The 55,046-nt window shown below is 55.9% G+C and overlaps 1 protein-coding gene across 1 annotated transcript; it reads right to left on the bottom strand.

Moving 5' to 3' along the window:
- Nucleotides 1–18,379: 18,379 nt before the first annotated feature.
- On the bottom strand, nt 18,380–46,514 carry emg1 (EMG1 N1-specific pseudouridine methyltransferase). Its single transcript, XM_072250222.1, has 8 exons — nt 46,445–46,514; nt 43,691–43,816; nt 43,138–43,346; nt 42,367–42,468; nt 23,670–23,811; nt 23,503–23,561; nt 22,836–22,985; nt 18,380–19,029 (listed from the first exon to the last, which is right to left on the bottom strand). Exons 1-8 carry the CDS (start codon nt 46,512–46,514, stop codon nt 18,916–18,918), a joined length of 972 nt encoding a protein of 323 aa, XP_072106323.1. The 3' UTR covers nt 18,380–18,915.
- Between the last annotated feature and the right edge of the window lie 8,532 nt (nt 46,515–55,046).

The raw sequence follows: 55,046 nt of genomic DNA, 5'->3' as shown, positions 1-55,046 counted from the left end.
ATGGGTGAGTAAATCGGCGGACGACACGAAGGTTGGAGGAGCTGCGGGTTGCCGAAGGTCACAAGAGGATATAGACAGGATGCAGAGTTGGGCAGAAAAGTGGCAGATGGAGTTCAGTCCGGATAAGTGTGAGGTGATGCATTCTGGAAGGACAAACCAGAAGGCTGAGTACAGGGTTAGTGGTCGATTACTTAAGAGTGTGAGTGAACAGAGGGACCTTGGGGTTCAGATCCATACATCCCTCAAGGTCATGGATGCTAGGCTTCATTAATAGGGGGATTGATTTCAAGAGCAGAGAGGTCATATTGCAGCTCTACAAATCTCTGGTGAGACCACACTTAGAGTATTGTGTTCAGTTCCGGTCACCTCATTGTAGGAAGGATGTGGAGGCTATGGAGAGGGTGCAGAGGAGATTTACCAGGATGTTATAGACAATAGGTGCAGAAGTAGACTATTCGGCCCTTCGAGCCTGCACCGCCATTCTGAGATCATGGCTGGTCATCTACTATCAATACCCGGTTCTTGCCTTGTCCCCATAACCCTTGATTCCCCTATCCATAAGATACCTATCTAGCTCCCTCTTGAAAGCATCCAGAGAATTGGCCTCCACTGCCTTCTGAGGCAGCGCATTCCACACCTCCACAACTCTCTGGGAGAAGAAGTTCCTCCTCAACTCTGTCCTAAATGACCTACCCCTTATTCTTAAACCATGCCCTCTGGTACTGGACTCTCCCAGCATCTGGAACATATTTCCTGCCTCTATCTTGTCCAATCCCTTAATAATCTTCTATGTCTCAATCAGATCCCCCCCCCCCACCGAATCTCCTTAATTCCAGTGTGCACAAGTCCAGTCTCACTAACCTCTCCACGTAAGACAGTCCGGGCATCCCAGGAATTAACCTAGTGAACCTACGCTGCACCTCCTCCACAGCCAGGATGTTGCCCGCATTGGAAAACAAGCCTATGAGGCAAGGTTAGCAGAGCTGGGGCTTCTCCCATTGGAGCGTGGAGGGATGAGAGGGGACTTGACAGAGGTCTGAAAGATTATGGGAGGAATAGATCGGATGGACAGCCAGTGCCTGTTTCCCAGGGCACGAATAGCAAATACGGGAGGAAGTTTAGGGGCGACATCAGGGGTAAGCTTTTTACACAGAGGTCTATGGGTGCCTGGAATGAATTGCCAGGGGTGGTGGTGGAGGGTAAGATATTAGGGGTATTTAAGAGCCTCTTGGACAGGCACGTGGATGAAAGCAAAATAGAGGGTTACGGGGCAGTGTGGGTTTAGTACTTTTTGTTTAAGGAACATAGGGGTCGGCACAACATGGAGGGCCGAAGGGTCTGTACTGTGCTGTAGTATTTCTAGTGTTCTAGTAGTGACACTCGCCCGTCGCGCCGAATCCTCTCCCGCATCCCACGGACATTCCACCCCCCCCCCCCCCACATTCGCCGACTTCACCCCTTCCCCCTCTCCCCACTCTCAAGGTCGCACGCAAATAGTCCTCCCTGTGGTCGGCTCCCAGCCTCTCACCATCACCACCCCTGGACCGAATCCCCCTTCCCGCGCCCCGCGGGCGCTCTCCCCTGTCACCAACTCTGCCCGCGCACAAAATCCGGGCAAATGTTCCACCCCGTTACCGACCCACCATCGCACACCTCCCCTCCCCTCCCCGACCCCCACGAATCCCCCTCCCACAACACCCGACCACTCTCATCTTCCTTCACAGGGGGCCCAAAAATTGCTCGTGATGCGGTGCGGACATCACCCGCCCTAACCCCGTACCTTGGGAGGAGCTGCCGAAGGGAGGGTCGAGGCAGGTAGGTTGACGACACTCCGACAGGGACACGGAGAGCGAAAGGTTTCAAGGGATACGGCACAAACGCGGGCGAGTGGGACCAGATTCAACGGGAGTCTTGTTTGGCATGGGTCAGACGGACAGGTAGGGGGTCTCTCGGGCGGGCCGCACCCTGGGCCCAACACCTTGATGCATTTACAGAGACGGACAGACAGCGGAGTTCGAGGAGATTCGGCTCGTCAGCTAAGACAGGCCGCAAGCTTCTGCGGAAGCACCGTGGCGGGACGTTCTGACTGGGGTGTGGGGGAAGAGGTGTGTGTGTGTGTGTCTGTGTGTGTGTGTGTGTGTGTCTGTGTGTCTGTGTGTCTGTGTGTGTGTGTGTGTGTGTCTGTGTGTCTGTGTGTCTGTGGTCTGTGTGTCTGTGCGTGTGTCTGTGTGTGTGTGTGTGTCCGTGTGTCTGTGTGTGTGTGTGTCTGTGTGTCTGTGCGTGTGTCTGTGCGTGTGTGTGTGTGTGTGTGTCTGTGTGTGTGTGTGTCTGTGTGTGTGTGTCTGTGTGTGTGTGTGTGTGTGTGTGTTTTCGTGTATGTGTATGTGTGTACGTGTGTGTGTGTGTGTGTCTGTGTGTCTGTGTGTGTGTGTGTGCGTCGTGTGTGTGTGCTTGTGTGTGTGTGTGCTTGCGTGTGTGTGTATTTACGTGTGTGTGTGTGTGTGTGTGTGTGTGTGTGTGTGTCTGTGTGTGTGAGGGAGAAAGGAAGAGGCAGAGATACAGGGAAGGAGAGGTGGAGAGAGTGGGAGATGGACGGAGAGAGAAAGAAAGAAGCAGAAAGTGAGGGGGGCGAGAGATAGAGAGAAGGAGCGGGAAAGAGAGAGACAGTTAGTAAGCGGTTGAGAGAGAGAAAGAAAGAGTCAGATAGAGTGAGACAGAAATACCGTGAGAGAGGAGAGATAGAGGGAGAGAAAAAGAGAGAGGCAAAGAGAGGGGGTGGGGGGCAGTGGGAGAGACCCGACCCGAACGCAGTCCTCACCCTGTTCCCGCCGACCGCCCAGCCGGTGAGCACCTCAACGCACATCATGAAGATCTTCCCGTAGTAGTGGTCCTGGTGACAGTCGCGGGGCTCGCTCAACATGGCGTCGGTGTACGAAGCCGGGCACAGGTGCAGGAGGGTGTGGTGTACGTGCCGGGCCGCCCCCGGCCAGATGATCGGCTCTACCTGCGGGGGGTGAGGGGTGGGGGGCAGGGCAGATGGACAGAACGGCCTCAAGGGCTCGCCCAGGACCTTCATCCCCTCCGACGGATGCTAGCCCCAGTTCGCTGTCCTGCATCCCCCCCCCAGCTTTTCCGCCCCCCACCCCATCCCTCCTCCGTCCTACCAGCTCCTTCTCCCTCCTGCCCACCCTGCCATCTCCCTGCCTCCTATCCTCACCGCTCACTCCCCAACTCCTCCCTCTCCCCCGCCCTCCTCTGTCCTCTCGCCCTCTCCCCCTCCATCCCACCCTCCCCCACCTATTCTCTCCCCTCTGTCCTTGGAACCGGGCCCCCCTTCCCACTCCCTCAACGCCCTCCTCCTCCCTCCCTTCTCACCCTCGCTATCTCTCCTCTCCCTCCTCCTCCGACCTCCTCCCTTCCCTCCCTCCCGCTCCCCCTCTCTGCGCTCGCTCCGCGCCCTCACCCCATCCCTCCTCCGACTTCCTCCCTTCCCTCCCTCCCTCTCCCCCCCCCCGTGCTCGCACCGCGCCCTCTCCCTCCCTCCTCCGACCTCCTCCCTTTCCTTCCTTCCCTCTCCCCCCCGTCTCTGCGCTCGCCCCCTCGCTCCCTCTCCCCCCCCCGCTCTCGCCCTGCTCCCTCTCCCCTCCCCACCCACCCCCAGCCGCCCCCCCCAAGCCCCCTCACTGACCATGTAAACGTGCACCTTCTCTCCAAAGTCCGGGAATTTACCCAACTGGCAGGCGTAGAAGGTGTGGGATGGCCGGGATGGTCACCTAGAGAAAATTCCCAGTCAGAGATCGTCTCCTCCGAGGGAAGGAGGGAGAGAGGAGGGGAGGGCATGAAGGAGGCAGGACCCGGCGGGCGGGGGGAGGAAGGATCAGGCACGATTATGGAGGGAGGAGAGAGGGAAGAGGGAAGGACAGCGCAGGGGCGGTGAGGAGGGAGGGAGGATGTACGCACTGGAAGGAGGAGGAGGACAGGACGGAGGGACAGAGTGCGGGAGGGGAGCCCCACTCACGTTGGTCACGATGTCCAGCGTCGAGGCTGTTGGTCAGCTTTGGGACGGACGTCCTCCCGTAGTTGAGGATTTGAACCGAAATCACCCCGTAGACCCTCTCGTGTATCGGCATCTCCGTCGGACTTTCCGGTACCGAGTCGGAACAGGCGTAAATCAGACGCATGGAGTCCTCCTGTGAGAGAGAGAAAGAGGGGTGAAACCCAGGATAAGGTGCTCCCGGTGTGTGGGTCTGACCCGGGGGGATACGGAGACGGGAACTGTGCACGGTTCTCCCGGTGTGTGGGTCTGACCCGGGGGGATACGGAGACGGGAACTATGCACGGTGCTCCCGGTGTGTGTGGGTCTGACCCGGGGGGGATACGGAGACGGGAACTGTGCACGGTGCTCCCGGTGTGTGGGTCAGATCCAGGGGGATACGGAGACGGGAACTGAGCACGGTGCTCCCGGTGTGTGGGTCTGACCCAGGGGGGATACGGAGACGGGAACTGTGCACGGTCCTCCTGGTTTGTGTGGGTCTGACCCGGGGGGATACGGAGACGGGAACTGTGCACGGTGCTCCGGTGTGTATGGGGTCTGACCCGGGGGGATACGGGAAACGGGAACTGTGCACGGTGCTCCTGGTGTGTGTGCGTCTGACCCAGGGGGATACGGAGACGTGAACTGTGCACGGTGCTCCCGGTGTGTGGGTCTGACCCGGGCGGATACGGAGACAGGAACTGTGCACGGTGCTCCCGGTGTGTGGGTCAGACCAAGGGTGATACGGAGACGGGAAATGTGCACGGTGCTCCTGGTGTGTGGGTCTGACCCAGGGGAGATACGAAGACAGAAATTGTGCACGGTGTTCCCGGTGTGTGGGTCTGACCCAGGGGGGATACGAAGACGGGAAATTGTGCACGCACGGTGTTCCCGGTGTGTGGGTCTGACCCAGGAGGGATACGAAGACGGAAATTGTGCACGGTGCTCCCGGTGTGTGCGGGTCTGACCCAGGGGGATACGGAGACGCGAACTGTCCGGATGTCGTGTTCATCCCGGGAATGTGCGGTGCCACCACGTTGGTTCCCCGTGCCCCTCCCGGACTCCCTCTCCCCCACCCCTCCCGCCGACCGGGCCGCACCGTGATGTCCATGTCCTGCGAGTCCACAGGTCCGGAAACGGTCTCCGGAACTTGAGGGCGGTGTGCGACCCGTTCTGGGTCAGGGAGAGGAGCGTGCAGTCCTGGGATGCGTCGATCACCGGGACCTCGTTCCCCACCCCGTAGCGATCCTGGCGGAGGAGGGAGAAGGCAGGAGTCAGTTTCGTAATCTGTGACCGCCCCTCCTCCACTTCCCTTCACCAGCTGAATTATTACCCACCAGGCACCCAAACACTCCTTCACCCCACCCCTGTTTCCTCTTCTCTCTCTCTCTCTCTCTCGCCGGGGCCTCCCCGCCGCCGCTCTACCCCACCACCCACAATCCATCCGACCATCTCCACTCCCTCCAACCACCTCTCCCCTCCTTCCGTCTTCACCCTCGCACTCCCCCCTCTCTTTGTTCCTTCCCTCGGCGGTGGCACACTACCCGACCCCCCTCCCCTCGACGATTCCGCTCTACCCCACAATGTCGGACCCTCCTCACCTCCCCGAACCCTCCCTCCATCCCTCCACGGGGCCCGGTACCTCTGCCTTTCCTCCCCTCCTCTCCCGCCCCACTTCCCGGGACCAGACCACCCCGCTCTTCACCAAACCCCCGCCCACCTCTCCGGCACGCTCCCTCACCCGGGGACTGGGCCGCGCGTTGGCGAATTCGGGCTCGTCAAGTTCTTCCCTTCTCCCTCCCCGCCCCCCCCCCCTCCACCTTCCATCCCTCCCCCGGGACAGTCCATCCCTTCCCTTCCCCGTCCTCTCCTGCCTGAAATCCCAACCCAGAACATACCCTCCCTCCCCCCTTTATCTTGCTCCCTCGCGTGGAGGCTGCCAGGATCCAGGCCGTCGCCAAGTTACGCAAAACAGTCCGAGAAATCCTTATCTCCAGACCACCCCCCGCCCCTCCCTCCCACCTGCCGTCCTCCCCTCCCTCCCCGGGACGCTTTGCATTGAGGTCGGGTCCCCAAACGCTCTTGCTCTGCTCCGGTTATCTCAACTTGTCACCAGCAAACCATGGTTCCCGCATTGGGACCCCCTCGCTCCCCCTTTCCCTCTATTGCCCCTCCCCTCCCTCCCTCCCCCTCTGCCCCCCCTTCCTTCCATTACCCCTTTCTACATTCCCCGTTCTCGTTCCCTCCATTTCCCACCTTCCCCACCCTACCGGGGATATTTCCTCCCTCCGTGGACTCAGTCGCCCTTTCCGTCCCCTCCGTCACCTCTTGGGACGCTCCCTCCTTCCCCGAGAGACACCCCCTCCCCGCTCCGGAACGTTTATTCCCTCCCCCCACCACCCCGCCACCCCATCCGGGTTTGCGGCCCCTCCCTCCTTGTCCTCTCAGCCGGGCGCTCCCTCCCTCCGTGGGGACGATCCCTCTCTCCGCGGGGACGCTCCCTCCCTCTGCGGGGACGCTCCCTCCCTCAGTGGGGACAATCCCTCCCTCCGCCGGGAGGCTCTCCTAAATTCCTGGGACGATCCCTCACTCCGTGGGGACGGTCCCCTCCCTCCGTGGGGACGCTCCCTCCCTCAGTGGGGACGATCCCTCCCTCCGCCGGGACGCTCCCTCACATGGAAGTAGGGCTTCCCGTCGCGGATCCAGCCCGTCGCCATGTCGGCGCCGTCCATGCCGCCGCCGGGGCTGAAACCGATCCCCACCCAGCCCATGGTGGCCGCCTCCACGAGGAAGGTGATGCGCTGGGCGTCCGTGTCGAAGTCCCAGGCCACGTCGAAGCCGGGCATGATGGACACTCGGTGGGGCCAGTCCGAGACGCGGGTCCCCGGCCCCGTCCCCGCCGCTGCCGCCGCCGCCCAGGCCAGCAACAGCCACAGCCCGCCCGACGCCATCCAGCCGCCCGCTCCCTCGATTTGCTTCTCTCTGCCGCTCTCTCGCTCTCTGGGTCCGCCGCTCCTTCTCACGCGGAGCTGGAGACGACCTGGCGGCGGGGACACGGCCCGCCGAGGCTCTTATAGTCCCGGAAGGAAGGGAGGGAGGGAGGGACCGGGCGGGATTAGTCCCGGCCTGTTGTGGACACGGTCGCCGCGGCGACTCGCCATTCTTCCACCCCCCCCCCCCCCCCTCCGCCGCAAGGCTTGGGTTTCGGGTTTCGGGTCACGGAGGGTGGAGAAAAGGAGGGAGGGAGGGAGATGTGAGGGGGTGACAGGAGGGGGGGGAGGGAAGTGGGGGAGTGAGAGGAGTAGGAAGGGGTGAGAGGGACGGTTGGAAGGGGGAGAGGGCGAGGGAGGGGGTTTGGAGGCGCGTGGGAGGGAGCCGGGGAGCCAGAGGGAAAGAGGAGAGAGAGGTAGGGGGGAAGGAGGGAGTGCGGGGGGGGGGAGAGGGAGCGGATTCTGGGGTGGGCAGTTGGTCGGAAGGAGGCAACGGTCTCGGGGAGAGGGGACACATCGCTGAGGGTCCAACTATCCCACCCGCAAACTCCCCGACCCGCCGCCGTCAGGACGGCGGTGCAGGAGCACCGGGACTCGGACGGCCAGACTGGGTAACCAGCCTCTTCCTTCAGCAACCACCACCCCCCGTTCCGAGATCTCCTCGCTTGGGACAGCCGGCTGTTTCCCGGTTGAATTATATCTTATCAATTGATTTGCGGCGACGCCCTGTGTCCTGCGCTGTGCGTGACATTTGGTTGCGTGCGTGACTGCACCGCGGTCCGGGGGCAACTTTTTTTTTGGGGGGGAGGGGTTTGCTGCGTGGCTGCACGGTAAGCGTGAACCAGAACCCGCCGCCTTCTCCTTCTCCTTCCGCTTGGAACCGCCGGACGACTGTTACATAACGCGCAGTCGGTGTGAACGGCGGCGGGGGGAGTCAAATTGTAAATGAAGCTGTTTTGACTAGAGCCCCTCAATCGATTTGATTTGAGTCTGTCTTTAAAAATATTAATATCAGAAGTACTGCGCGGGTCTGGCGGCAGGAGATTCCACTCTCTTGTTGATCTCGGGTAGGGGGACTCCTGGTAGCAAATCCCATTGAACGGAGTTTCCCATACGCGAGGTCCGGTTTGCTGTGACGAATTTGGATGTTTGATGGGGTGATGTTGTGAACTTCTTTGAAAATGAAAATTCACCGTAGTTTAATACGCCGGTTTGCAAGTGGCTCCCATTGAAGGTTCGAGAGCATGTTGGCGACACTGGATCTCAACAGACAATAGGTGCAGGAGTAGGCCGTTCGGCCCTTCGAGCCAGCACCGCCATTCACTGTGATCATGGCTGATCATTCACAATCAGTATCCCGTTCCTGCCTTCTCCCCATAACCTTTGACTCCGCTATCTTTAAGAGCTCTATCCGTCTCTTTCTTGAAAGCATCCAGAGACTTGGCCTCCACAGCCTTCTGGGGCAGAGCTTTCCATATATCCAGCACTCTCTGGATGGAAAAGTTTTTCCTCAACTCCGTTCTAAATGGCCTACCCCTAATTCTTAAACTGTGGCCTCTGGTTCTGGACTCACCCATCAGCGGGAACATGCTTCCTACCTCCAGCGTGTCCAATCCCTTAATAATCTTATGTGTTTCAATCAGATCCCCTCTCATCCTTCTAAATTCCAGAGTATACAAACCCAGTCGCTCCAATCTTTCAACATATGACAGTCCCGCCATCCCGGGAATTAACCTCGTGAACCTACGCTGCACTCCCTCAATAGCAAGAATGTCCTTCCTCAAATTGGAGACCAAAACCGCACACAGTACTCCAGGTGTGGTCTCACCAGGGCCCTGTACAGCTGCTGAAGGACCTCTTTGCTCCGAGACTCAATTCCCCTTGGTGTGACGGCCATGTTTTCCTGCTGGAACGGTTTAACACAAAGCGAGAAGCACGGCGTGGGATTTTTTTTCCGATAAGACTTACTGTTAGCTTGATGGCCGCGCGATGCTCAAGCTTTGGACCCACGAGAGTCTTGCGTGACATGTCCTCGACGGGATTTACTACGTGAGTGGAGATTTTTTTTTTCTCGGGAGACCCAGCGTTTTATTCGCTTTGGCTGTAATCTGATTGATGTGGGGTGCCCAGTTAAGATCCTTGCTGATTTCAACACCAAGATGTGGGTGGTGGGCGACTGTTTCCAGAATCCGTCCATTCACGTCGTATGCCGTGTTGATTGGTTTAACTTTGTGACTGGCATCCATAGGCATAATATTTAGATGCGTTGAAGGACATCTGCCATTTCAGACTCCCATCGACATAATGAATCAGTATCGTTTTGCAGCGGTCTGGCTCCGTGCTGAGAGTGCCATAGACGCCAACCCCCCGCCCGTCAGAAATGGCTCGGACCTGTCTCCCCGACGCCGTGGATCAGGCGGTGATGGCCGCGGCACTGGAAAGAAACTCCACTCGGGGAATTGGCAAGTGCCAGCAGATGGCGCTGTCGTAACCGTGTGGGGTTCCTGTTCGAAAAATGCTGGTAAGTACAGACTGAAGGCAGGGTCGTTTCCGAGGCTGGGGGGTGGGGTGGGGCGGGGAGTCGTGCAGGGGCGACGAACATTTGAGACGAAAAGAAAGACAGCGTCCTCAAGGAGGAGTGGGCGGTGGAAGGCGTGAGAAGTCTTGGGGTCCTGGGCGTCACCGTCTCTGAGGGTGGTTCCCGGGCCCAGCACAGGCTGTATAGAAACATAGAAAATAGGTGCAGGAGTAGGCCATTCGGCCCTTCGAGCCTGCACCGCCATTTATTATGATCATGGCTGATCATCCAACTCAGAACACCGCCCCAGCCTTCCCTCCATACCCCCTGACCCCCGTAGCCACAAGGGCCATATCTAACTCCCTCTTAAATATAGCCAATGAACTGGACTCAACTGTTTCCTGTGGCAGAGAATTCCACAGATTCACCACTCTCTGTGTGAAGAAGTCTTTCCTAATCTCGGTCCTAAAAGGCTTCCCCTCTATCCTCAAACTGTGGCCCCTCGTTCTGGACTTCCCCAACATCAAGAACAATCTTCCTGCATCTAGCCTGTCCAATCCCTTTAGGATCTTATACGTTTCAATCAGATCCCCCCTCAATCTTCTAAATTCCAACGAGTACAAGCCCAGTTCATCCAGTCTTTCTTCATATGAAAGTCCTGCCATCCCAGGAATCAATCTGGTGAACCTTCTTTGTACTCCCTCTATGGCAAGGATGTCTTTCCTCAGATTAGGGGACCAAAACTGCACACAATACTCCAGGTGTGGTCTCACCAAGGCCTTGTACAATTCCCCGGAGTTCAGCAGAATGCTACCAAGATAGCTGGAGGAGGCCGGAAGTGTCGAGGAAACAGAGAGACCTAGGTAGCTTAGGGGAATGGGCAAAGTGGCAAATGAAATACATTGTCAGAAAGTGTACGGTCATACACTTTGGTGGGAGAAATAAACGGGCAGACTGTTATTTAGATGGGGAGAGAATTCAAAATGCAGAGATGCAAAGGGACTTGGGGGGGGGGGGGGCCTTGTGTCAGGTACTCTAAAAGTTAACCGCCAGGTTGAGTCGGTGGTGAAGAAGGTGAATGCAATGTTGGCATTCATTTCTAGAGGTACACCCAGGGACGTGATGTTGAGGCTCTATAAGGCACTCGTGAGACCACACTTGGAGTATCGTGTGCAGGTTTGGGCTCCTTACTGTAGAAAGGATGTGCTGACATTGGAGAAGGTTCAGAGAGGATTCACGAGTATGATTCCAGGAATGAGAGGGTTACTGTATGAGGAACGTCTGGCAGCTCTTGGGTTGTACTCCCTGGAGTTCAGGATAATGAGGGGGGATCTCATAGAAACATTCCAAATGTTAAAAGGCCTGAAAAGATGAGATATGGCAAAGGTATTTCCCATGGTAGGGGAGTCTAGGACAAGCGGGCACGACTTCAGTATTGAAGGACGTCCTTTTAGAACTGAGATGCGGAGAAATTACTTTAGTTGAAGGGTGGTAAATCTGTGGAATTTGTTGCCACCAGTGGCTGTGGAGGCCAAGTCATTGGGTGTACTTAAGGCAGAGATGGATAGATTCTTGATTAGCCAGGGCATCAAAGGGTATGGGAAGAAGACAGGGCCCCGACAACCCAGAACGTGCCCTCTTCTCATTGCTACCATCGGGGAGCCCGAAGGCACACACTCAACCATTCAGGAATGTTATTGTTCCCTCCGCGGTCAGATTTCTGATTGGACAAGGAAGCCACGAACGCTACATTTTACTTCTTTTTCATCTCTGTCTGTTTTAAGTCTACTTATTTAAGATGCGTCTATATCATTGTATTGCCAGGCACTGCTCGCGCACACCAACATAGTTTACGACAGTGGCAAGATATGGAAGCTAATTAGATTAGATTATGAGGACACTCAGTCCTCGTTTATTGTCATTTAGAAATGCATGCATTAAAACATGATACAATGTTCCTCCAGTATGATATCACAGACAGAAACACAAGACAGACCAAGACTAAAACTGACAAAAAACACATAATTATAACATATAGTTACAACAGTGCAAAGCAATACCGTAATTTGATGAAGAGCAGACCATGGGCACAGTAAAAAGAAGTCCCTAAATCCTGATAGCCCCGTCATCTCACGCAGACGGTAGAAGGAAGAAAAACTCTCCCTGCCGTGAGCTTCCAGGGCCACAACCTTGCCAATGCAACACCCTGGAAGCACCGACCACAGCCGACTCTGAGTCCGCCCGAAAACTTCGAGCCTCCGACCAGCCCTCCGACACCGAGCACCGAGCACCATCTCTGCCGAGCGCTTCGACCCCAATCCCGGCCGCTAAGAAACAGGCAAAGCCGAGGATTTGGGGCCTTCCCCTCCGGAGATTCTGGATCGCACAGTAGCAGCGGAGGCGAAACAGGCATTTCAGAAGTTTCTGCAGATGTTCCTCCGTGCTTCTCACGTCCGTCTCCATCAAATCAGGATTGTGCACGGCACCCTACTTGACATATAACAGATATTCTGACTTGCACTACGGGCACGAATGCGCCTTTTAAAGATAAAATCATGTTCTCACAAGAGCTTCACGCACCACTCCCCCCTCCTCCTCTCCCCCTACCCCCCCGGCCATCCAATACCAAGTCCTGATCCAGCCACATAAGTTCCGAAGAAACTAGTCTGACGCCTCTGCTGCGGCAGGAGTCGGAGTGCGGCGATCGAGAGCCCTGGGTGTGGCCGGGGTGAATGGATTCTGGTCGCGTTAGGACAAGTCTGGGCAATGGTGGCTGCGTGGATTCAGAACTGTCTTGCCCATGGAAGGCAGGCAGCGGTGGTGGGTAGTGGGTGGGGAGTGGTTTGCTGTGGAAGTCAGTGGCCCGCGGCGCTCCGCCGGGGGATCGGTTCCGGGGCCCCTGCTAGTTCTTGGTTTTCGGGAATGACCGGGATGAGGGAGTGGAGGAGTGGGTCGGTAAATTCGCCGGCGGAGTTGTGGAGAGGGCAGAAGGCTGTCGCGGGTTACAATGGGACAGGAAGCAGAGCCGGGCTGAGAGGTGGCAGATGCAGTTTAACCTGGAAAAGTGTGAATCGATTTACTTTGGGAGGTCGAACTTGAATGCGGAGTTCAGGGTCAAGGGTGGGATTCTCAGCAGTGAGGGGGAACAGGGGGGTCTGGGGTCCGCGTCCACAGATCCCTCAAAGTCGTCGTGCAAGTTTACGGGGGGGGTGGGGGACGTAGTTTGCCGTGGAGGCCTTATTAGTCGGGAGATTGAGTTCAAGAACTGCGAGCTAATATCACAGCTCAATAAAACCCTGGTTAGATCACATTTGGGGTGTTCTGTTTCAGTTCTGGACACCCCATGTGGAAGCTTTAGAGAGGGTGCAGAAGAAATTCGCCAGGATGCTGCCTGGATTACAGAGAATGCAGGGGAGATTCACCAGGATGCTGCCCGGATTAGAGACGGTGCAGAGGAGATTCGCCAGGATGCTGTCTGGATCAGAAATGGTGCAGAGGAGATTCGCCAGGATGCTGCCTGGATTAGAGAGGGTGCAGAGGAGATTTACCAGAACGCTGCCTGGATTAGAGAGGGTGCAGAAGAGGTTCACCAGGATGCTGCCTGGATCAGAGAGCGTGCAGAGGAGATTAGCCAGGATGCTGCCTGGATTATAGAGGGTGCAGAGAGATTCACCAGGATGCTGCTTGGATTAGAGAGGGTGCAGAGGAGATTCACCAGGACGCTGCCTGGATTAGAGAGGGTGAAGAGGAGATTCACCGGGATGCTGCCTGGATTAGAGAGGGTGCAGAGGAGATTCACCAGGATGCTGCCTGGATTAGAGAGGGTGAAGAGGAGATTCACCTGGATGCTGCCTGGATTAGAGAGGGTGCAGGGGAGATTCACCAGGATGTTGCCTGGATTGGAGATGATAAGAGGCGTAGATAGAGCGGACGGCCAGTGCCTTTTTCCCAGGGTGGAAATGGCCAGTAGAAAAGGGTGACTCAGTGATGCCCTCAGGTCACAGGAGCAGGGATCCAATCGCAGACTCTGTACTGTGCGCACAGTGATATTAATCCAGTGCCAAATCCCGGGGTGGGAACACATTCGGTGACAAAGTTCAGGCAGAGATCAAACCATCAGAGAAATCCAAAAAAAAACCAGATCGGGAAACAGGCAGAGTGGATATTCAGACGGACAGAGTTCAGATACGAATGCTGGAAAGGTTCAGGAAAATTCATTGGCACGATCTGGCAACAAACAGGTGAAAACGCAGGACTGGAATACACTGGGCAATAGACAGAGAGGCAGACGATAGGTGGAGCACATTGAGACACAGGGGGCAGCAATACAGGTAATAATGGGAAACAGGTGAGAGATGGAGTACTCAGTAATACAGGGGCCGGAGTAGAGCAGGAGCAGGGACAGGGGCACATGGCAATACAAAACCACAGACTGACAGCTCGGGGGGTGTTGGGGGGAAACACACAAAACAACAAGAGTTCAACTGGAAACACGAGGAGTTCTGCAGATGCTGGAGATTCGAGCAACACACATCGAAGTTGCTGGTGAAATGCTGGCTGCTGGTCTCGGCCTGAAACGTCGACTGCACCCCTTCCCAGAGATGCTGCCTGACCCGCTGCGTTCACCAGCAACTTCGATGTGTGTTGCTAGAGTTCAACTGGAGGTGATGACAGATGCCCACAGCTTCATACCGACCACTCTCTAATTGTGCCACGAGTTTGTCCACTTTATCACGAATGCTACGCGCATTTCAATACGACACCCTCAGTCCCGCATCCATCGCCCTTCTGAATTTTGCCTCTGTGGTACAATTTGCTCCCTACATTTGTACCCAGTTGTTGGCTTGTCCTTCCCTACATTCATGTTAGATCCACCATCTACTTGTAAACCTACGAGCTCATCCTCAGCTCTATCATGCTGGTTCCCAACCCCCGCCATATTAACTTAAACCACTCCCAACAGTTTGAGTCAATCCGCCTGCAAGAACCAGATTATGAGAACACTCAGCCCTCCTTTTATTGTCATTTAGAAATGCATACATGCATTAAGAAACGATACAATGTTTCTCCGGAGCGATATCACAGAAAAACAGGACAAACCAAAGACTAACACTGAGTGAACGACATAATTATAACATATAGTTACAGCACTGCAAAGCAATACCATAATTTAATGAAGAACAGACCATGGGCACAGTAAAAAAAAAGTCTCAAAGTCCCCGAGTTGATCGACTCCCGAGTCCCCGATAGCAGGCGGCAAAAGGGAGAAACTCCCTGCCATAAACCTCCAGACACCGTCAACTTGCCGATGCCTTGGAAGCAGCCGACCACAGTCGACACTGGGTCCGTCCGTCCGAAAACCCCGAGCCTCCGACCAGCATCTCCTATACAGCCTCCTGAGCGCCATCCTCTGCCGAGCGCCTTCCACCTCGCTCCGGCCGCTGAAACACGCAAAGCCGAGGATTTCAGGGGATTCTGGTTACCACACAGTAGCAGCGGCAGCGAAGCGGGCATTTCAGAAGTTTTCCAGAATATTGGTCCCCGCTGGGACTCAAGTGCAACCTGTCCCTATTGTCACACCTGCCCCAGAGGAGTTCCCACTGATCCAGAAATCTCAATCCCCGCGCCCTGCTCCAATTCTTCAGCCACGGATTTTTTCTATTCCTCTCCTCGCTGTCGCATGGCACAGACAGCAATCCCAAGACTACTATCCTTGAGGTCCTGCTTCTCAGCTTCCTTCCTAACTCACTGCATTCGTTTTGTCAGGACCTCCTCCCTTCTCCGACCTATGTTGTTGGTACCAATATGTGCCACGACTGCTGGCTGCTCACCCTGCCTGTTCAGGGTATGTGGACACTCGGACCCTGGCACCTGGGAGGCAAACGACCATCCGAGTTTCCTTCTCGCGTCTGCAGAGTCGCCTATCTGTCCCCTGACTGGAGGGTCCCCTATTAATGCCGCCATCCTCTCCAGCTCCTACCCTTCTGAGCCACAGAGCCACAGGTATGGCCGCTGTTAATCCAAGATAGAGTGGATGTGGAGAGGATGTTTCCTGTAGTGGGGGAGTCTAGGACCAGAGGACACAGATAGAGTGGATGTGGAGAGGATGTTTCCTGTAGTGGGGGAGTCTAGGACCAGAGGACACAGATAGAGTGGATGTGGAGAGGATGTTTCCTGTAGTGGGGGAGTCTAGGACCAGAGGACACAGATAGAGTGGATATGGAGAGGAGGTTTCCAGTAGTGGGGGAGTCTAGGACCAGAGGACACAGATAGAGTGGATGTGGAGAGGATGTTTCCTGTACTCGGGGGAGCCTCGGACCAGAGGGCACAGATAGAGTGGATGTGGAGAGGATGTTTCCTGTAGTGGGGGAGTCTAGGACCAGAGGACACAGATAGAGTGGATGTGGAGAGGATGTTTCCTGTAGTGGGGGAGTCTAGGACCAGAGGACACAGATAGAGTGGATGTGGAGAGGATGTTTCCTGTAGTGGGGGAGTCTAGGACCAGAGGACACAGATAGAGTGGATATGGAGAGGAGGTTTCCAGTAGTGGGGGAGTCTAGGACCAGAGGACACAGATAGAGTGGATGTGGAGAGGATGTTTCCTGTACTCGGGGGAGCCTCGGACCAGAGGGCACAGATAGAGTGGAGGTGGAGAGGATGTTTCCTGTAGTGGGGGGAGTCTAGGACCAGAGGGCACAGAGTGGATGTGGAGAGGATGTTTCCTGTAGTGAGGGAGTCTAGGACCAGAGGGCACAGATAGAGTGGATGTGGAGAGGATGTTTCCCGTAGTGGGGGAGTCTAGGACCAGAGGACACAGATAGAGTGGATGTGGAGAGGATGTTTCCTGTAGTGGGGGAGTCTAGGACTAGAGGACACAGATAGAGTAGGTGTGGAGAGGATGTTTCCCGTAGTGGGGGAGTCTAGGACCAGAGGACACAGATTGAGTGGATGTGGAGAGGATGTTTCCTATAGTGGGGGAGTCTAGGACCAGAGGACACAGATAGAGTGGATGTGGAGAGGATGTTTCTTATAGTGGGGGAGCCTAGGACCAGAGGACACAGATAGAGTGGATGTGGAGAGGTTGTTTCCTATGGTGGGGGAGTCTCAGACCAGAGGACACAGATAGAGTGGATGTGGAGAGGATGTTTCCTGTAGTGGGGGAGTCTAGGACCAGAGGACACAGATAGAGTGGATGTGGAGAGGATGTTTCCTGTAGTGGGGGGAGTCTAGGACCAGAGGACACAGATAGAGTGGATGCGGAGAGGATGTTTCCTGTAGTGGGGGGAGTCTAGGACCAGAGGACACAGCCTCAGTATACAGTGACGTCCATTTCGAACAGAGATGAGGAGGAATTTCTTTAGCCAGAAGGTGGGTGAATCTGTGGAACTGTTCGCCACAGGCGGCCAGATTGTTGGGTGTATTTAAAGTGGAGGCTGAGAGTTTCTTGATTCGCCAGGGCACCGAAGGCTACGGGGGAGAGGGCAGGAGAACGGGGTTGAAAGGATTTTTTAATTTTAGAAATTCGTAGCGGAGTGGCAGCACGGACTCGAGGGGCCGAGCGGCCCAATTCTGCTCGCCTGCGTCTTTCAGGGTCTGTGGTCCACGACGGGAAGGTGTCGCCGAGGAGTGCTGAGTCAGTATGACTCTGCACTCTGCTCTACCCAGCGAAACCTTGCCCCGCTCGCTGCATCAGGGATTACCCACGACGCGCACAAACACATCGGTAACCCGAGAAGCTATCTCCCGCCCCAACAAAAACGAACAACAGCGTTGCCAAGGCAGATGCGGCCCGATACACAGATCGGTTTCAGACTGAAAACAACCTCTCCCTCAACGTCCCAAAAACAAAGGAGCTGGTTGTGGACGACAGGAGGAATGGAGACGGGCTAACCTCTATAGACACCGATGGATCTGGGGTTGAATACGAGGGGTGATTGATAGGTTCGTGGCCTAATGTAGAAGGAGATGAGTTATACAGCTCTCGTTACGTGCACGTGCAGGTCCACGCTTTGAGTGATTATGCAGAAAGTTTGAAGTTAAGAACTCATCAGGGGTGATTGTGCTACGAGATGAGTTATTGACGTACGAGGGTTGGACACAGACCGTGAAAGATGGGGAGTGTTGAGGGACAGGGGGACCTCGGTGTACGAGGGTAGGACACACAACGTGAACGGTGGGGAGTGTTGAGGGACAGGGGGACCTCGGTGTAGGAGGGTAGGACACGCACCGTGAAAGATGGGGAGCGTCGAGGGACAGGGGGACCTCGGTGTACGAGGGTAGGACACACACCGTGAACGGTGGGGAGTGTCGAGGGACAGGGGGGACCTCGGTGTACGAGGGTAGGACACACACCGTGAACGGTGGGGAGTGTCGAGGGACAGGGGGACCTCGGTGTACGAGGGTAGGACACACACCGTGAACGGTGGGGAGTGTCGAGGGACAGGGGGACCTCGGTGTACGAGGGTAGGACACACACCGTGAACGGTGGGGAGTGTCGAGGGACAGGGGGACCTCGGTGTACGAGGGTAGGACACACACCGTGAATGGTGGGGAGAGTCGAGGGACAGGGGGACCTCGGTGTACGAGGGTAGGACACACACCGTGAACGGTGGGGAGTGTCGAGGGACAGAGGGACCTCGGTGTACGAGGGTAAGACACGCACCGTGAACAGTGGGGAGTGTCGAGGGGCAGGGGGACCTCGGTGTACGAGGGTAGGATAAACTCCCTGACAGCTGGTAACCTGGTGTGACTGACAGACACACACACACACACACACACTCTGCTGGAGGAACTCAGCAGGCCAGGCAGCATCCATGGAGGGAAAATAACCATTCGGCGTTTCTGTCCCAGTTGGAGAATCCTTTCCGGTTTTAATACTAAATTTATACAACAGGAACCTGCGTCATTTGAGAAGGCACCCGCGGCCACAAGCGCCTCTTGTCTTCGAACGTCCGAGGAACGCCGGCCTGACTCAGGCCGGTGCGTGTGTGAGCGTGCGTGCACGCGTGCGTCAGACAGTCCTGTCCGAGAACGGCAGCCTCTCCCGAGCGCGTACAGCCCTGTCCTGCCCGCGGAACGTCGGCCTCGCGCAAGAGGGCGCGCCACCCAGTTCGATTCTACCGACGTCCGCTGTGCGAGGTAGGCGACCCCCCCCCCCCCCGCCCGCCCGAGAGCATTGGCACCTCCCGTGTCTCCCCCTCCTCGGCAGGGCGCGATCTCAATCGGCGTGACGCGGGGGATGGCGGAGTGAGTGGGGGAGGTCGGGGCGGGAGTGAGGGAGGGGAGGAAGGAAGGAGCAGGGAGGTGAAGGGCAGAGAGACAGAGATGGGGAGCGAGGGGAGGACGGTGGGGGGTGGAGGGAGGTCGGACCGACCCTATAAGACGCCCCAGGCGGCCTCGAAGGCATTGCAGATCTTGGAGCAGGTGAGGGCCGCCGACAGCGGGTAGTTACTGATGGAGACTTGCCGCTCCGTGTAGTCCACGTCGATCTGTGACGGGGAGAACGAGGGGGTGGGAGTCAGATGTCCACCCTACATCACCCCGGGTCACTGCTGCCCTTCCCCAGATATCCCACTGCCCAGCTCACCACACAGACACAGGGGGAACAGGGGGAAGAGAGAGACTGCGGAGACAGGAGAAAGAGTAAAGGGGGAGGGAGAGAGAGGGGGGGACAGGAAGAGAGAGGGCGGGGGAGAAGAGAGACGGAGAGAGGAAACGTGAGAGTTAAAATGCTTTCCCTTCACTTCCGCTCAGAAAGAGAGAGAAAGGGGAGAGAGGGGGAGAGACGAGAGGGGGGGGAGAGACGGGAGAGAGGGGGGAGACGGAAGAGAGGGGAGAAACGGGAAAGGGGGGAGAGACGGGAGAGACGGGGGGTGAGAGACGGGAGAGGGGGAGAGACGAGAGGGGGGAGAGACGAGAGGGGAGAGACGAGAGGAGGAGAGACGGGGGAGAGACGGGGGAGGGACGAGGGGGAGAGACGGGGAGAGACGAGGGGAGAGACGGGAGAGAGACGGGAGAGAGACGGGAGAGAGACGGGAGAGAGACGGGAGAAAGGGGGGAGAGAGGGGGGAGAAACGGGAGAAAGGGGGAGAGACAGAAGGGGGAGAGACGGGAGAGGGGGGAGAGACGAGAGGGGGAGAGACGAGAGGAGGAGAGACGGGGAGAGACGGGGGAGGGACGGGGGGGAGAGACGGGGAGAGACGAGGGGAGAGACGGGAGAGAGACGGGAGAGAGACGGGAGAGAGACGGGAGAGAGACGGGAGAGAGACGGGAGAGAGATGGGAGAAAGGGGGGAGAGAGGGGGGAGAAACGGGAGAAAGGGGGAGAGGCAGAAGGGGGAGAGACGGGAGAGGGGGGAGAGACGGGAGAGGGGGGGAGAGACGGGAGAGCGGGGAGAGACAGGAGAGTGGGGAGTGAGGGGGAGAGGAGAGAGAGGGGGAGAGACTGGAGGGGGGGAGAGACTGGAGGGGGGGAGAGACGGGAGAGAGGGGGGAGAGACGGGAGAGAGGGAGGAGAGATGGGAGAGGGGGGGAGAGAGACGAGGGGGGAGAGACGGGAGGGGGGGAGAGATGGGGGGGAGAGACGGGGGGAGAGACGGGAGGGGGAGAGACGGGAGAGGGGGCAGAGATGGAAGAGGGGGGAGGGGGGAGAGACGGGAGAGGGGGGAGAGATGGGAGGGGGGGGAGAGACAGGAGGGGGGGAGAGGTGGGAGGGGGGAGAGACGAGAGGGGGAGAGACGGGGGGGAGAGACGGGGGGGAGAGGGGAGAGACAGGAGAGGAGGGGGAGAGACCGGGGGGGGGGGGGAGAGACCGGAGAGGGTAGGGGAGACCGGAGAGGGGGGGAGAGACCAGAGGGGGGGGAGAGACGGGAGAGGGGGAAGAGACAGGGGGGAGAGACGGGGGGGAGAGACGGGGGGGGGGAGAGACGGGGGGAGGGACGGGGGGAGGGACGGGGGGAGGGACGGGGGAAGGGACGGGAGAGAGACGGGCGAGAGACGGGCGAGAGACGGGAGAGAGACAGGAGAGAGGGGGAGAGGGGGGAGAGACAGAAGGGGGAGAGACGGGAGAGGGGGGGAGAGACGGGAGAGGGGGGGAGAGACAGGAGAGGGGGGAGAGACGGGAGGGGGGAGAGACAGGAGAGGGGGAGAGACGGGAGAGGGGGGAAGACAGGAGAGGGGGGAGAGACGGGAGAGGGGGGAGAGACGGGAGAGGGGGGAGAGAAGGGAGAGAGAGGGGGAGAGACTGGAGGGGGGGAGAGACGGGAGAGAGGGGGGAGAGACGGGAGGAGGGAGAGACGGGAGGGGGGGAGACGGAAGGGGGGGAGACAGGAGGGGGAGAGACAGGAGGGGGAGAGAAGGGAGAGGGGGCAGAGATGGAAGAGGGGGGAGAGACGGGAGGGGGGGAGAGACGGGAGGGGGGGAGAGATGGGAGAGGGGGGAGAGACGGGAGAGGAGGGAGAGACGGGAGAGGGGGGAGAGATGGGGAGAGACGAGGGGGGAGAGACGGGAGGGGGGAGAGACGAGAGACGGGGGGGAGAGACGGGAGAGAGAGGGGAGAGACAGGAGAGGAGGGGGAGAGACCGGAGAGGGGGGGAGAGACCAGAGGGGGGGGAGAGACGGAGAGACGGGGGGGGGGAGACGGGAGAGGGGGGAGAGATGGGAGATGGGAGAGAGATGGGAGAGGGGGGAGAGACAGGAGAGGGGGGAGAGACGGGAGGGGGGGAGAGACGGGAGGGGAGGAGAGACGGGAGGGGAGGAGAGACGGGAGAGGAGGAGAGACGGGAGAGGGGGGAGAGACGGGAGAGGGGGGAGAGAAGGGAGAGAGAGGGGGAGAGACTGGAGGGGGGGAGAGACTGGAGGGGGGGAGAGACGGGAGAGAGGGGGGAGAGACGGGAGGGGGGAGAGACGGGAGGGGGGGAGACGGAAGGGGGGGAGACGGAAGGGGGGGAGACGGGAGGGGGAGAGAAGGGAGAGGGGGCAGAGATGGAAGAGGGGGGAGAGACGGGAGGGGGGGAGAGACGGGAGAGGGGGGAGAGACGGGAGAGGAGGGAGAGACGGGAGAGGGGGGAGAGATGGGGGAGAGACGAGGGGGGAGAGACGGGAGGGGGGAGAGACGAGAGACGGGGGGGAGAGACGGGAGAGAGAGGGGAGAGACAGGAGAGGAGGGGGAGAGACCAGAGGGGGGGGAGAGACGGAGAGACGGGGGGGGGGAGATGGGAGAGGGGGGAGAGATGGGAGATGGGAGAGAGATGGGAGAGGGGGGAGAGACAGGAGAGGGGGGAGAGACGGGAGGGGGGGAGAGACGGGAGGGGAGGAGAGACGGGAGGGGAGGAGAGACGGGAGAGGAGGAGAGACGGGAGAGGGGGGAGAGGGGAGAGGGGAGAGGGGGGAGAGATGGGGGAGAGACGAGGGGGGAGAGACGGGAGGGGGAGAGAGGTGGGGGGGGAGAGACAAGAGGGGGAGAGACGGGGGAGAGATGGGAGAGAGTGGGGAGAGACAGGAGAGGAGGGGGAGAGACCGAGGGGGGGGGAGACCGGAGAGACCGGAGAGGGGGGGAGAGACCGGAGGGGGGGGAGAGACGGGAGAGAGGGGGAGAGAGACTGGAGGGGGAGAGAGACGGGGGGGGGAGAGACGAGATGGGGAGAGACTGGAGGGGGAGAGACGGGGGGAGGGGGAGAGACGGGAGGAGGGGGGAGAGACGGGGGGAGGGGGGTAGGGACGGGAGAGACGAGGGGGGAGAGACTGGAGGGGGGAGAGACTGAAGAGGGGGGCACAGGGAGGGGTGAGAGGATGAGAGAGGGAAGAGAGATGGGGAGGGACAGCAGGAGAGCGCGAAAAAGAAAGGGAGACAGAGGGCAGGGTAAGAGAGAGAGAGAGAAAAATGAAAGAAAGGGGAGAGACAGAGAGCAAGAGGGAAGGGGGAAGGGGGAAGGGGAGAAAGGGAGAAAGGAAAGAGAAAGAAAGAAAGGTGGAAAAGGGAGAGAAAGAGAGAGGGAGAGTGCGAAAGAGAGGTAAGAGAGCAAGCTGGAAGTGGGGAAGAGAGACAGAAAAGCATGAGAAGGGGACAGAGAAAGAGAGAGCGGGAAAGAGAGAGTTTAAAAACAGGGAGGGAAAGACAGGAGGGGGAAAGAGAGAGAGAGAGAGAGAGAGAGAGAGAGAGAGAGAGTCAGAGAGACAGAGAGAGAGAATGAGAACACTTCCAGCTCACACCCTCCGTCACCCCCTCCCACTCCCTCCGACCCCCCCTCCCACTCCCTCCCCTCCGTCCCTCCCTCCCTGGCCCCCCCGTCACTCACCGAGCCGTGGGCGAAGGATCCGACCACCAGCACGGCAGCGTCTGCCTCGGGCACGAGGGAGGCCGCCTGAACGGCCTCGCCGGCGTGGAAGCTGGTCCCGATCTTCGGGCAGCCCACGGGGAGGTAGTCCGTCACCGGGTTCCTGATCACCTGCCGGCAGACGGGACGGCTCAGCGACGGGACCCTTCGGCCCAGCAGGGGGCTGCTAGCCCCAGCCCGGCCCCCGCGGCCTCTCCACTCCCCGCACCCCCCCGGGGCTGCTCCTATCTGCCCCCACCTTTCAGACTCCCAACGCTCTCTGCGTGAAAAAAATTTGCTCTAAAATTACCCCCCACCCGACCTTCAGCTCCCACTTCTGTCAGACATTTCCCCCCACCCCCCCTCGGGGGAGAAAGATACGGCTGTCGAACCTATCTGTGCCTCTCAGGAATCTCTATCAGGTCTCCCCTCCCCTACACACCTCCCTGTCTCCCTCACCCCCTCCCTCCCCTACACCCCTCCCCATCTCCGCCACGCCCTCCCTCCCCTACACACCTCCCCGTCTCCTTCACCCCCTCACTCCCCTACACCCCTCCCCGTCTCCCTCACCCCCTCACTCCCCTACACCCCTCCCTGTCTCCGTCACCCCCTCCCTCCCCTCCCCTGCCCCTCTGCCCGTCTCACGTACCTTGAGGAGTTTCTGGGGTCCGTCAGCCGCCCTGACGCTGAGCTTGTGGAGGAGCTGGACTGTGGAGGGAGGAGGGAGGAGGAGGAGAGAGGGGAGGGAGAGTTAGCTCGGGCGACGACAGGCACCGCCACGTCCCGCTAAGACCGGACTCGGCCGAGGGCACTCACCCATGAGCCCGCAGAAGCGGTCGAAGGTGCGGGGCACGCGGGTCTGGGGGTGGATCTCGATCAGGACGTTGCGCTGTGTGTGGATGTAGACCTGGAGCAGGCCAGCGCGGTTCAGCGGGCTGTCCATCAGCATCAGGAGGCTCTGTCCGCGCGGGGGGGGGGGCAGAGATGGGGGAGGGGAGAGGGGGGAGAGAGAGGAGGGAGAGGGGGGGGAGAAAGGGGGGGAGAGGGGGGAGAGAGGGGAGGGGAGAGGGGGAGAGAGGGAGAGGGGGAGGGGGGAGAGAGAGGGGGGAGGGGGGAGAGAGGGGAGGGGAGAGGGGGAGAGAGGGGGGGGAGAGGGGGGAGAGAGGGGGGAGAGAGGGAGTGGGAGAGGGGGGGAGAGGGGGAGAGACGGGGAGAGAGGGGGGAGAGGGGGGGAGAGAGGGTGGAGAGGGGGGAAGAGAGGGGGAGAGAGGGGGAGAGGGGGGAGAGGGGGGAGAGGGGGAGAGGGGGGAGGGGGAGGGGGGAGGGGGAGGGGGGAGGGGGGAGAGAGAGGAGGGAGAGAGAGGAGGGAGAGAGAGGAGGGAGAGAGAGGAGGGAGAGAGGGGGGAGAGGGGAGAGAGGGGGGAGAAGGGGGAGAGAGGGGGGAGAGCGGGGGGAGAGAGGGGGGAGAGAGGGGGGAGAGAGGGTAGGGGGGAGAGGGGGGAGAGGGGGGAGGGGAGAGGGGGAGGGGGAGGGGAGAGGGGGAGGGGGAGGGAGGGGGGGAGAGAGTGGGGGAGAGAGGGGGAGAGAGGGGGGAGAGAGGGGAGAGAGAGGGGAGAGGGGAGGGGGAGAGAGGGGAGGGGAGGAGAGAGGGGAAGGGGGGTGAGTGGGGGATAGGGGGAGGGGTGAGAGGGGGGGAGAGGGGGAGGGGGAGAGAGGGGGAGAGAGGGGGAGAGAGGGTAGAGGGCGTAGAGGGGGGGAGAGATGGGGGGAGATACAGAAATACACATTATTTTCCCATACAAAACAACTCGCTCCACTTCTGGCATCATACAGATCTCTGCCAGGACCACGCTGCCTCCATCTCTCCGAGAATCCCGAACCAGCCTTGTCCGGTCTCTCTCTGGGGACCCCACCCGTCCAGTGCCGGTCACATCCCCCGTGAATCGTTTCCTCTGGCTTCATCCCACCCCTCCTGCCGCAGGGAGACCCGAACGAGGCAAGATTCACCCCCCCACCCCCCACTGTCCCACCACTTGTAACAGGACGTCCTGACTCAGTGTCCTGACCAACGATGGCCAGCGTACCATACACCCCGACAGTATGTCTACATCCTCTTCAGCACCGTGTCCAGCTGTGTAGCAGAGGGTCTGACGGGAGCGGGAAACGGGGTCCCGATGGGTCTGACGGGAGCAGGAGACGGGGTCCCTGTGGGTTTAACAGGAGAGGGAGACGGTGTCCCGGTGGGTCTGACGGGAGAGGGAGATGGGGGAGAGGGAGACGGGGTCCCGGTGGGTCTGACGGGAGAGGGAGACAGAGTCCCGGTGGGGTTGATGGGAGCAGGAGACGGGGTCCTGGTGGGCTTCACACGGGAGCAGAATCCTTTCCAGGTCCAGGTCTGAACCACAGTTCGACATTCAAAACCATAATACCCTCCGGGCTTGACAAGAAGCTCAGAGACCTCGGTCTTCACCCTGTCTTGTGTAGCTGGATCCTGGACCTCCTGTCCCATCGCCGGCAGGTGGTAAGAGTGGGCTCCCTCACCTCTGCCCCTCTGACTCTCAATACAAGAGCCCCTCAGGGCTGTGTCCTAAGCCCCCTCCTTTACCCTCTGTAGACCCATGACTGTGTTGCCACCCACAGCTCCAATCTGCTAATTAAATTTGCTGATGACATTTGAACCCCCCATTGACACTGATGGATCTGGGGTTGAGGGGGTGAACAGCTTTCAGTTCCTCGGTATAAACATCACTGAGGACCTCACACGGTCTGTCCACACCGGCCGTGTGGTGAAAAAAGCAGAACAGCATCTCTTTCACCCCAGACGGTTGAAGAAGTTTGGTATGGGCTCCCCAAATCCTAAGGACTTTCTACAGGGGCACAACTGAGAGCATCCTGACTGGCTGCGTCACTGACTGGTACGGGAACTGTACCTCCCTCGATCGCAGGACTCTGCAGAGAGTGGGGCGGACAGCCCAGCACATCTGTAGATGTGAACTTCCCACTATTCAGGACATTTACAGAGACGGGGGCGTGAAAAGGGCCCGGAGGATCATTGGGGACCCGAGTCACCCCCAACCACAAACTGTCCCAGCTGCTACCGACCGGGAAACGGTACCACAGCATAAAAGCCAGGACCGACAGGCTCTGAGACAGCTTCTTCCACCAGGCCATCGGACTGATTAATTCACACCGATACTCAACTGTACTTCTGTGTTATATTGACCGTCCTGTTCTACATACTATTTATTATAAATTACTACATTTAGACATTGCAGGTTTTGATGGAGACGTAACGTAAGGATTTTTACTCCCCGTGTACGTGAAGGATGTAAGAGATAAAGTCTACTCAATTCAATTCAGTGTCAGTGAAGGTCTGGTGAGATCCATCGCCTCCCGACTTCCTCAGGCTCAGAGACAGCAAAACCTTAACCCTTCCACTCCCGGGACGATTCTCACGATGACCTCCTCCGCACCCTCTCTCCAGGGCCAGCCCACCTCCCCCTTCCGCACCCCCGGAATTCCCCAGTGAACCTCCGGCCGCAGACCGGCCTCGCCCCTTCCTAAATCCCCGGCGACGAATCGCTCTCGCGTCGCCGCCGGGTGAAACCTGGCGGGGTTTTGGCGGCGGGGATTGTCCGAGAGTCTGGGATTGAGCGCTCGAGGGCAGAGGTGAGGGAGCGTAGACTCTTCAGGGCAGGTCAATGGGCAGGCCGGTTAACGTGGGGCACACTGGGGACGTTTTGGTCCAGTTGAGAGTCTGCCCCAGTCTGCCGGGGTTTTAGGGGAATAGCTAAAAAAAGACAAGCTATTTTACTGGCGACCAAACTTCCTATTTAAATGAAACACCCAAAATAGAACACGACCAATGCTACTACGGTACTGTAAAACGGCGTGTTAGTTCCTAATAGTTGTCATCGGAGGAATTCATCCGGACGGAGACTGCCGTGTTCTTCTGATTGACGCTGGCACAGACACCTCCTGCAGACGACAGACGGCCTTCGCTGCCTCCCTGCTGTGTCAGACGGCCGGCCGTCGGCGCGGATCGACGGCGCCACGCGAACGCGAGCGACGGTTCGCCCGAGGCACCCGGCAGTGTCCGACGGCAAGTGCGCATGGCCGATGGTAGTTAGAAACGGCCTGGCAACGGTCACCGGTCCCAGTTAAGGATACAGGAGCAGAATTAGGCCGTTTGGCCCATTGAGTTTCCTCTAGCACACCCCTCTGCCATTTCATCATGACCGATCGATTTTTCCTCCCAGCTTCCTTCATGCCCTGACCATCAAGAATCTATCAACCGCAGCCTTAAGTTTACCTGATGACCCGGCCTCCACAGCCAACTGTGGCAACGTGGTCCACAGATTTACCGCTCTCTAGCAAAACAAATTCCTCCTCATCTCCGTTCTGAAAGGGACATCCCTCTATTCTGAGGCTGTGTCCTCTGGTCCGAGACACCCCACTACAGGAAACATCCTCTCCACATCCACTCTAGCTGTGTCCTCTGGTCCCAGACTCCCCCACTACAGGAAACATCGTCTCCACGTCCACTCTATCTGTGTCCTCTGGTCCCAGACTCCCCCACTACAGGAAACATCCTCTCCACATCCACTCTATCTGTGTCCTCTGGTCCGAGACTCCCCCACTACAGGAAACATCCTCTCCACATCCACTCTGTCTGTGTCCTCTCGTCCTAGACTCCCCCACTACAGGAAACATCCTCTATACATCCACTCGATCTGGGTCCTCTGGTCCTAGACTCCCCCACTACAGGAAACATCCTCTCCACATCCACTCTATCTGTGTCCTCTGGTCCTAGACTCCCCTACTACAGGAAACATCCTCTCCACATCCACTCTATCTGTGCCCTCTGGTCCGAGACTCCCCCACTACAGGAAAGATCCTCTCCACGTCCACTCTATCTGTGTCCTCTGGTCCCAGACTCCCCCACTACAGGAAACATCGTCTCCACGTCCACTCTATCTGTGTCCTCTGGTCCCAGACTCCCCCACTACAGGAAACATCCTCTCCACATCCACTCTATCTGTGTCCTCTGGTCCTAGACTCCCCCACTACAGGAAACATCCTCTCCACATCCACTCTATCTGTGCCCTCTGGTCCGAGACTCCCCCACTACAGGAAAGATCCTCTCCACGTCCACTCTATCTGTGTCCTCTGGTCCTAGACTCCCCCACTACAGGAAACATCGTCTCCACCTCCACTCTATCTGTGTCCTCTGGTCCCAGACTCCCCCACTACAGGAAACATCCTCTCCACATCCACTCTATCTGTGTCCTCTGGTCCTAGACTCCCCCACTACAGGAAACATCCTCTCCACATCCACTCTATCGATGCCTTTCACCATTCGAGAGGTTTCAAAGAGGTCGCCCCTGATTCTTCTGAATTCCAGCGAGTATAAGACTGCACTGTCTGAGGAAGCTTAAACAAGCATCACTCCCCACGAACATCTTAACTACATTCTACAGAGGCGTGGTTGAGAGTGTGCTGACCTTTTGCATCACAACCTGGTACTCCAGCTGCAGTGCTGTCGACAAAAAAGCCTTGCAGAGGGCGGTTAGGGGAGCAGAGAAGGTTATTGGGGTCTCCCTGCCTTCTGTCCAAGACCTCTTTCAGAGTCGATGCCTCCAGAAGACACGGTACATCAGTAAAGACCCCTCACACCCTCTCCATGAACTGTTTGTCCTCCTGCCATCAGGCAGACGTTACAGGAGCATCAAAACTAAAACCACAAGGCTACTAAACAGCTTCTTCCCACAGGCAGTCAGACTGCTAAATAGCTGCTCTACCTGACTCTGCTTTGAACACTCTTAACCTGCACTGGACACTTATAACTGATTTTAACTGACATGTGGCTGTTGCGTTTTACTGTTTATTGTTATGTTTATTATTTAGTTTTGCGTTTTTGTTATGTTATGATTGCACTGCCCCTGGGAAACACTGTTTTATTCTGCCCTGCAGAGCTGATGTACGGTTAGAATGACAATAAAGTTTTTTGAATCTTGAATCTGTAGGCCCAGAGCCATCAGACGCTCTTCATATGACAAGACTTTCAATCCCGGAATCATCAAGTGGTATCACGTCCCAAGTAAACAGGGAACTCCGGCTATTTTCCTGACTGGACTTTTGTCTTTGAGTTTTCCCAAATGGGCAAGCGCCCCGGTTAACCAATAGCCCAAACAACCGGGACCCCTGACGCATACGTACTCTGACAACTACCAGTTAGAAGAGTGGGCTGAAAGATGGCAGATGGAGTTTAATGCTGATAAACGTGAGGTGCTACATTTTGACAGGACTAATCAAAGTCGAACATGGATGGTAAATGGTAAGGCATTGAAGAATGCAGTAGAACAGAGGGATCTAGGAATAATGGTGCATAGTTCCCTGAAGGTGGAATCTCATGTGGATAGGGTGGTGAAGAAAGCTTTTGGTATGCTGGCCTTTATAAATCAGAGCACTGAGTATCGGAGTTGTTGAAAGTGTACAAGGCATTGGTGAGGCCAAATTTAGAGTATTGTGTACAGTTCTGGACACCGAATTATAGGAAAGATGTCAATAAAATTGAGAGAGTACAGAGGAGGTTTACTAAAATGTTACCTGGGTTTCGTCTCCTAAGTTACAGAGAAACGTTGAACAAGTTGGGTCTTTATTCTTTGGAGCGTAGAAGGTTGAGGGGGGACTTGATAGAGGTGTTTAAAATTATGAGGGGGATTATAGAGTTGACGTGGATAGGCTTTTTCCATTGAGAGTGGGGGAGATTCAAACAAGAGGACATGAGTTGAGAGTTAAAGGGCAGAAGTTTAGGGGTAACACGAGGGGGAACTTCTTTACTCAGAGAGTGGTGGTTGTGTGGAACGAGAAGTGGTTGGGGCAGGTTCGATGTTGTCATTTAAAGTTAAATTGGATAGATATATGAACAGGAAAGGAATGGATGGTTATGGGCTGAGTGCAGCTCGGTGGGACTAGGTGAGAGTAAGGGTTCGGCACGGACTAGAAGGGTCGGGATGGCCTGTTTCCGTGCTGTAATTGTTATCTGGTTATATGGTTATCACAGCTTATATAACCAGGGATGTAGACATAGGCTCACGGGCCACTTTATGAGGGACAAGCCAATCAGGTGGCAGCAACCCAGTGCAGAAAAGCACACCGACGTGGTCACGAGGGTCAGCTGAGTTTCAGACCAAACATCAGAACGGGGGCGGAGGGGGGAGGAAATGTGATTTAAGCCAGCAGTCCCCAACCACCGGGCCACAAAGCATGTGCTACCCATGCGAGGAAACGATATGAGTCAGCTGCACCTTTCCTCATTCCCTGTCACACACTGTTGAACTTGGACATTGGGTTTCCAACTGCCCCTTATTTGCCGGGACATCCTGTATATCGGGCTAAATTGGCTTGTCCCATACGGGACCGCCCTCGTCCCGTATTTCCCCCGCTAAGGTAGAGCGTTCCTATGAAACCGTTCGTGGCGAAATGGCGTTAAGCGGAGAAACAATTACCATTAATTTACATGGGAAAATTTTTTGAGCGTTCCCAGACCCAAAAAATAACCTAATAAATCATAAGACATAAAACTGAAAAGAAATAATACTATCGTATAGTAAAAGCAGGAATGATATGATAAATACACAGCCTATACAAAGTAAAAATAATGTATGTACAGTATAGTCGGGAAGATGAAGGCAAAACCAATTAGTGGGGAAAAAAATCGGCGCGTACGCACACGCGCACATCACATATGCGCACGTCACGTATGCGCACACAGGTGCCCGCACAAGGCTTCATGGTCATGGTAGTCTTTCTTTGGGGTAAAGTGTCCCGGGATTTGACTGCGACTTTTGTCCCTTATTTTGGAGTGAGAAAGTTGGCAACCCTACCTGTAAAAGACAAGTTGAGGTGAGTTTAACCCGACTTGAACAACCCACCCCCCCTCCAGGGTCGGCCGGTCCGCAAGAATATTGTCAATATTAAACTGGTCCACGGTGCGAAAAAGGTTGGGGGCCCCTTGATTTAAGTTGACCTGTGGAACGGCTGTTGGTGCCAGATGGGGTGGTTTGAGTATCTCAGAGACCGCTGATCTTCCCGGGGTTTTCCTGATCTTCCTGGGGTCTCTAGAGTTTACAGAGAATGGCGCAGGGGGAAAAAAAGAAAGGCAGTTCTGTGGGCAAAACTGCTTGTAAACGAGAGGGGTCGCAGGAAGACTGGTGGCAGCTGATTGGACGGCGACAGTAACTCAAACTTTGCAACAGTGGCGTGTGGAAGAGCATTTCTCAATGCACGACACGTTGAACCTTGAATTAGACAGGCTACAGCAGCAGAAGACCATGGACGTACAGCACTGCGCAAAGATCTTTTGGGAAAAAAAATCAGTGAAGACGTTTGCAGAGTACTGATTTCCGCACAGTGCGGTAGAAATTCGATGCTTTGCACTGTACCACCGCCCAAAATAAAAACATACACACAAATTTCCTGACCCATGTGAGTGACGATAAACCAGATTCTGATAGGGGTGTCTGTTGTGGTCTGAGAGTGGGAAAAGGAGGCAGGGAGAGGGGAATCGTGGTTGGGAAAAGGGGAAGGGAGAGGGAAGCACCAGGGAGACATTCTGCAATAAAACAATTGTTTGAAATCAAATGACCTTGCCCGGTGTCTCAGGGCTGGCGGTATCTGCCTCTCTGCCCCCTGTCCCACACCTCTCACGCTGCCTGGATTAGAGAGGGTGCAGAGGAGATTCACCAGGATGCTGCCTGGATTAGAGAGGGTGCAGAGGAGATTCACCAGGACACTGCCTGGATTAGAGAGGGTGCAGAGGAGATTCACCAGGATGCTGCCTGGATTAGAGAGGTTAGAGAGGATGCAGAGGAGATTCACCAGGACGCTGCCTGGATTAGAGAGGGTGCGGAGGAGATTCACCGGGACGCTGCCTGGATTAGAGAGGGTGCGGAGGAGATTCACCGGGATGCTGCCCGGATTAGAGAGGGTGCAGAGGAGATTCACCGGGACGCTGCCCGGATTAGAGAGGGTGCGGAGGAGATTCACCGGGACGCTGCCTGGATTAGAGAGGGTGCAGAGGAGATTCACCGGGACGCTGCCCGGATTAGAGAGGGTGCAGAGGAGATTCACCAGGACGCTGCCTGGATTAGAGAGGGTAGGGAGGAGATTCACCAGGATGCTGCCCGGATTAGAGAGGGTGCAGAGGAGATTCACCAGGACGCTGCCTGGATTAGAGAGGGTGCGAGGAGATTCACCAGGACACTGCCTGGATTAGAGAGGGTGCAGAGGAGATTCACCAGGACGCTGCCCGGATTAGAGAGAATGCAGAGGAGATTCACCAGGGATGCTGCCTGGATTAGAGAGGGTGCAGAGGAGATTCACCAGGACGCTGCTCGGATTAGAGAAGGTGCAGAGGAGATTCACCAGGACGCTGCCTGGATTAGAGAGGGTGCAGAGGAGATTCACCAGGATGCTGCCTGGATTAGAGAGGGTGCAGAGGAGATTCACCGGGATGCTGCCTGGATTAGAGACGGTGCAGAGGAGATTCACCGGGACGCTGCCCGGATTAGAGGGGGTGCAGAGGAGATTCACCGGGATGCTGCCTGGATTAGAGAGGGTGCAGAGGAGATTCACCAAGACGCTGCCCGGATTAGAGAGGGTGCAGAGGAGATTCACCGGGATGCTGCCTGGATTAGAGAGGGTGCAGAGGAGATTCACCGGGATGCTGCCCGGATTAGAGAGGGTGCAGAGGAGATTCACCAGGATGCTGCCTGGATTAGAGAGGGTGCAGAGGAGATTCACCGGGATGCTGCCTGGATTAGAGAGGGTGCAGAGGAGATTCACCGGGATGCTGCCCGGATTAGAGAGGATGCAGAGGAGATTCACCGGGACGCTGCCCGGATTAGAGAGGGTGCAGAGGAGATTCACCAGGATGCTGCCCGGATTAGAGAGGGTGCAGAGGAGATTCACCAGGATGCTGCCCGGATTAGAGAGCATCTTATTAGGAGAGGTCGAGCAAAGGACGATGGGAGGTGTCCTGACAGAAGTGTACAAGGTGATAAGAGGCACAGACAGAGCGGACAGCCGGAGACTTTTTCCCTGGGGAGGAAATGACCAATACGAGAAGGCATAATTTATCAGCGATTGGAAGAGAGAACGGTACTAAGAAAAGCCTTCAGCACACCAAAAAAAACACAAATTTTATGGCCTACGTGAGTGATGATAAACCTGATTCTGATACGGGTCTATATTGGGTAGGGGACAGGGAAGGGGGAATCATGGTGGGAAAAGGGAAGGGGACAGGGAAGCAGCAGAGAGACATTCTGTAGTGATCAATAAATCAACTTATTGCTTTATTGCTACGGTAGGAAACTTTGTCACATGGTGTGAGCAGAATTATCTGCAGCTTAATGTGAAAAAGACTAAGGAGCTGGTGGTGGACCTGAGAAGGGCTAAGGTACCAGTGACCCCTGTTTCCATCCAGGGGGGTCAGTGTGGACGTGGTGGAGGATTACAAATACCTGGGGATACGAATTGACAATAAACTGGACTGGTCAAAGAACACTGAGGCTGTCTACAAGAAGGGTCAGAGCCGTCTCTATTTCCTGAGGAGACTGCTGTCCTTTAACATCTGCCGGACGATGCTGAGGATGTTCTACGAGTCTGTGGTAGCCAGTGCTATCATGTTTGCTGTTGTGTGCTGGGGCAGCAGGCTGAGGGTAGCAGACACCAACAGAATCAACAAACTCTTCCGTAAGGCCAGTGATGTTGTGGGGATGGAACTGGACTCTCTGATGGTGGTGTCTGAAAAGAGGATGCTGTCCAAGTTGCATGCCATCTTGGACAATGTCTCCCATCCACTACATAATGTACTGGGTGGGCACAGGAGTACATTCAGCCAGAGACTCATTCCACCGAGACGCAGCACAGAGCGTCATAGGAAGTCATTCCTGACTGTGGCCACCAAACTTTACAACTCCTCCCTTGGAGGGTCAGACACCCTGAGCCAATAGGCTGGTCCTGGACTTATTTCCTGGCATAATTTACATATTACTCTTTAATTATTTATGGTTTTATTACTATTTAATTATTTATGGTGCAACTGTAACGAAAACCAATTTCCCCCGGGATCAATAAAGTATGACTATGACTATGGCTATGAGTATTTGACCCTGCCTGGAGAAGAGGGTTTGGGAGAGAATACTAGCAGGAGACCTCGCCGCCAAAAAAATTAATCCCCCTCAGCGCAGGCACCCCCAAGATCGCGCGAGCCACGGACCGGCTCGGCGATCACGACCCTGACCGCGAGCGAAGCCAGGAGGCAGAAGGGAGGTGCGCACGACGCCATCCCCTGCCTCGTGGGGGGGTGGGGGGGAACCGAAGAGAAGGCTGTCAAATCTCGGCGCCCGCTTGAGGGGAGAGGCCAAGGTTCGGGGGGTGCCTTCTCCAAGACGTAACCGCACCCGCCTGCTGCCGCGCGTTTCTACTCCACGGACGTACAGGTCAGGCCCGTATGAGCGGTTTGTTCGGCCACCACTTACCGTGTGTGCGCAAAGTAATACATCACAAATCTCGGGGTTGATTCTTTTTTTAAAATCAAGCACACTTGTCCACTTACATGGCGTTCCACACTTCCGGGGAACACGTCCACAGGGTTAAGCAGGGCCTTAAGTGTTTATAACTTGGAGGGCATTGCAGGGGATCAGAGGGATCTTGGGGTGCGTGTCCGCAGGACGCTCAAAGCTGCTGTGCAGGTTGGCAGCGTTGTTAGGAACGCGTATGGTGTGTTGCCGTTCATCAGCCATGGGATTGACTTCAGGAGCCGTGAGGTGACGTTACAGCTATTGGACCCCAGTTGTTTACAATATATATTAATGACTTAGTCGAGGGAATTAAATGCAGCATCTCCGAGTTTGCGGATGACACGAAGCTGGGTGGCAGTGTTAGCTGTGAGGAGGATGCTAAGAGGATGCAGGGTGACTTGGACAGGTTGGGTGAGTGGGCAAATTCATGGCAGATGCAGTTTAATGTGGACAAATGTGAGGTGATCCACTTTGGTGGCAAAAACAGGAAAACAGATTATTAATCTGAATGGTGGCCGATTAGGAAAAGGGGAGGTGCAACGAGATCTGGGTGTCATTATACACCAGTCATTGAAAGTGGGCATGCAGGTACAGCAGGCGGTGAAAAAGGCGAATGGTATGCTGGCATTTATAGCGAGAGGATTCGAGTACAGGAGCAGGGAGGTACTACTGCAGTTGTACAAGGCCTTGGTGAGACCACACCTGGAGTATTGTGTGCAGTTTTGGTCCCCTAATCTGAGGAAAGACATCCTTGCCATAGAAAGAGTACAAAGAAGGTTCACCAGATTGATTCCTGGGATGGCAGGACTTTCATATGATGAAAGACTGGAATGACTAGGCTTATACTCGCTGGAATTTAGAAGATTGAGGGGGGATCTTATTGAAACGTATAAAATTCAAAAGGGGTTGGACAGGCTAGATGCAGGAAGATTGTTCCCGATGTTGGGGAAGTCCAGGACGAGGGGTCACAGTTTGAGGATAAAGGGGAAGCCTTTTAGAACCGAGATGAGGAAAAACTTCTTCACACAGAGAGTGGGGAATCTGTGGAATTCTCTGCCACAGGAAACAGTTGAGGCCAATTCATTGGCTATATTTAAGAGGGAGTTAGATATGGCCCTTGTGGCTAAAGGGATCAGGGGGTATGGAGAGAAGGCAGGTACAGGGTTCTGAGTTGGATGATCAGCCGTGATCGTACTGAATGGCGGTGCAGGCTCGAAGGGCCGAATGGCCTAATCCTGCACCTATTTTCTATGTTTCTATATCAGACCCTGGTCAGACCCCACTCGGGATACTGTGTTCAGTTCACTACAGTAAGGATAAGGAGTTTGCAGAGGAGATTTACAAGGATGTTGCCTGGATTGGGGAGCATGCCTTACGACAGTGCTACCCATGCGAGGGAACGAAATGATTTGGCGATATGAAACGATACGAGTCAGCTGCACCTTTCCTCATTCCCCGTCCCGCACTGTTGAGCTTGGACATAGGGTTGCCAACTGTCCCGTATTAGCCGGGACATCCCGTACATCGGGCTAAATTGGTTTGTCCCATACGGGACCTCCCTTGTCCCGTATTTCCCCCGCTAAGGTAGAGCGTTCCTGTGAAACCGTTCGCAAACCGAGAGGGCGTAAAGTGAAGAAGCAATTACTGTTAATCTACATAGAAAAAATTTTTCAGAGTTCCCAGACCCAAAAAATAACTTACCAAATCATACCAAATAACAGATAAAACCGAAAATAACACTAACATATTGTAAAAGCAGGAATGATATGATAAATACACAGCCTATATTAAATAAAGGCATCCGTTAGTCTTGCGGGGCCATGGATCTGCGCCTGGAAAGTCTTCACTCTCCAGGGCGCAGGCCTGGGCAAGGTTGTATGGAAGACCAGCAGTTGTCCATGCTGCAAGTCTCCCCTCTCCATGACACCGATGTTGTCCAAGGCAAGGGCACTAGGACCCATACAGCTTGGCACCGGTGTCGTCGCCGAGCGATGTGTGTGGTTAAGTGCCTCGCTCAAGGACACAACACGTTCCCTCGGCTGGGGCTATAACTCACAAGCTTCAGGTCGCTAGTCCAATGCCTTCACCACTTGCCCACAGCCTACATAAAGTAGAAATAATGCATGTACAGTGTATCAGAATCGGGAAGATTAAGCCAAAACCCATTTGTAGAAACAAATCACGCGTGCGCACACAGATGCCCGCGCAAGGCTTCATGGTCATTGTAGTCTTGGGGTAAACACAAGTGTCCCGTATTTGACTGCTACTTTTTGTCCCTTATTTGGGACTGAGAGAGTTGGCAACCCTACTTGAACACCACCACCCCCCCCCCACCCACCCCCCGGACCCCCAGTTGGCCGGTCCACAAGAATATTGCCAATATTAAACCGGTCCGCGGTGCTAAAAAGGTTGGGGACCCCTACCTTATGAGAGTAGGTCGAGTGAACTCGGCCTTTTCTCCCTGGAGCGACGGAGGACGAGAGGTGAGCTGATAGAGGCGTACAAGACGATGAGAGGCATTGATCGTGTGGATAGTCAGAGGCTTTTTTCCCCAGGGCTGAAACGGCTAGCACGAGAGGGCACAGTTTTAAGGTGCTTGGAAGTAGGTACAAGGGGGATGTCAGGGGTAAGTTTTTCTGCACAGAGTGTGGTGAGGGCGTGGAATGGGCTGCCGGCAATGGTGGGGAAGGCGAATACGATAGGGTCTTTTAAGATAGGTACATGGAGCTCAGAAAAATAGAGGGCTACGCGGTAGAGAAATTCTAGGCAGCTTCTAGAGTAGGTTACATGGTCGGCGGAACTTTGTGGGCCGAAAGACCTGCAACGTGCTGTAGATTTCCATGCTCCATCGGACTGTATTTCTACGTTATATTGACTGGTCCTGCCGTGCACACTATTCACTGCAAATTGCACATTCAGCCACAGACTTACAATCAAGTGGCAAACATCACTCGCCAAAATCTTGCTCGAAGATAACAACCCCGTAAGCGGAATCGCACCTCAGGGTAAACAGAAGCCTGGCCCAGCTCCAGGGTGGGAAAAACTACAAATTATATGGCGGCCCATCCGCCATTGCGGTCAGGACAATCCATAACAGCCGCCCGGATATCACACGACGGGATAAATCAGGAAGAGCAACTAATTTAATATATATATAGCCATTCCAAACCCACAGAACGTACAGAAATCAGTAAGTGATATACACCAGAAATATGCCTGAATTAAAAGAGGAAACTGAAAGACTATGGAACATGAACAGGGTTTACATTCTCCCGATAGTAATATCTACGACTGGTCTCATCCCGAAGTCACTACCCAATTGCGTTAAACAATTTGGGCTACACAGGCACATCTACGTAAATCTCCAGAAAGGCACAACATACTAAACACCACTCCAACAGTCCGAAAGTTCCTAGCGACGTCCCCCCGCCTAACACCTCGAGCGACGGAGGACGAGAGGTGTGTAAGATCAGGGGTCCCCAACCTTTTTTGCACTGCGGACCGGTTTAATATTGACAATACTCCTGCGGACCGGCCGACCCGGGGGGGCGGGGAGGGTAGTGTTGCCTACGGACAGGAGTAGCAGTCAAATACGCTGCGTTTACCCCGAGACAGACTGCAATGACCATGAAGCCTTGCGCGGGCACCAGTGCGCATTTGTAACCTGTGTATGCGTGCTCCTGCCGATTTTTTTCCCTGCAAATTGGTTTTGGCGATTCTGTTCGGTTGGGTGGAGGGGGGGTGTTAATCACAAACAGAATACAGGTGATAAGTGGCTAATACACTCAGTTTCGTTTTTAAAAGGGTTGATCAACACATTTAATATTAAACACACAGCCCATATTTTCCTCGTATGAATACAGTGATAAGTCAATTATCAGGGGAGCTTGAAGTAAGTGTTGAACGAACTTCCAGTAGAAGTGGTAGAGGCAGGATCGATATTATCATTTACAGAAAAATTGGATAGGTATATGGACAGGAAAGGAATGGAGGGTTATGGGCTGAGTGCAGGTCGGTGGGACTAGGTGAGAGTAGCATTCGGCACGGACGAGAAGGGCAGAGATGGCCTGTTTCCGTGCTGTAATTGTTATATGGTTAGATAAATAAGTCACCAGCATCATAACATTTTAAGTAACGTTTGGATATTAAACACACAGCACCTATTTTCCCCGTATGAACATATAAAATCATCGCAACACACCAATATCACTGAGTCAGTGGGAGCCCTGGGCTTGTTTCCCTGCAACAAGACGGTGCCATCGAGGGGTGATGGGAGACGGCGATACTCGAAGGGGGCTCCTTATGTCCGGTTTATTCTGCAGTTTAGTTTTTGTTGTATTCATTGCAGAAAACTCCGCTTCGCAGAAATATGTTGGAAGCAACGTTTTCGGTGCTTTCGTGACTATCTCAGGATATTGGGCCTTGACTTTGATCCAGAAAGCAGGCAGAGATGTTACGTCAAACATGCTTTTCAGCCCGTCGTCATTTGCAAGCTCGAGGAGTTGATCTCCTTCCCGCGCTGACATGGATGACGCGCGGGTAATGACCTCGCGTGCGTTCAAGCTCAGCAGTGGGCGTGACAGGGAACGAGGAAAGGTGCAGCTGACTCATGTCGCCAAATCATATCGTTTCCTCGCGGCCCGGTAGCGCTTTCCTTGCGCTCGGTACCGGTCCGCGGCCCGGTGGTTGGGGACCGCTGCGTAAGACGATGAGGGGCATTGATCGTGTGGATAGTCGGAAGCTTTCTCCCCAGGGCTGAAATGGCCAGCACGAGAGGGCACAGTTTTAAGGTGCTTGGAAGTAGGTACAGAGGAGATGTCAGGGGAAAGTTTTTCACACAGAGTGGTGGGTGTGTGGAATGGGCTGCCGGCGTTGGTGATGGAGGCGGATACCAATAGGGTCTTTTAAGAGACCCTAAGACAGGTAGATGGAGCTTAGAAAAATAGAGGGCAATGCACTAGGGAAATTCTAGGCAGCTTCTAGAGTAGGCTACATCGTCAGCAAAGCATTGATGCCAAAGGGCCTGCAATGTGCTGTAGATTTCTACGTTCCAAATACAGACCGAGGCTCTGTGGCCACTTTTTTTCAGACACACCTGCCCGTCGATGCAAATATCTGATCAGCCAATCAGGTGGCAGCAGCTCGGCGCCTCAAATCACACCGACCCGGTCACGAGGTCCCGTTGTTGTTCGGACCAAATGTCAGAACGGGGGTGGCGGGGTGAAGAAATGTTGGTCCAAGCGACTTCGACCGTGCTGGCGCCAGATGGGGTGGTGAGAGTACCTCAGAAACTGCTGACCTCCCGGGATTTCCACTCGCCGCAGTCTCAGGACCTTACGAAGGGTGGGGCAAAGTGGAAAATTTCGGCTGTTCCGCAGGCGATAAAAGCCTTAGCGGGAGAGGTCGGAGGAGAAAGGCCGGACTGGTTCCAGCAGAGAGGACAGGAGAGAACCTGCAGGCGCCGGAAGCCCAAAGCAACACACGCAACACGCCGGAGGAACCCAGCAGGCCAGGCAGCATCTGCGGAAAGGAGCGAACAGTCGACGTTTCGGGCCGAGACCCTCCAGCAGGAGGGCGACAGTAACTCGTTACAACAGTGGTGTGCAGAACGCAAAACGGGGCGAACCTCGAAATGTGCAGGATATATATAAGGAATTTTGCACAGTACAGTACTGCGGTAATTTTAAGTACTGCACTGCCCTGCCGCCACAAAATAAAACACAAATTTCCTAACGTACGTGAGTGATGACGAACCTGTTTCTGATACGGGTCTCTACCGCAATCACGGTTGGGATCATCGGAAGGCAGAGGGGAGGGAGCAGGAAGCACCGGAGAGACATTATTTAAACAGTGGAAGATTGCGGCGTGCTGCTGTGCAGAGGGACTTACGCACGAATTGCAAAAGGTTGATTTGCAGGTGCAAGAAGGCAAATGGGACGTTGGCTTTCATTGCTAGAGGGACTGAATTCGAGAGCGGGGAGGTTACGCACCAACTGTACGGGGTACTGGTGAGGCCGCACCTGGAGGACTGCGTGCGGTTCTGGTCCCCTGACTCGAGGGAGGAGATACTGGCTTTGGAGGCGGTGCAGAGGAGGTTCACCGGGCTGATTCCAGAGATGGTGGGGGGGTTAGACTGTGAGGGGAGATCGAGTTCCCTTTGGGCTGTACTCGCTGGAATTCATAAAGACGAGAGGAGACCTTACAGAAACATATAAAATTGTGAAAGGGATAGACAAGATAGAGGCAGGAAAGGTGTTCCCAGCGGTAGGTGAGACTAGAACTAGGGGACACAGCCTCAAGATTCAGTGGGGAAGACTGAGGATGGAGATGAGGAGGAACTGCTCTTCCCAGACAGTGGTGAATCTGTGGAATTCTCTGCCCCGTGAAGGAGTGGAGGCTGCCTCAGTAAATATACTTAAGACACGGTTGGATGGATCTTTCGCATAGTAGGGGAATTAAGGGTTATGGGGAAGAATACGGGTAGGTGGAGATGAGTTCCTGGCCGGGTCAGCCATGATCTTATTGAGCGGCAGAGCAGTTTCGACGGGCCGGAAGTCCCACCCCTGCTCCTATTTCTTATCTTCTTATTCTGTAGAGATCAATAAGCCAATTGTTTGGAATCAAAATGACCTTGCCTGTTGTCTCAGGGCTGGATGTGTCTGCACCCGGTACTCCTCCTCTGCTCCCTGTCCCCACACCCCTCCCTCGGCCCTCCGCCCGCCCCATCCCCGATATCCTTTGCTCCCGCCGGATTGAGAGCTCCCTCCCCACCCCTCCCGCTCCGTGTTGACAAACACGGTACCCTACAAAAGTCTTAAGTCACCCTGGCGATAGATACAGTGCCTGAGACTTCTGCACAGGAGGTCCCAGCTACTTTATCAGGTACAGGGGCAAACTGAGATGAAGCACTTTAATCGTAAATTCACTGTTTGTGAAACTTGGCGACACCCACGATTGTGTAGCCAAGTTTCCATCGAACTCAATGTATAAGTTTGCTGATTGACACCACAACTGCGGGCTGTATCTCGGGTAATGATGAGTTTCAGTGCAGAGAGGAAATTAAGAACCTGGCGGCGTGGTGCGAAGATAATAACCTATCCCTCAATGTCAGCAAGACGAAGGAATTGGATGTTGATTTCAGACGGAGTAGCGGACCGCACGACCCAATTTACATCGGTGGTGCGCAAGTGGAACAGGTCAAAAGCTTTAAGTTCCTCGGGGTCAATATCACAAATGACCTGACTTGGTCCAACCAAGCAGAGTACACTGCCAAGAAGGCCCACCAGTGCTTTTACTTCCTGAGAAAGCTAAAGAAATTTGTCCTGTCCCCTAAAACCATCACTAATTTTTATAGATGCACCGTAGAAAGCATTCTTCTAGGGTGCATCACAACCTGGTATGGAAGTTGTCCTGTCCAAGACCGGGAGAAGCTGCAGAAGATCGTGAACACGGCCCAGCACATCACGCAAACTAATCTTCCGTCCGTGGACTCACTTTACACCGCACGCTGTCGGAGCAGTGCTGCCAGGATAATCAAGGACACGACCCACCCAGCCAACACACTTTTCATCCCTCTGCCCTCCGGGAGAAGGCTCAGGAGCTTGAAGACTCGTACGGCCAGATTTGGGAACAGCTTCTTTCCAACTGTGATAAGACTGCTGAACGGATCCTGACCCGGATCTGGGCCGTACCTCCAAATATCCGGACCTACCTCTGGGTTTTTTTGCACGACCTTACTTTCCATTTTCTATTTTCTATTTATGACTTATAATTTAAATTTTTACTATTTACTATCGATTTGTACTCCAGGGAGCGCGAAGTGCAGAATCAACTATCGCTGTGATGATTGTATGCTCTAGTATCAATTGTTTGGCGACAATAAAGTAAATTAAAGTAAATAAATGTTTTAATGCGGTGACTCTGACCTGGTGCGTGATGTCGGGTCTGAAGTGCGCGGGATCCCGCCCGTTCTTTGTCAGCAGGGACCGATGCCTGTCGCAGTTCAAGAGCTCGAAGGTCTTGCCCACCTTGGGAGGGGAAGAGATGTTTGGGGGTTGGGGGGGAAGGTTTGGTTGGGAGAAAAATCAGACCAGAGTCATGAATCGAACCACGGTCGCCACCTCCCTCTCCCCTCCCCACCCTATTCCCCTCTCCCTCTTCTGCCCTACCCATCGCCTGCCCTTCAGCCTCATTCCCCCACTCAACCCTCCTTCCCACTCCCTTGGTCACCCTTCCGGAGTCTCCCTCCCCCTCCAGCTGATGCCTAGCCCAGCCACTGCCCTACCACCCTCCCAAGCTCTTCTTCCCTAGCCTTGAGTAATTCCCACTCTCCCGGGACACTGCGTCCCGACCCCTTCGGGCGATCCCTCACTCCTGGGGTGATCCCTCCCCCCAGGCGGGGGGGGGGAGGGACATTTCCTTCCTAAGTGCTGCCCACGCATTCCATGGGCAATGCCTCCATCCCATGGGCGCCGCTCCCACCCTTCCTCTGGCGATCCCTGCCCAACCGCAGACGATCCATCCCTTCCCCGGGCGATCCCTCCTCTCTCAGGGCGATCCCGCCCCTGCCCGGGGCGATCCATCGCTTACCCGGGCGTTCCCTCCCTCCCTCTGGCAATCTCTGCCCACCCCCCCCGATGGTCCCAGCCCGCGCCCTTGCGCTCCCTCACCCCGCGCCCGGGCGCTCCCTCACCCACCTTGACGCTCTCCAGCGCCGCTCCCTCCAGCACGACGACCAGCCGCCGGCCCTGGTTGTTGCGGGCCGACCACTGGTAGGAGGGCCGGAGGCGGAGGGGCCCCGCTCCCTCGCCGCTCGCCGCTCCCTCGCCCGATTCCTCTCGCCGCCGTTTCCCCTTCATGCTGCCGCCGCCGCTCTCCGCGCTGCCGGAAGTGACGGCGCGGCTTCCTGGCAGAGCGGGGCGGGACGCCGGCCATCTTGGTGAGGCGGGGAGACCTCACGGGGCGGGAGCGTAGAAACGTCACGGTCACCCTGACCACTCGTAGGCAGGACCAGGCTGACGGAGCACCTGGACGGCCATGTTGGTAAAGGTAGCGTGGAGCGCGCTTGCCGTCCATATTGATGAGGCTGTAAAGCCGCGTGCAAACAACCCCCTGACCACTCACGGTGAGAGGATGGGGGCACGTGACCGATACGCCGCCGGTCCAAATGGAACGGGGAGGGGGGGGAAGAAACGGTGAACACGTGATGTGGGGGCAGCGTCTACGTCACGCATCCCGCTGTGCCTTTACTGTTAGGCGGGATCACGTGATCAGCTCCACGCCGCGAGGTGCAGTGATCACATGACCAGCCCTCGTTAACAGTAACCACGTGACCCTCGCTGCCGGCGGAGGCCGTGGTCACATGATCCACTCCCACTGTCAGAGACAAGGGTCACATGACCCACAGCCGGAGACGGTGGTGACGTTTGGTCAGCAGATATTGAAACTGTTTACACACATATTTATATATATTTATACATATTCCTTATTGAGTGTTTAATTGGCAGTCTTTCCCATTTCTTTCGCAAACTTTCCTTGCACTGTGATGTGGCTCGCTTGCCAGATTTGGGCATTTTGCCGGGACTCTCAAACCTCGCAGCAGTCTGTGTCAATCCATTCGTTAACTTTGCAAGACATCAGATTCGCAAACACGAGGAAATCTGCAGATGCTGGGATTTCATCAAGGTTGCTGGTGGAACGCAGCAGGTCAGGCAGCATCTCTAGGAAGAGGTACCGGCCGTCAGGACTAACTGAAGGAAGAGCTAGTAAGAGATTTGAAAGTGGGAGGGGGAGGGGGAGATCCAAAATGATAGGAGAAGCCAGGAGGGGGAAGGATGAAGCTAAGAGCTGGAAAGTTGATTGGCAAAAGGGATATGAGAGGATCATGGGACAGAAGGCCCAGGGAGAAGGAAAAGGGGGAGGGGGGAATCCCAGAGGATGGGTATAGGTGAGCGGGACAGAGAGAGAAAAAAAAAAAATATATATATATATAATAATAAATAAATAACGGATGGGGTACGACACTCAGGTTGGAGGAACAACACCTTTTATTCCATCTGGGTAGCCTCCAACCTGATGGCATGAACATCGACTTCTCAAACTTCCATTAATGCCCCACCTCCCCCTCGTACCCCATCTGTTACTTATTTTTATTATTAATTTTTTTTCCTCTCTCCTTTTTCTCCCTCTGTCCCTCTCACTATACTCCTGGCCCATCCTCCGGGCTTCCCCCCCCTTTCTTTCTCTCTAGACCTCCTGTCCCATGATCCTCTCGTATCCCTTTTGCTAATCACCTGTCCAGCTCTTGGCTCCATCCCTCCCCCTCCTGTCTTCTCCTATCATTTCGGATCTCCCCCTCCCTCTCCCACTTTCAAATCCCTCACTAACTCTTCCTTCAGTTAGTCCTGACGAAGGGTCTCGGCCTGAAACGTCGACCGTACCTCTTCCTAGAGATGCTGCGTTCGCCAGCAACATTTATGTGTGTCACTTGATCAGATTCGCAAGTGCTTTGTGAGGCAGCTGACTTCTGAATTCCGCCTTCGTGTGACGCACCACGCTGAACGCCCTTCCGCGTCACCGTCAGAATTTAGCAGCACCGGGAGCAGCTTCATCAACCGCCAGAGGTCCTGGAATTTCAACTGCCCGGTGCCGACAGATTTTACGTTGGACAGCGTCCCCCAGAAATCTCAGCAACGGGCACCAGTCCTTCAAGGTGAGTTGAGACATAGGCCAGGACTTCCAAGTGGAGCAGTTCTCTGGCACTGCCTTGATCGCATTTGGAAATCCCTCTGCCAAAGTCAAAATCTGCTCTGGACTCACCTCGTCTTGGCTCTCTGTATTGACCACGGACAGATTTTTCAACCCTTCCCTGTGCTTAGCCTGCCTGATATGTTGTGGTCCGTAAAAGAAGTGAACACATCCTTATTATATTGTCTTATGCAGAAAATGTGACATTAAAATATGTACTTATATTATTATGGAGTCGTCTTTTTTATTCCATTACAACGTTAAGCAAGTCTACAGGGAGTTTGGCCTCATCACATAGGACATCAATAGAGTAGCTCCTTAGCAGCCAGCCAGCTAGTTTAAATAACGTTAGCGATGCTAATGAACGAATGACTCCTGTTAAACTCACCTCAACACGTCTTTTACAGTCTTAACCCACCACGGGCAACAGAAAAGTCACTGTTGCAAACAGAGCAGCGAGCGACACTGTCATTATTTTTGACCCCTGTTAGGGTAGTCTGGGGTGACTTACGTTTCATATTTTCTTTTTTTTGGAATGCTCTGCCATTGCACTGCAGGACACTGAACTGCTGGACAATGAAAAAGAGAGAGAGAGGTCGACTGTAAAGCCCGCCCACAGAGAAAACTGATAGGTCTACTTAGCACAAAGAGAGACCAACCAGGATGCTCTCTCTCTGTCACTCTCTCGCTACGTCTGTCTGTCTCTCTCTCTCTCTCTGTCTCTCTCTCGCTTGCTCTCAAAAAAAATCAATTTCCGGGATATTGTATATAATTTGTGGGCGTCAGGGAGCCGCTATCAATATATGGGAGAATCCCGGAACTTCCAGGAGAGGTGGGATGTCTGTGACCGTCTCACCACCGCGTCTCCCGTTCCCGTTTCCCGCCTCGGTGACCGTCTCATCCCCACGTCTCACGTTCCCAACGCCACCTCAGCATTGTTAAAGTACCTGCCTCGACCACTTCCCCCAGCTCCTTCCACAGACGGACCACCGTATCCCTCTAAACCTTTCCTATCCATGTCCCTGTCCGAGTGTCGTTAATGTACCTGCCTCAACCTCTGGCACCTCCTTCCACAGACGGTCCACCCTCTGGGTGAAAAAGTCGCCCCTCGGGTCCCTGTTAAATCTCTCTCCCCTCTCACCTTAACCCTGAGCCCTCTGGTTCTCGATTCCCCGACCCTGGGGGGGAAAAGTCTGTGCACGTTCACCCTATCTGTGCCCCTCGTGGTTTTACACGCCTCTGTAAGGTCACCCTTACGCTCCAAGGAATAAAGTCCCGACCTGCCCAACCCCTCTCCGTAACTCAGTCCCTCGAGTCCCGGCGACATCCTCGTAAATCTCCCACCGCACTCCCTTCAGCTCAGCGGCATCTTTCCTACAGCGGGGCGACCAAAACCGAACACTGTACTCCAAGTGGGCAGGTTTCTAAGTTTGCTGATGACACAAAGGTTGGGGGTGTTGTGGATAGTGTGGAGGGTTGTCAGAGGTTACAGCGGGACATTTGATAGGATGCAAAACTGGGCTGAGAAGTGGCAGATGGAGTTCAACCCAGATAAGTGTGAAGTGGTATATTTTGGTAGGTTAATAATGATGGCAGAATATAGTATTCTATATTTAACATCTGTCGGACGATGCTGAGGATGTTCTACGAGTCTGTGGTGGCCAGTGCGATCATGTTTGCTGTTGTGTGCTGTGGCAGCAGGCTGAGGGTAGCAGACACCAACAGAATCAACAAACTCATCCGTAAGGCCAGTGATGTTGTGGGGGTGGAACTGGACTCTCTGACGGTGGTGTCTGAAGAGAGGATGCTGTCCAAGTTGCATGGCATCTTGGTCAATGTCTCCCATCCACTACATAATGTACTGGGTGGACACAGGAGTACATTCAGCCAGAGACTCATTCCACCGAGATGCAGCACAGAGCGTCATAGGAAGTCATTCCTGCCTGTGGCCATCAAACTTTACAAATCCTCCCTTGGAGGGTCAGACACCCTGAGCCGATAGGCTGGTCCTGGACATATTTCCTGGCATAATTTACATATTACTATTCAATTATTTATGGTTTTATTACTATTTAATTATTTATGGTGCAACTGTAACGAAAACCAATTTCCCCCCGGGATCAATACAGTACGACTATGACTTTGCTACTATTCATGGTCAGACTCTTGGCAGCGTGGAGGATCAGAGGGATCTTGGGGTCTGAGTCCAGAGGACGCTCAAAGCAGCTGCGCAGGTTGGCAGTGTTGTTAAAATGGTGTGTTGGCCTTCATCAACTGTGGGATTGAATTCAAGAGTTGTGAGATATATAGTTACAGCTGTACAGGACCCTGGTCAGACCCCACTTGCAGTACTGTGCTCAGTTCTGGTCGCCTCACTACAGAAAGGATTTGGATAATACAGAGGGTGCAGAGGAGATTTACAAGGATGTCGCCTGGATGGGGTAGCATGCCTTATGAGAGTATAACCACAGACCCATAGAACATTACAACACAGAAACAGGCCCTTTGGCCCTTCTTGGCTGTGCCGAACCATTTTCTGCCTAGTCCCACTGACCTGCACACGGACCATATCCCTCCATACACCTCCCATCCATGTATCTGTCCAATTTATTCTTAAATGTTAAAAAAGAACCCGCTTTTACCACCTCGTCTGGCAGCTCATTCCATACTCCCACCACTCTCTGTGTGAAGAAGCCCCCCCTAATGTTCCCTTTAAACTTTTCCCCCCTCACCTTTAACCCATGTCCTCTGGTTTTTTTCTCCCCTTGCCTCAGTGGAAAAAGCCTGCTTGCATTCACTCTATCTATACCCATCGTAATTTTATATACCTCTATCAAATCTCCCCTTATTCTTCTACGCTCCAGGGGATAAAGTTCTAACCTATTCAACCTTTCTCTGTAACTGAGTTTCTCAAGTCCTGGCAACATCCTTGTAAACCTTCTCTGCACTCTTTAAACCTTATTGATGTCCTTCCTGTAATTTGGTGACCCAAAAACAGCAAACAATACTCCAATACTGGCTGTGGTTCTTGGGCAAGATGCTGCCTGGCAATATGGAGGATCAGAGGGATCTTGGGGTCTGAGTCCATAGGACACTCAAAGCTGCTGTGCAGGTTGACTCTGCGGTTAAGAAGGCGTACGGTGTATTGGCCTTCATCAATTGAGTTTAAGAGCCGAGAGGTAATGTTGCAGCTATATTGGACCCTGGTCAGACCCCACTTGGAGTACTGTGCTCAGTTCTGGTCCCCTCACTACAGGAAGGACGTGGAAACCATAGAAAGGGTGCAGAGGAGATTTACAAGGATGTTGCCAGGATTGGGGAGCATGCCTGATGAGAATAGGTCGAGTGAACTCGGCCTTTTCTCTTTGGAGCGGTGGAGGATGAGAGGTGACCTGATAGGGGTGTACAAGATGATCGTGTGGATAGTCAGAGGCTTTTTCCCAGGGCTGAAATGGTTGCCACAAGAGGACACAGGGTTTAAGGTGCTCGGGAGTAGGTACAGAGGAGATGTCAGGGGTAAGTTTTTCACACAGAGAGTGGTGAGTGTGTGGAATGGGCTGCCGGCAACGGTGCTGGAGGCGGAAACGATAGGGTCTTTTAAGAGACTCCTGGACAGCAGACATCCCACCTCTCCCGGAAGTTCCGGGAGTCTCCCGCATATGAATAGTGGCTCCCTGATGCCCACATGTTATATACAATATCATGGAAGTCAATTTTTTGAGAGCGAGCGAGAGAAAGCAAGAGAGAGCGCGCGCACGAGAGAGAGAGCGCCATGACAGAGTGTTTCAAAAAACTATAAAACGTACGTGCAATATTTGGATCGTTTTTCTCAATAAATAAATAAATGAACTTTTTCGAGTTGCTCATTAAATTGGGTTCCCTTTATCTAGCTTTAGGCCTTGCGTGAAGGCCCGATCACATTTCAGGTCATACTTACGCGGAAATAGAGAAAATCCGACAGGGTTCACGGAGTATAAATGTTCTTGCCGTCCCTTTCCGTGCCTGCCGGGTTTTTTTCCAGCCGTCTCGGTAGCGTTCGGCTGCTTTTTTTTTTCTCTCTCCCGGAAAACGAGGCCCAGTTGCAGGCTCGACAGTCAAGGCCCAGCCCGGGGTGGAAAGCGCGCCAGGAGCCCGCTGGTGATTGTTTCACCTACTGCCGCAGCTGACGAGGAACCTGAGCCCCAGGCTCCGGGCCTACTCCGGCGACGCGCTCAATTTGGATCCGCTGTTGGTGTGATTTGTTTTTTTTTCCCCTCCCCCCTGCCGTCGTTTAAATTGGAGGTTGGTCTTTATTCATTTATCTATTTATTTTTTTAAATCGGCTTCTTCCGGGTTTTCTCGCTTTCTGGCTGACCATTGGCAGCCGAATCTCAAGACTGTATAAATCCAGACGTCCCACCTCTCCGGGAAGTTCCGGGAGTCTCCTGCATATTGATAGTGGCTCCCTGATGCCGGCAAATTATATACAATGTCCCGGAAATCAATTTTTTTTGAGAGTGGGCGTGAGCGAGACCACAAGAGTGAGAGAGAGAGAGAGAGAGAGAGAGAGCGTGAGCGCGCCATGGGAGAGTGCTCCAAAAAAAGAAAATATAAAACGTACGTCACCCCCGACTACACTGAAGTGTACCCCTGCCTAATAGGGGTCAAAATAATGGCAGTGTCGCTCACTGCACTGTTTGCAACAGTGACTTTTCTGTTGCCCGTGGTGGGTTAAGACTGTAAAAGACGTGTTGAGGTGAGTTTAACAGGAGTCATTCGTTCATGAGCATAGCTAACGTTATTTGAACTAGCTGGCCAGCTGCTAAGGAGCTACTCTATTGCAGACATCCCACCTCTCCCGGAAGTTCCGGGAGTCTCCGTAAGTTGATGGTGCTACCTCCCTGAAATGAGTTTTTACAGGGTGGGGCGTCTGAGATAGGTACACGGAGCTCAGGAAAATAGGGGGCTATGCGCGAGCCAGGGAAATTCTTGGCTGTTTCTGGAGTAGGTTACGTGGTCGGCACAAAGTTTTCTATGTTCTCAGTGCGGCCTCGCCAACGCCTCTGTTACGGCCGCGACGCGAGACCCGTACTCAGCGCACCGTCCCGCGGAAGGAGTGAGAGACAGAGATAGACTGGTTTGCTTTGCGCGGAGAGAGGAGTAACTTTATTTATTTATTCTTTTCCACGGAGGTTACAAGGAAACGCCCTCCCCGGGACGTCGGTAGACGGGCAGACCCCGAGAACTCTTCCGAAAGCTCGCTCTGGCCCCCCCCCCGGAGAGGAAAGCGGGGCGGTGAGGGGTGGGGAGTCGCCCGCTGCTGTCAGTCCCGGACAGTCTCGTCGGGGGAGGCCCAGTCAGCAACGGGTCCCGGCTTCTCGGCTGCTGGGGAGAGGAGGGAGATGCGTCAGGAATGCCGGCCCGTAACTTGTTCCCACCCCCCCACCCCAAGCATTCCGGCACTCGATCACCTCCCTCATTCCCCATCCCCCATGCCCAGGGAGATCCCTTACTCTCTACCTCCCAGGGAACTCCCGTCCACCCAACCCACCCCGCCCTCCACATGCCTGGGAAGATCCCTCACTCTGTCCCTCCCAGGGAACTCCCACCCCCCCCCATACGTGGGGAGTTCCCTCACTCTGTACCTCCCAGGGAACTCGTACCCCGTCCCCCATACATGGGGAGATCCCTCAAGCTGTACCTCCCAGGGAACTCCCACCACCCCCCCATACCTGGGGAGATCCCTCCTAGGAGGGAGGGATCCCTCCCTGTCCCCCTACCCGAGGGACTGCCCTGAGTCCCGAATCCGGGACGATCCCTCTCTCACTACCCCCCACCCAACAGCCCTCCTGTGTCCCAAGAGACCCCTCTGATCCCATATCCGGGGGGGGGGGCACAGAAAAGGAGGTGAGGGGGAGTTAGGGAGAGGGAGGGAGGGAGGGAGAGAGGAGAGAGAGGGAGGGAGGGAGGGAGAGAGAAGGGGTGGATGAGGGGTTTGGGGTAGGGGAGGTTGAAGTGTTTAAGGGAAGAAGAGGGATTTAGTCGGAGGGGAGGAGATGTTTTAGGGAAAGGGAGGTTGAGGGGTTTGGGGGAAGGAGAGGAGTGATTTAGTGGAAGAGGAGGTTGAGGGGGTTTGGAGGAAGGAGAAGAGTGATATACTGGGAGGAGAGGATGAGGGTCATTTAGGGAAGGGGAGGTTGAGGGGGTTTGGGGGAAGGAGAGGAGGGATTCAGTGGGAGGGGAGGAGGTGTTTTGGGGAAGGGGAGGTTGAGAGGTTTGGGGGAAGGGGAGGTTGAGGGGTTTAGGGGAAGGAGAGGAGGGATTTAGTGGCAGGGGAGGAGGTGTTTTGGGGAAGGGGAGGTTGAGGGGTTTAGGGGAAGGAGAGGAGGGATTTAGCAGAGGGGAGGAGGTGTTTTGAGGAAGGGGAGGTTGAGGAGTTTGGGGGAAGGGGAGGTTGAGGGGTTTGGGGTAGGGGTGGTTGAGGGGTTTGGGGGAAGGAGAGGTTGAGGGGTTTGGGGTAGGGGAGGTTGAGGGGTTTGGGGGAAGGAGAGGAGGGATTTAGCAGGAGGGGAGGAGGTGTTTTGGGGAAGGGTGGGTTGAGGGGTTTGGGGGAAGGGGAGGTTGAGGGGTTGGGGGGAAGGAGAGGAGGGATTTAGTGGGAGGGGAGGAGGTGTTTTGGGGAAGGGGAGGTTGAGGGGTTTGGGGGTAGGGGAGGTTGAGGGGTTTGGGGGAAGGAGAGGAGGGATTTAGCAAGAGGGGAGGAGGTGTTTTGGGGAAGGGGAGGTTGAGGGGTTTGGGGTAGGGGAGGTTGAGGGGTTTAGGGTAGGGGAGGTTGAGGGGTTTGGGGGAAGGAGAGGAGGGATTTAGCAAGAGGGGAGGAGGTGTTTTGAGGAAGGGGAGGTTGAGGAGTTTGGGGGAAGGGGAGGTTGAGGGGTTTGGGGGAAGGAGAGGTTGAGGGGTTTGGGGGAAGGGGAGGTTGAGGGGTTTGGGGGAAGGAGAGGTTGAGGGGTTTGGGGGAAGGGGAGGTTGAGGGGTTGGGAGAAGGAGAGGAGGGATTTAGTGGGAGGGGAGGAGGTGTTTTGGGGAAGGGGAGGTTGAGGGGTTTGGGGGAAGGGGAGGTTGAGGGGTTGGGGGGTAGGGGAGGTTGAGGGGTGGGGGGAAGGAGAGGAGGGATTTAGCGGGAGGGGAGGAGGGGGTGGAGGGTGATTTTACTTACTGCAGCGCCGACAGAGGACGGGGCAGCTCTGAAGGACGTGGCGATTGGAACAGGCGCTGAATCCGAAATCGGAACAGGGGGCCTCGTCCCGGCACGGAACTGCGGGAGAGAGTCGTGGGGGGGGGTGAGGAGCGGAGATATGGGGGGAAGGGGGGGAGAGAGAGGGGGGAAAGGATGAGTGCGGGAGGGAAACGAGGGGAAGAGGGGTGCAGAGTCGGCGGGGAGCAAGTGGGAATGCGGAAGAAAGAGTGGAGAGGGAGAGATGGGTTTGGAGAGGATGGGAGGGGGAGTAGAGAAAGAGGGGATGAGAGCGGGTTCGGGAAAGAGGAGGGAAAGGGGTGGGCAGAAAGGGGATTAGAGAAAGGTGGGGAGAGAGGGGATATATGAGAGATGGGGAGAGGGGAGAGAGCGGTATATGAGAGAGGGGGAGAGGGGGAAGAGGAAAGATATGGGAGAGAGAGATGGGGAGGGGTGGGACAGAGGGGGGAGACAAGAGGAGAACGATGGGGAGAGAGATGGGGGAAAGGGGGAGGAAGAGAGATTGGGGAGAGAGAAGGGGAGAAATTGGGGAGAGAGAGATTGGGCAGAGAAAAGGGGGAGACATGCAGAAAAGAGAAGGGGGAGAGATGGGGAGGTGGGGGAGAGAGGGATGTGGGAGGGATGGAGAGAGAGAAAGAGAGATGGGGAGAGAGGGGCATAGGAGGAGACATATGAAAATGATTGTAAGTATTTTCCTCCACTGAACCGCTGCCATTATTTCCGTTCAGGTTTCGCTTTGTAAATTCGGCTGATATCCTCTCTTTTCCTGCGAATGCCCGCGGGAAAGCGGTAGTCGAGGTGAGGTGGCCGGATTTGAGGGGAGATCTGCTTCGCACTTTGAATGCCAGCCTTTGGACGTGAAGCCGTCAGAGCTCGCGACAGAAATCCGGACACCGATTCTGGGGGGGGGGCGGGGAGTGCAGCTCGGGTTGGGGAGAGGGAGAGTGGAAAGGCCGGCGGGGAGCCGCAGGACGTACAGGAGAGACCCGGTGCGTCAGTCAGCCTCTGTCGACGGGGTGGAGGCTTCCGACCGCAGACAACTCGCTTTCTTCTTGCCTCTCTTCTCACCTCCCTGTCGGTCCCTCCAGAGGGGAGGGGCGGGCGGACGGAGGAGTGGGAGGAGGAGGGGAGGGACGGGCAGACGTAGGCGAGGGAGGAGGAGTGGACGGGCAGACAGAGGCATGGGAGGGGAGGGGCAGGTGGACAGAGGCATGGGAGGGGAGGAGCGGGCGGATGGAGGCGTGGGAGGAGGAGGGACGGGCAGACGGTGGCATGGCAGGGGAGGGGCGGGCGGACGGAGGCGAGGGGGGAGGGACGGGCAGACGGAGGAGTGGGAGGGGAGGGGACAGGCAGACGGAGGAGTGGGAGGGGAGGGGACGGGCAGATGGAGGCAAGGGAGGGGAGGGGAGGGGAGGGATGGGCAGGCGGAGGCGAGGGAGGGGGGCAGATGGAGGCATGGGAGGGGGTGAGGGACGGGCAGATGGAGGCGTGGGAGGGGAGGGGCAGGTGGACGGAGGCGTGGGAGGGGAGGGACGGGTGGACGGAGGCGTGGGAGGGGAGGGGACGGGCAGATGGAGGCAAGGGAGGGGAGGGGAGCGAAGGGCAGGTGGAGGCGAGGGAGGGAAGGGGCAGGCGGACGGAGGCATGGGAGGGGAGGGACAGGTGGACGGAGGAGTGGGAGGAGGAGAGACGGGCGGATGGAGGAGTGGGAGGGGAGGGACGGGCAGATGGAGGCGTGGGAGGAGGAGGGACGGGCGGACGGAGGCGAGGGAGGGGGGAGGGACGGGCAGATGGAGGCAAGGGAGGGGAGGGGAGGGGAGCGAAGGGCAGGTGGAGGCGAGGGAGGGGGGAGGGACGGGCAGATGGAGGAGTGGGAGGGGAGGGACGGGCAGATGGAGGCGTGGGAGGAGGAGGGACGGGCGGACGGAGGCGAGGGAGGGGGGAGGGACGGGCAGACAGAGGCGTGGGAGGGGAGGGACGGACAGACGGAGGTGTGGGAGGGGAAGGGACAGGCAGACGGAGGAGTGGGAGGAGAGGGGACGGGCAGATGGAGGCAAGGGAGGGGAGGGGAGGGGAGGGACGGGAGCGAAGGGCAGGTGGAGGCGAGGGAGGGGGGAGGGACGGGCAGATGGAGGAGTGGGAGGGGAGGGACGGGCAGATGGAGGCGTGGGAGGAGGAGGGACGGGCGGACGGAGGTGTGGGAGGGGAAGGGACAGGCAGACGGAGGAGTGGGAGGAGAGGGGACGGGCAGATGGAGGCAAGGGAGGGGGGAGGGACGGGCAGACGTAGGCAAGGGAGGAGGAGTGGATGGGCAGACAGAGGCATGGGAGGGGAGGGGCAGGTGGACAGAGGCGTGGGAGGTGAGGGACGGGCGGATGGAGGCGTGGGAGGGGGTGAGGGACGGGCGGACAGAGGCGTGGGAGGAGGAGGGACGGGCAGACGGAGGCGAGGGAGGGGAGGGGAGGGACGGGCGGGCGGAGCAGGTGAGGGCATCCCGATCAGGGGGCAGGGGGCAGGGGGCTTCCCACGTACCTTCGCAGCGATTGCCGAGGCGGTGGGAGGGGCAGCGACAGCTGCAGTCTTCCACCTCGCCACCCTCCTCGCACGAGTCGATGGCGCAGACTG

This window comes from Mobula birostris, unplaced genomic scaffold (genome assembly GCF_030028105.1).
Source record: "Mobula birostris isolate sMobBir1 unplaced genomic scaffold, sMobBir1.hap1 scaffold_2252, whole genome shotgun sequence".
Taxonomy (NCBI): Eukaryota; Metazoa; Chordata; class Chondrichthyes; order Myliobatiformes; family Myliobatidae; genus Mobula; species Mobula birostris.
The sequence above is the reverse complement of the archived record's forward strand: the minus strand, read 5'-3'. Positions and strand labels throughout refer to the sequence as shown.

What these genes read in the sequence shown, in the direction of transcription:
- emg1 (XM_072250222.1), bottom strand. Translation starts at nt 46,514, where the DNA reads ATGTCGCCGGGACTCGAGGGACTGAGTTACGGAGAGGGGTTGGGCAGG. An exon ending in GACCCCAGAAACTCCTCAAG is followed by an intron (nt 22,986 to 23,502) that starts GTACGTGAGACG and finishes GTCTGCCGGCAG; the next exon opens with GTGATCAGGAACCCGGTGAC. An exon ending in GATCCTTCGCCCACGGCTCG is followed by an intron (nt 19,030 to 22,835) that starts GTGAGTGACGGG and finishes TCCCCGTCACAG; the next exon opens with ATCGACGTGGACTACACGGA.